Source organism: Vitis vinifera, chromosome 14 (genome assembly GCF_030704535.1).
Source record: "Vitis vinifera cultivar Pinot Noir 40024 chromosome 14, ASM3070453v1".
NCBI lineage: Eukaryota > Viridiplantae > Streptophyta > Magnoliopsida > Vitales > Vitaceae > Vitis > Vitis vinifera.
This window is the reverse complement of record NC_081818.1, coordinates 20,490,529-20,551,476: the sequence shown is the minus strand read 5'-3', so window position 1 is coordinate 20,551,476 and position 60,948 is coordinate 20,490,529. Positions and strand designations below refer to the sequence as shown.

The 60,948-nt window shown below is 39.9% G+C and overlaps 1 protein-coding gene and 1 pseudogene across 1 annotated transcript; both read right to left on the bottom strand.

Annotated features, from left to right (window-relative positions):
- Positions 1-237: 237 nt before the first annotated feature.
- On the bottom strand, positions 238-17,287 carry LOC100246408 (uncharacterized). The gene is made up of 10 exons (XM_059742720.1): positions 16,273-17,287; positions 10,482-10,505; positions 9,267-10,368; positions 8,111-8,283; positions 6,217-7,580; positions 5,589-5,682; positions 3,383-5,453; positions 2,545-3,206; positions 1,733-1,768; positions 238-1,536 (listed from the first exon to the last, which is right to left on the bottom strand). The coding sequence occupies exons 1-10, from the start codon at positions 17,021-17,023 to the stop codon at positions 368-370; spliced, it is 7,446 nt and encodes a 2,481-aa protein (XP_059598703.1). The 5' UTR covers positions 17,024-17,287; the 3' UTR covers positions 238-367.
- A 42,722-nt stretch (positions 17,288-60,009) lies between these two features.
- LOC132255076 (PR5-like receptor kinase) overlaps positions 60,010-60,948 on the bottom strand; it is a 2,368-nt pseudogene continuing 1,429 nt past the window's right edge.

Below are 60,948 nucleotides of genomic sequence, written 5' to 3'. Positions count from 1 at the left end.
ATATATGATATAACTAGTAAAGCAATCTCAATTCCACACAAAAAGAAAAAAGAAAAAAAAGAAATTGAAGACGTTGACAAAATGTAGATCCTCGATCCTCCTGAAATTGAAGACGTTGACAAAATGTAGATCCTCGATCCTCCTTCCATATATGATATAACCAGTAAAGCAATCTCAATTCCACACACACACACACACACACAAAAAGAAAAAAAAAAAGAAGAAAATTCGAAGACATTGACAAAATGTTGATTCTCCTCCCATATATGATATAACCTGTAAAGCAATCTCAATTTTCTCTAACATGTACAGTCAAGTTTTGATCTTTCAAAGAGAGAATTCTACATTTGCTTACATAATAAATGGCTTATGCCAATGTGATAGTAGAGGTATATTCATCACTACTTTGGAAAAGATTGGTAGAGGATGTGGTTGGAGTACCTGGTGGTGTTCTTACAGGAGAAGAAGGAAAAGGCTTGGGTGGGATTTGAAGATCTTCATGACTACCTTCTAACATATCTACTGCTTTATGTATTGAAGGTCGATTTGCTGGATTGGTCTGTATGCACCACAACCCCACAAAAATCATCTTTCTTGCAACTGGTTCCCCTCCTTCACTGAAGATATGTTGCAGCTTTAGATGATCATCTTCGAGCTCCAGATGCTTATAGATCCAGTGTGGAAAGTATATTTCACTGCTGCGGCTGGCTCCAGTGTCAATGATCTTCCTTCCTGCAACCATTTCTAGAATCATCATTCCAAAACTATAAACATCAGACTTGTGGGAGACTACTCCAAAGTTTCTTGAGAACACTTCTGGTGCAACATACCCCACTGTTCCTCTTGCACTCAACAATGACATGGAGCTCTCTTTGGTGGGGCACAGTTTTGCCAGACCAAAGTCACATATCTTTGGGGTGAAATCTTGGTCTAGAAGGATGTTTTGTGGTTTGATATCCAGATGGAGTATTCGGGTATTACAGCCACTGTGTAGGTACTCTAAACCATGAGCAATGCCAATTGCAATTCGATAGATTTTTTCCCATCCTAAGGGGGGGATTTTCCTTGGTTGATTCTCATCATATATGTACTTCTCGAGTGATCCACTGGGCATGAACTCATAGATGAGAGCTCTTTTGTGTCCCTCAAAGCAGAAGCCTAGAAGGGTTACAATATTTACATGTGAAGTCCTGCTAATGCTGGCAACCTCATTAATAAACTCTTCTCCATTGCCTTTGGGCTCACTCAAGATCTTCACTACCACTAGATGACCATCAGGTAGGTTTCCTTTGTACACAATGCCATAGCCTCCTTGACCTAATTTATTTCTGAATGAGTCAGTCATTTTCTTCACATCTGAATAACTATATCTTTTAGGAGCCAAGGATGCATATTTTTCTAGAAAAGCCTCTACATTTTGAGAATTCCTTGTTTTCTTCCAAAAGACTCTCCAAGTATTTGATGAAGATTTTCTTCTTAAGCTCCAGATAAAAACTGCTACCACCATAATACTGCAAACCCCAAACAACAATGCAGCTGTGGGCAAAGGAAGAAAATACAAGAGATGAAATTCTGGATGTTAAGATGTGCACACAAAAAAAACTAATCTCTATTCTATAGAAGTAAACCACAAGGCAGTTTTTACTTGAAACACTCGTGAAAACATTGCTTCCCACATCAAAAAGCTAAATGAAAGCATAAGAGGAAGAATCATTCAGATGGATGTAGTTACCTATAAGAATCAAGATTCCCACATCAGGCTTGTGGTCTGCAACATGAGCATGAAAGAATCAAATAATATACATCATCAACTAAATTCTTAATTAAAATTCTGTCATGGATTAGCAGTAGGGAAAAGTGAATGAATAGTCCTTGTTTGTAGCTGAAGTTACACCCCTCAATGGATTTAGTGTCTTCAGGGGATTATATCAAACTGGTGCTGATGGCAAGTGCTATACTTCTACAGAGCCTCTGGCTAATGAGAATGAAATTGAATGGTTGCAGTAACCTCTTGGGCACTTATTTCTTTGATAGGATAAATGACCCAGAGCATACTTGCAGCCATCCAATTAGTGTCTCAGAGCCTATTGGATCACGGAAACAATGTATATGCAAAGTAGGAGGTCAGTTGGGCACTCAAATCTTGTTGAGACTTAACCATGCTCCTTTAGAGGAAACAGAATTCAATTGCCACTATCAATTGGGTAGATCAACGAATTAATTGCAGCATAACCTGAGTCAAATCCATTTCGACAAACAAAAGGCAAAGATTTTCCATCCAAGATTGAAATGCATTTAAACCAAGGGGGAGAAAGGGGTTGTACTTCTATTGAATATCTTCTTAATAGCATCAGGATAAAGAATAATATAAAATTACAGTTGCTGCAGGAAATTTAAAAGAAAAGGAAATAAATATGTAGCTTGTGCAATTGTGTCTTATGGGGCTAAACTTGCAGCAGATAAGGCAGAGCAGGGCACTTTCATAGAACATCTTCATAGAAAATAGCCTAAACTCATGAAATTTCTCAGAAAAGGCATATGTACCTTGTACAGTTGTGCCCGGTAGGGCTGGACACCGCAATAGATAAGGTTGATCAGAGCAAAAACAGATGGGTTGGAAATGACTAGTATTGTATCCGCACCGCCCACCAGATCCCATACATTCTGAACAAGCTGTGTCGTCAATAATCCATAGCACTTCGAATCCATCATTCAAAACTTGTTCCAGAGATGCCGAATTGTTTATGATAGCCGACACTGCTGATGGAAGCACGGGAACAGTGATACTAACATTACAATTGCCAAGGTTTCCATTAGTTGGAATGGAGCCAATCGTGAAATAGCCAGTTTCAATACTGGATGTATTATTTCTGCGACAGCTAAATTTATTTGAGGCTAAGGCTGGACTTGCAGATGAGCAACCAAAGAAGCGGGTGAGGTTCCCGAAATGGGGAGAATAACTAAACAGGTAATTCATGGTGGTGTTCAAGAATCTTGAGGGACAAGTACCGTTATATAAATCTAGCCTAGTAAGCCTCAGAATATGATTGTCATGATTGATTTTCAACACCCGGAAGCTTTCAGACATAATCTGTATCACTGGGACTTCGTCTTGGCACTCGATCTTGAACTCTGGAAGGCCACAGTATGGTGGCCGGGGACTCCCCCAGAAAGGGTAGGTTAAGAATGTTTGTAAAACCACCACACTTCAATGGGGTTGAGTTTTCCATTTATATATACGTATACAAGAAGTTTGAATACAGAGATAAATTAGAAAAGATAATTACAAATGGAAAATGTATCTTCTACAATCAAGGAGGATGCTGTAAATCAAGGACTGATTTACTGGAATCCTTTACAGTCCTACAATCAAGGAGGATGCCGTAAATCAAGAACTGATTTACTGGAATCCTCTACAGCCCCCCGCAAGCTAAGAGTGGGATTAACACAAACTCGGAGCTTGGAGCGAAAGAAGACATAAAGATCCCGTGAGACACTCTTGGTGAAGACGTCCGCCAATTGTAAGTGAGACGGGATATGTTGAATGCGAAGAGTGCCAGCAACAATGAGCTCACGGAGGAAATGATAATCAAGGTCAACGTGCTTGGCGCGCTTATGGGACACGGGATTGGAGCTCAAGAAAATTGCACTCTTGTTGTCACAAAGAAGGAGAGGTCGGTGAGTTAAAGTAACCCGAAGATCACGTAGGAGATGAGTGAGCCATAAAACTTTAGCAGCAGTAAGGGCGAGAGCGCGGTACTCGGATTCGCAGCTTGAACGAGAAACTGTTGGCTGTTTCTTGGCACTCCAAGAGACAAGATTATTGCCAAGAAAAATTGAGTAGCCAGAGGTGGAGCGTCTAGTGTCCGGGCAGCCAGCCCAATCCGCATCTGAGTATGCAACTAAGCCCATTGAAGAGCATGAAGTGAACTTGAGACCAAAATGAAGTGTTCCTTGAACATAGCGAAGGATGCGCTTGACTGCCTGAAAGTGAACTTCAGTAGGCGCATGGAGAAACTGACTTACAGAGTTGATTGAGTGGGCAAGATTAGGACGCGTGATCGTTAAATACTGCAAGGCACCTACTAAGGAACGGTAGAGGGTGGGATCCGCAAATGGAGTACCTTCAGAGGAGAGTCGTTGAGAGACAATCATGGGAGTAGGAACTGGTTTGCTGTCCAGCAGTTGAGCACGAGCCAAGATATCGGTAGCATATTTAACTTGGCTGAGGAAAAAACCGTCTGGAATGTAAGATACCTCGAGTCCAAGAAAATAACTCAACGGGCCTAAGTCCTTGACAGCAAATTCAGAGTGCAGCTGGGAGATAAACCGATTGATGAGAGCAGGGTTATTTCCAGTGAGGATGATGTCGTCGACGTAAAGAAGGAGATAAATAAGATCATCCTTCTTAGTGAACACAAATAAAGAAGTGTCTGCGCGGCTGCAAAAAAAACCAAGTTTTAGAAGAAATGAACTAAAACGTTGAAACCAAGCACGAGGTGCTTGTTTCAAGCCGTAGAGAGCCTTCTTTAATTTGCAAACATGAAGGGGATGGCGAGGATCAACATAGCCCAGTGGCTGCTCCATATAAACAGTTTCATGAAGAATGCCATTGAGAAAGGCATTTTTGACATCAAGTTGACGTAGGGGCCATTTGTGAGACACAGCGAGAGAGAGGACAACACGAACTGTGGAGGCTTTAACGACAGGGCTGAAGGTGTCCTTGTAATCAAGACCGGGAAGTTGAGTGTAGCCCTTTGCAACGAGGCGTGCTTTGAAGCGCTCAATGGATCCATAGGAAAGAAATTTAGTTCGAAAAACCCATTTGGAACCGACAATATTAGTATTGGAGGGCCGAGGAACAAGATCCCAAGTGTGATTTGTTTGAAGCGCCTTGATTTTGTCATCCATGGCAGCAAGCCAAGCTGGGTTTTTGGCAGCTGATTTAAATCCCTTAGGCTCAGAAGTGGCAAGTAGGGCATGGATCAATGGAGAAGACTGCACAAAACTGAGATGAGCGGGGTGCCGTGGCTTGAAAATTCCGGATTTGGCACGTGTAATCATGGGATGAGAGGCAGGAGCCGCTGAAGTAGTGGTATGAATCGGGTCCATGGGAGCAGCAAAAGGAACCAAGGTCGTCGCAGAGGCAGGTACGGGCGAGACCGCAGCTGAAGAAGATGTGGACTCTGGAGCAGAAGAGGAAACCTGCAAGGGCTCAACAGCAAAATCATCCGCACAAAAATGGCAAGGAGGAGAAGGAGGGACCCGCGTAGTAGTAGGAGATGATGTGCTAGGAGATGGTTCAAGGGCGCAGGGTTCAAAAAAATTTGAGAGACCGATGTCAGCAATAGAAGTGGCACTGGAAGTATTTGAAAAAGGGAAAAAATGTTCATCAAAGCGAGCATGTCGTGTAATATATGTGCGAGAGGTTGTGGTGTCAAAACAACGAAAACCTTTATGTGAGGAACTATAACCAAGAAAAATACACGGTAAGCTACGGGGAGAAAATTTGTGAGGTGCGTAATCCCGTAAGCATGGGTAAACACGACAACCAAAAGGATGGAAATTCTCATAATTAGGAGACTTACCAAATAAAACTTCAAAAGGTGAAAGACCACCAAGAACAGGCAGAGGCAGCCGGTTGATAATGTAGGTCGCTGTGCTGAAAGCGTCAACCCAATACTGAGGAGGAACGTGGGAATGAAAAAGGAGAGCAAGGCCAGTTTCCGTGACATGACGATGTTTGCGCTCAGCTCTACCATTTTGGGAAGGAGTGTATGGGCAAGACATTTGGTGATGGATGCCAAATTGTTGAAGATGAGACTGAAAACGGTTGCTTGTAAATTCGGCACCGCCATCGCTTTGAAAAATCTTGATTTTGGTGGAGTATTGATTTTCAACCAATTTTTGAAATTGGAGGAAAATATCAAAGAAATCGGATTTTAATTTTAGTGGATAAAGCCAAGTAAATCGAGAATAATCATCGATAAATAACACATAATAGTTAAATCCCAAATTAGATTTGACGGGAGCGGGACCCCAAATATCGTAATGGACGAGACCTAAAACAACATTAGATCGAGTAGTATTCGAGGAAAAAGGCAAACGATGGCTCTTAGCGAGTTGACAAGTGGAGCAAAGAGATGGAGTAGGCAATAAAGAAGTGAGAAATAATTGTCCTTTTTTATTCAAAAGAGATAAAATAGAGTGATTTACATGACCAAGACGAGCATGCCATAATTCAAAGGACGCATGTAAATTCTTATTTCTAAGGACAGAAGCAAATGCAGAGTGACCACGTTCCAGCACATACAAACCACCTGCGCGTTTACCTTTTGCCACTGCCATTCTTGTTATTCGATTCTGGACAACAAAATTATCATGAGAAAATGTGACAGAGAGAGGAAAATCAGACGTCAGTTTGCTTATGGACAACAAGTTTTTGGTAAGACGGGGAACAACAAGAACATCTAAAAGTTGAAAATTGGAAGAGGAAGAGAGCGTGCCAGTGTGTGTAATAGGAAGAGAAGCACCATTTCCTACTATTACGCAGTCCTTACCATGATAAGGCTCAACCTTGTCCAACTGAGAAGGATCAGGGGTCATGTGAGCGGATGCTCTGGTATCGGTGAACCAATCAGATTCCGAGCCATTAGAGAGAGAACAGGCTGTGGTAAAGGCTTCAGCAAGTTGTGTTGTAGGTTCAGCACGATTGTAACGGCTCCTGCATCGATCAGCAGTGTGACCTTCAGTCTTGCAGATTTGACACCGAGGAATATAGGAACCACGTTTACCACGTCCATGTCCATGGCCTCCATGGTAGCCACCGCGAGAACGACGGGACTTGGAGGAACTACCACCCCGAGATGAAGGAAAAGATCCATTAGTGGCAGTAAAAGCAGCAGAAGAAACAGGGAAGGAGGACCCGAGTGACTTCTGGAAAATCTCAAAGCTTTCAGCTTTAGGAACCAAGTCTTTGAAAACCGGTAATGGGGTGAGAGACATTTGGGCAGTGGAAAAATTAGCAAAATCAGCGCCCAATCCTCTGAGATACCAGTGGACTTTGTCGGTGTCATCAACCGAGCGACCCATTGCAGTGAGTTGATCACATAAAGCCTTGAATGAACGAGAATATTCAGTGACACTTCGGGTGCCACGTTTGATGAGCTGCAAATCATCTTTGATGCGAAGCTCACGAGTCTTGGAAATATGGCTGAAGGAATTTTCCAAGGCAAGCCAGACATCACGAGCGGTGGTGAGACCAAGAACTTCGACCATGGCTTCTTCAGTCAAGGAGGAGAAGAGGAGACTGAGAAGACGTTGGTCTTGAAGTTGCCATGCCACATATTGAGGATTCGGTTGAGAAGAAGAAGAATCAACGGCTATAGTGATTGGAGGCGGCGCAACAGAACCATCGACATGGCTAAGGAGATTCTGACATTGAAGAAGAGGGAGAAGTTGATTTCGCCAGAGAAGATAATTTGTGGAGGAGAGTTTAATAGTGATCATGTGGATCATGGTGTTGAAGGAGAAGGAAGAATCTGCCATGGGAGGATCGAGGAGGTTAATCCAAAAATGCTCTGATAGCATAAGAATGTTTGTAAAACCACCACACTTCAATGGGGTTGAGTTTTCCATTTATATATACGTATACAAGAAGTTTGAATACAGAGATAAATTAGAAAAGATAATTACAAATGGAAAATGTATCTTCTACAATCAAGGAGGATGCTGTAAATCAAGGACTGATTTATTGGAATCCTTTACAGTCCTACAATCAAGGAGGATGCCGTAAATCAAGAACTGATTTACTGGAATCCTCTACATAGGTAATATTTTGGATGCTTCCGCATTGGACTGGACAACCGCACTCTGTGTATCGCACATCGCTAGCCCATAAAGGTACTGGAAAAACTAAGAAGATGACAGTCATGAAGGCGCAAAGGAGAAGCTGGAATGGCCGAGAGAGTTTGTGAAACATTTGGCTGACTTCATAATTTGCCTCAGGTTTGGAGAAAGGTGAGTTTAAAAGAGAAGTGATACTGGAGGTGAACGAGTCTTCAAGTGAAAAGTAATCATCTTTGTTAATTTTCTAGTGTTGACTTTTAACTGTCTGGTTGGGTATCACTGGTCATGAATGGCCAAATCATCTCCATTCCTGTATTTCGTGTAAATGAAGCCAAGCTAGATAATCCAACTGGGGTCTTTGATAGACAGTAGGCCACATGAAAATCCATCTCAACCACGCAGAAAAGAGTCAATGGTTGAAGTTTTGAGAATTGCCTATGATAAATCTCAGGAAAAAGACTCATTAGCAGTTTGGAAAAATCATGGATAAGAGAACCCCATTTTTCAATGTGAAAAGAAATAGACATGTGAAGAGTGGCGTGTGCTGATCCACATCCATTCATTTTTCCTTATTCAAGACGAGTAGAAATGTGGAAACATATGTGGTACCAGCCACATCTTCACTTCCCAAAGAAAAATACCAAGAAAATACCTCCAATAAATGAATGCGTTTTTCTATTCTAGCTTTTTACCAAAGGTGGCACCTCAAACTATTAAACGTGTTCAACCCAGGTGACTTTAGTCTATTGGTATTCTTCAACATACTATATATGCTGTTAAAAAAATGGAGTTTGGAGTCAATCTTTATAAATTCAAGTGAATGAAATCTTGTCCATTGGTTTACTTTTTAAACAATGAGGTCCCTTTGGTTCTGGTGATTTAGATGCAGAGCTAATGAATTTCCTTTGAATTAATGTGAAACTCTTTATCTCTGAGTCTTGAGTTTTAAGGTACACTTTGGAGTGACATTTGGTGCCCCAAAAGGCACCAATTCCTTGGATTTAGAAGCCATCAACATTGACTCAAGCATGACTTGCACAATCTGATTACAGGTCTCATCCTTGCATTCTGCCGTTCATAGGAAAATTATACAGAATACTTTGAGGAGTGATGTTCAAGTTTGAAACTGACTCGTTTTTCAGCAAAACAACGTTAAAATTTTGTGTTCAGGTTTTGGAAACAAGAAGTTCTTCAGAAGTATTTGCGAGGAAGAAAAACCAGTCAGAAATCACCATCTTGCTTAATGATGGCGGGGAATGGGTGACAGAGTCATTGAGATAAGTGATTACTCAAAACTCAAAAGCTATAACATGAAATTGTAGAGCACAGTGAACATTGTCTCCCTTTCTCTCCATCCAGTAAAAAAACGCATTCTTAAATTTCTTGTAACAGATTTTCCAGTCACATCCTAAGATGACGTGGAAGGATCTTGTGTTGCATTTTGAGTAGGAAACATGAAAGGATTTGGTGGAATCTCTAAGGATTGAAGGCTTCCTTCCAACATCTCTACTACCTTATCAATTGATGGTCGGTCTGATGGATTGAGCTGAATGCACCACAAACTTACTAAAACCATCTTCCTTGCCGTTTCTTCCTCCTCTTCATTGGTGATACTATGGAGTATAAGATCCTCGCCTGGTTGGAGCTGCTTATAAATCCAAGTTGGAAAATATATTTGGCTGGTGTGAGACACTTGCGCATCAATATTCTTTCTTCCTCCAATCATTTCAAAAACCAACATTCCATAGCTGTAGACATCAGATTTATGAGAGACTCCTCCAAAATTTCTACAGAATACTTCAGGAGCTATGTATCCAGCTGTGCCTCTTGCATGCGCCATTGACACCATGCTTTCTTTCCTCTGGCACAGCTTAGCAAGGCCAAAATCAGAAATTTTCGGGCAGAAGTCTTCATCTAAAAGAATGTTGTGAGGTTTTATGTCAAAATGCAAAATCCTTGTGTTGCAACCTCTGTATAAGTATTCCAGTCCTCGAGCAATGCCAACTGCAATTTGGTACATGGTTTTCCATTCCAGCTTCAAGTTTGCATTGGGAGATCCTTTCTGGTAGATGAGCTTATCGAGAGATCCGTTGGGCATGAATTCATAAATCAGAGCTCTTCTAGTACCCTCGAAACAGAAACCCACAAGGGTGACTATATTAACATGAGAGGTTCTACTGAAGCTAGCAACTTCATTAATAAACTCTTCCCCATTACCCTTTGACTCACTCAAGAGTTTCACTGCCACCTGACGACCATCAGGGAGCTTTCCTTGGTACACACAACCAAATCCCCCTTGACCTAATTTACATGTGAATGAGTTGGTCATTTTCTTAACAACTGAATACTTGTATCTCTTTGGAGCTAAGGATCCATAGTTCCTTACAAATGCTTCCACATTTTGATTATCCCCTGTTTCCTTTTTCCAGAAGACCAGTGTCTTACCTAATAAGCATTTTCTTCTAAGGCAACAAATCACCGCCAAAACTACTATGATCCCAGCCACGCCTGCGGAGATACCTGATCAAAATATTAATGGCAATCAGGTCATGTGATTAAGCTGCGGTTCCATGAAATCTTAGGAGGGAGCGGAGAGGGAAATAACAAAATTAATTCTCATGATTATATATTACCTATGGCCTTTTTTGTCACGATTCCTGTAAATTGACCAAAAAAAAATTAAAAAAAATTAGGGAGACTTCTTGACAGTTAATGATTGTTAATAAGTAAAACATACTGAAGAACCAAGAGGGATCCAAAAACCAAAATAATAAGAAAAAAGAATAATGCTTGTATTCACATGGGAAATAAAAAGAAGATTAGATGCATGTGTGAAGGATCATGTCGCCTTCACTTTAATCAGTTCCATGCCGACAGATCTGTATTATGTCTTTGCGTTTTAGTTGCTTAATTAACGCATTTTTCTAACAAGATCAAATCATGCAAACCCATATCTAACTAATTGTTGCTAGACAGTCGCAAGCTCTAGGATGAAACAACTCAATGTACTTGATACATTAGGTTAGGTCACTACTGTCTACATCTCTATGCTAAAAATCTGGACTTGATACATTGGTTCTTTCTAACAATTGCAATAGAACCTATTGCAATGGGACAAATAAGTAGTATTTATTGGTGATGACGGTATAATTAGTGTAATCAAATAAATTTGATGAAAATTAGAATGATAGAAAATGAATAATGAATACTGGGTTTATATCAAATAAATAGGAAATAAATATTTATATAAAAATTAAAATTAATGGATATATTTGATATGAAAAATGATATTTATTTTTTTAAAGATGAATCATGGTTTTATTTTTTTAATAATTGAAAATATTTTTTTAAAATCAAAATATATAATTTAAACAATTTTTTAGAAAAAATAAATTTAGTTTTATTATTTTCATCTTCAATAAGAAACATTTTACCATCAAGTGATTAAATTAAAATATTTTTAAAGATTTTTAATATTATTATAAATAATCCCGAAATATGCTTTTATTACAATTTGAATAATTTTAATATAATAGAAGTTTATTTTATTAATTTTTTACTCTATTTATTTATATTTATTTTTATAATAATTTTTATAATTTTTTAAAATTGTTTTGAGCTTTCAAATTAATTTGTTTTGCATATCACCCGATACCAATCCAAGATATTGAGATCGATGTGTCTCGGGACCTCCTAAGTCAATGACTGTTACTGCGACTTTGAACCACGCTTCAAAATGCCCCTTGAACACATAAAGATAGCGCCTTAATTGACCTTGTCTAAGTAAAAGCTTCAAACACCCCAGATAAATAAAGATAAGGCCTCAAGTGGTGTAGTTTAGGTAGGAGCTTTAAAACACCTATCCAAACATGTAAAGATAAGGCCGCTAATTAGCCTAATAGTCGGGTAAAAGCCTAAGAGGTTTGTGACAACTTAATTCTTAAGGCCTCTAATAATCCTAATAGCCAAACAAAAGCTTAAGAGCTCCTTGGCAACTTAATGCCCAACATATAAACATGCAAAGTATTAGGGGAGTGAAAGGAAAGAGAATTATTCAAAACAAATTTTCCCTCCCATGGCTTCGTCAATGTGGGCACTATGTAGAAAAAAAAGGGGACGGTTAAAAACACTAACCACCTTGGTCTTCCAAGCAATTTTCGGAATGCAAATCGTATGTCTTGATCGGACATCATGATTAGGCATGACCATTCGAAGTTGGCCATCCTCTCGATTGATAGGGCAACGAAACTACCACCTTGAGTATAGGTGCCCCCTTACAAGAACCATCAACCACCTCACTTTATATGTTATGGAATTGCCTATCCAACCAGAATGTGTCACTTGTCCCATGTGATCGACCTAAACAATATTCATAATTTACCTCTTCAAAGATGCTATATAAAAGGGATAAAAAATGAGGAGAGGGGGGTGATCTCTCCTCTAAAAATGCTCTCTCTTTACTTCATTTTCTCATTTCTTACTCTTTGTTTGAAGTTTCACTTCTTCCTTCAACAATCGAGTGGAGCAACCTAAGAGCCAAGGTTTGGCCAACACCCTAATGTCCAAATCAACCCAACCAAAATTATCCCAACACTCAACAACAAAACCACCAAGGAGCAAAGGTTCACCTAATAGAAAATTGACTAAAGCACAAAAGTTCGAGCAACATCTAGTGTCCAAACTTGACAAATAGTGATTGCATCAATAGTGACCAAAGATTAGAAGCTCTAGTAGCAGTGGTGAAAGCAACAATTTAATTCAAGTGGGGCAACCCTAAAAACAAATGTGGGCTTTAGCCCAATAGTCCGGAGTTATCATTTTTTTGGGGGCAATAAGAGGTCCGGGACTCGAGTCCTAATGTGGCAAGCAGTGTAGAATTTTAGTTTTAATATTTTCTTAGCAGCATCCATCATCCAAACTAGACAAAAAGTAATTGCACCAACAGTGACCAAAGAACAAACAATATTTGCACCGACAGTGACCAAAGAACCGAAATTCAAGTAGCATCTAGTGTCTGAACTTGGTAAATACTAGTAGTTGCACCAACAATGGCCAAAGAAGAGAAGTTTGGGAAGCATCCAGTATCCGAACTTGGTAAATAATAGTTGTATCCGTAGTAACCAAAGGAGTTCGGGCAACATCCAATGTCCAAACCCAATGAACAATAGCTGTTCTAACAATATATTGGTTCTTTCTAACAATTACATCCACTTATGAAATCCCATGACTTGCACTACTTAATAAAAAGACCCCCATAAGGGTACCCAAAATAAGATTCCCTTATCATGGATTGTAGTGTCGTCGCATTGATATATTTCTTTTTCATATTTAAATATGTTAATCTATTAGGTAAAATGTTTGTAAAAATTGATCGACCATAGATCCACTTGCCAGCTCAACTAATCAAAGTGGATATCTACTTTTCAAACAATAGAGAAGGTAATAAACTGATCATGGAATGAGCAAATTCTGCTTCCCTTGGGGCTCCCCCAACCAATTAGGGAAGTCTCCCAGATTTTCTTTTAACTCCCTTTTAAAGAGTTGTATCCATCTATTTTGGTTTCGTACAACGAATACAAACTGAAGGATTGTTTGAGAATTGAGACACCATTTTTTCTGTATTGACTCTCAAGATTTTTCCCTGGTCCTCTAAACCTTGTAGATTTGTCAGGTATGACTCACAGTGAGCTGTGCTTGTCAAAAAACAGAAGAACCAGAAATCGTTTGTTGTTCAGCACGAATTCAATAAATTAGCAGGCATGGAGCATGTGCTTAACAACATCCAACATTGTGGAATTCTACATTATTCCACTCATTCTTAACTTTCCAGACATTATTAGTTTCAAAGACTATCATTGGTTTCCCAGTTTTCAACGTAAATACCTTGTTTCTATCGCAAATACATTTTTCCCTCACACAAGTTATTTGCCTTTTAGGTTTATTTTAGTGACCAATTCCTAACCAACGACTAATAATGTTTCTCACCTTAAATACAACCAACACAGTTGGAGAATTCAAAACAGGCCAATAAGAGCACAACATGCATACATAACTCTTGTAAATAGAAAGCATAAGGACAACTTAAAGAGTTGATTAATTACGAAAGGCTTTTCATACTACTTGGAATGATGACAGCTAACCAACAAAATGAAATTGAAAGCAGCTCTATAGTTGGAAAAGGGGCCACTTAAATGATGTAGTCTTATTATCTCACAAAAAATTCATATCTCTGTGTATCTACTTACAAACTATATAATGTTAAATTAAAAGTTTCTTACTTGCAAGAGAAATGACTTGGCAACGAGTAATTATCACCACACAAAAATAAGATAAAAAATCTAGGAAGGAAATAAACTTTATTGACGTGGTCTTATTATTCCCATAAGATTTCTATTTTCTATTCATGCCTAGTTATTTACTAGGTCTGTAATGGTTTCATCACCCGTACCAAGGGCATTGGACTCTTCTGGTCCCACAAGGGTTATAGAGTTACTTATTGCTTGGTCCTCTACCTAATACATAGTCAATCTTCATATAATTAGTTATTGAACGGATAGGATGATCCTAATCAAATTCAAGAACTAGTTGATTAGAATTGATCTCCAATTTCTTCTATAATTTTGATCACAGAGGGTTCTGCAATTGCAGGACAGTTCTTCACCCCTCCAGAAGAAGTATTCCTACCTCCCGTAGCTGGTGGATTGCAAGTCATGATGCGTACCTGGAGGGGAAGATTCCTGGGGTGTTCCGACGTCACCTGTTGGGGAAGTACATGTTTTGGAGGCTTGAATTTGATCTTTGCAGTAGCAAGTCGTTTGATTCAAACCGAGGTCATAACCACATACTCCCTTGGATTCCAGGCTCTCACTTCATGCTCTACTATCCACATTCAATCTCACCTCAAATCCTTTTCCAATCACTCCTTCAATTAATTGATCCAAATTTAAGCTTACAATTTCTTCCACAAGCGATGTTACAAGAACTGGAACAAACACGCTGACATTGCATGCTCCAGGACCCTGAGGCTGTGGTCCAGCTATGTAGTAACCATCCTCCAGAGGAATCCCAGCTATGGAACAAGAAAATTTTTGAGGCATAACAGATATTGCAGGAGAGGGGCAACCATAGAAAAATGTGACATACTGGTGAGCCGCTGTATGATCAAAGAGTTTGGGATCCAGCGTAGTGTTAACAAGAAGGGGCGAGCAAATTCCCTTCAAGTAGTCCTGTCTTGCGATTCTTAGAGTTTGAGCATCCTTATTGAAACTCAAAACACGGTAATTAACGCCCTTAATCTCTATGGTTGCTATACCATCATGACAATTGAGTTGCAGGTCAAGATGCCCACAACCCAAGGGCCGGTCAAATCCCCAGAAAGGATAACTCACGCCTGTGATGTTGCCGTAGTTGAACTCTTTACTACAGGTATTGTATTTGTGCAATTCAGCAGGGTTGCCTAAAGACAGGAAAATCGAACAAAACCAACACCAATAAAAGGAAGAGGCCTAGAGATGGTGGAGATGAGAAAAACAAGGAATTCATTGTGGGCAACAGGGGATAGAGAGTGTGAGACGAGCTGATGGATAACAGGAGTTGGGTTATTTCAAGGAAAATACCGGAGATTGTGGAAGTGAATTGACTTCATCCATGGTGAAGACAAACCAAAGAAAGTGATAGAAGGACTCGAGCTTTGTTTTCTTCTCGACTTAAAAACTATTATAATGTGAAACCATTTTTCTATACCAAAGGTAAATTACTTAAATACCCAAACCTTTAAGATGCAAATCAATTAGCATTAGTTTATCCCCATCTACCAGTCTAACAGGATATATATATATATGCCAACAACTAAACAACTAAACAATAAGCTAATTGGAAAAAAAAAAGAAAAAAAAAAAAAGATATCTTAAAAGCAATTTTCTTATATTTTTTATTTTGGTGATTCGTATCCTTACCAATAATTTTAAAAGCAAATACCATTTACTTTACATTTGACCAGTTCTGGACTCAATAAAGAGGGTAGTTGCATGGTGACTTGTCAAATTCTAATTTTAAAATGGAAGGATTCATATTCTGCAACCTCAAGGGACAGGACCTTTGAATATAGACTCAGAGAAAGGTTCCTCCTTCAATCAATATGCAATTAATCTAAAAGAATGGTGGAAAAAAAATGATAAAAGTGGTGTTAATTGGGGATGTTCCAGGGTGTGGAAAAATTGAGGATTCAGTGTGGCTCGGGAACAAGCAAACCATATTTCCCTCAAATTCCAAAGGAAAGCTACTCTCCCTTAAACTGGCTCTTCCCAAAACAAATTAAATCTAAGGTGCCTCCAGAAAACACAATAATGAGGAAAGTGATGATGGGTGGCATGCATGTTTGTCAGACGAAAGCTATATATCTGATGAAGTTGTTTCTATACATACCTGATGGGCTTGTTTTGTTTTGGCAAGTGGAGGGAGAATACCCATTCCGACAATAGCATATGAATTGGTTGGAGGTATAGCCGCACCGCCCACCGGATTCAACACATTCTGTACACAAACTATTACTGGCATTCCACTCCAACCCGAAACCACCCTTAAGAGCTTCTGTAAGAAGAGTCAGTGTACCTCCACCGCTCACTATAGCGGTAGCTGCTGACTTGAAAATCGGAACTGTCACATACACATCGCAACTCCCTATGCTTACGCCAAGGTTAAAATCCAGTGTTGTATAGTAACCAATGATATTGGTGCAATTGAACTGGTTGGAAGGCGCGATAGTAAGTTGGGGACAATCATAGTAGAGGGTCACGTCCGTATAGGTGGCATTATAACTAAAAATGGATTCATTCAGAGTAGTGTTAACATATGTAGGAGGGCAGTAACTATCCCAGTAATCCGCCCTAGCAACGGTGAGAGTATGGAATGAGTTATTGATATCCAGGATTCGGTAACTCGCCTCCTTCATTGTAAACACCGGGGCTTCACCATTACAAGTCAGCTCGAACCCTGGATGGCCACAGTAAGGAGGGCGGCTCCCTCCCCAGAAAGGATAACTAATATTCATATTCCCGCACTCATACTGTGCGCCGCAGTTGACGAATTGTTGATTTTCCTCGCACACAACCCTCGGAACAGGGACCATGAACATGAACAGGAGGATAAGGAAAACTGGAAAAAGATGGAGATGCATTTTGCAAGAGAGAGCGATTTCGAATGATTCAGAAGGATATGGATATGGAGATGGAGATGAGATGAAATTAATTTCCTTTCTCAATCATGAAAATAAAATTAAACGGTGGATCTTTGAAAAGATTTGGAGAGTCGTGAAGCCTTTTCCAAGGAAAAGAAGCTTCTGTTGGAATGTAATGGGAGCCGGTGGGTGGCAATGTAACTGACCGAGTCTAATGTAAATAATCTATCGCTAAGTGGCTTTCCCTGTACGCAAATCCAATATTTAATTCATTTTCAATCGGCACTTAGTCAACAAACCCAACAGCCTATAAATGAAGTCCCGGAAACTCATTAAATTTATCATGATTCATGTATAAGTCAAAAGTCAGGGAAATGACAATTTCTCCTCCTTTGCCTGTTCCTTTCTCTTCCAGCTTCTAAGTATTTATTGATTTTCATCTTAATATAAAAAATAAAAAGTCTGTTCTCTCTTTTCTCATCTTTTTAACTTTAATTTCTATAATACCCAAATCTTGTTTTTCTCTTTGCTCAAAATATAACTAAATTTACTTTTAAAAAGTAAAAAATAGGATTTAATATTCTTCTCCAAAAAAAAAAAAAAATTATAAATTATTTTTGTTAATTAAATTCACATATGAATAACAAATCTATAAATCCAAAAAGATATACCACATATAAATAAATCAGTAGTTAATAAAACATAAGAAATTTTCTACCATTTTCTTAATAATCAAACATAAACCTTAATTATTATTTACTTACTAATTTCCTATGTTTCACATTTTTTATTTTAATTATATAAAATAATAATTTAATTAACTTTGGAATTTTGATACACTTGAAAATATATTAAATTACTATTTTTTTTAAAATTATGAATACTTCCAAATATGTATATCTTTACTATATAAAAAATAAAAACAAACAAACAAAAGACATACCTATAAGTGTCACTAATTTAATCCTACTATATGTATATTTAAGTTTTTTATACCTATTATTTTGAATATGATCTCATTTATTGATCTTATTATTTGTATTTCATTATTTATATCTTTATTTCACAGTTTAGATTTTTTTTACACTCTTTTAATGATAAAAATGAGAAGTTCGATAAGTATATATCAACTTATAGTCCTTGGGGGAAGTTTCAAAACAGTTTTCAAAAAACAAGTTTTAAGAACAATATTTTAAAATAAGTTTATAAAGTTTCTAAAACAAAAGTAGAATTAAGAACTTACAATATTATTTAACCTATGTTTTATATTTTTAAATTTTACTTAAAAAATAATTTTTATCTATAATACTTTATTTTTAATTATTCTCTTTATTTATATAATCGTTTTTAAAAATAATTTCTAAAAAAATAAATGAAAATGATCAAAATATACCCTACTCTTGAACAAATTCTCAAAATGTTTTCTACTCGAAGAATGGTTTTATACTTTTAGGGAAAACAAGAAAAGAAGAAAAGAATGTTCTTAAAACCAATTCAAACAATAGACTCTTAGGTTATGTTTGGTTCTCGAAAAGTATTAAGGAAAGAAAAAAAATGTAAAAGAAAATGATTTTCTTATGTTTGGTTTCACTATAAAATTTTTTAAAGAAAATTAAATATAATTAAAATTAGTTATAAATTTATATATTTTAAAATTATTTAATCCGAAGGAAATGAAGTGAAATGAGTTTGAAAAAACACATAAAAATAATTTATTAATTTTGAATTTATTTTTTTATTTTATTTTATTTTTTATTTTTTTCCATTTTTTTTCTGTATTTTCTTTCCCTCGCACTTTCCCTCAAAATCTTTAAGACTAAACATAGCCTTAGTATTTTCCTAGAATGAAACGATTTAACAAGAAACAATAAGACACGGAACTTAATATTAACTACCATGTCCCAAGGCAATCAACCACGAACCCTTTCCCTGTTCCCGCCAAAAGTCCATTATGATTAGGCTCTCATCCGTACCCCATTGGTCTTGCTAGTTAACAGTCGACGACAACACCTACTCATGGGCTATGTCTCCAATTGTCTTTCTTTCTTTGTCTATTTTTTGGAAATTAGAGATGATGACTTAACTAGTACGCATGCATCTACACAAACAACTTGAAACAAAGTAAACTCATGAAAACTTGGTAGGGGTTGTTGATACCTCGTGTCCCAGGGATCCCTGCTACTGCCAAGTGGACGCGTGCTATCAACCAAGAAGAAGTTCTAGCTCAGTCGATCCTGCAAAAGATGTCCGGACAGGATGTCCGGACACACCCTCCAATGGTTTTGTTAGTCATGGCTTAAGAGATCAGACTATTGGCTTTTTTAGGGTCTCAGGCTTACCTTCTTCCTTGTGTGAAGACCCTTTTATATAATGTCAGAAGCTTTGCTCCCCTCTTTAATGGTGGGAAGACTTTTTGGCTTGTCATGATATCCTCAAGGTGGTGGCAGGGTCATCATCACCCTGCAGGCGGTTGTCAGAGATCGTGGGAGGTGACTTGTTATCGTTCCTGTCCTTTCGCTCTACAGGCGGCGGAACGTGGGCTGTGGCAGGTTGTCGGGGATGACTCAGCAAGGCTTGCTCGTTACAGTCAATGATCCGGACAATAGGTCCGGATAGGATAGAGCATCGCCTGGGTATGATATTTGAGAGTGCCGTATGCCCCCCCTAGGGGACTCGGATAGAGGTGCGCGCCACATGTCCTCTTGGGGGGTACGGATAGAGTTGATCCAGATAGCGGTGCATGCCACGTGTCATCGGGGGGAGGGGGGGTCCCTACAATGCCCCCCTTTTAACTTGGCGATTTTGCCCGGGCAAAATGGGTGGGTTAAAAAATGATGGTTTTGAAACTTAGGTTACTTTTTTGCGCTTATTGGGCCACGTGGTGGTGCGGAGGCGAAAAGGAAAAAGGGCATTTATGACGAGCCGCCGTCCTTGGGAATTCCCAAGCAGCATGTCTTTTCAATAACGACACGGCTGGGCGTTTGGAATACCGAGGGGCTGTCTCTCTTTAAATAGCAGACCGAGCCCCCTACACTTGCATTTCTTCCTTCTGCATTTCTGCTGGTAGTGCTTTCTCTTCATTTCCTTTCATTGATAATACTGCTTAAGATTGGATACATTCCATGGACGAAGCAGCGGGGTTTCGTCTAGCTTCTGTAGATGGTAGGCTCCGCTTTCACTTGTCTTGGATACTATGTAGGGGCCTTCCCAATTGGCTTGGAACTTTCTTGCTCCTGTCTCAGCAGTGTTTTCGAAGACCTTCCTAAGGACCAGCGTTCCACTTTTGAAGCTCCTGGGTCTTGCCTTGCGGTTATAGTGAGCGGTTGCCCTTTGTTGATAATCGACCATCCGGATGGATGCGCTCTCTCTTACTTCGTCCGCCCAGTTCAAATTTCTTCCTAGTTCCGCATTTGCATCACCCTGCCGTCCTGTCTCGGTCCGGATAGTGGGTAGCCCTATTTCTGTAGGAATGATTGTGTCCATACCATATGTGAGGGCGAAGGGAGTATTTCCTGTCGGTCGTCCGGGTGTGGTTCGATAAGCCCACAGGACGCCGGGTAGCTCTTCTACCCACTTCCCTTTGGCTTGCTCGAGCCTCTTCTTTAAGACAGTTATTAGGGTTTTGTTTGTGGCCTCTGCTTGTCCAATGCTTTGAGGATAACGCGGTGTGGAGTATAAATTCCGGATGTTGAGTTCCGAACAGAAATTCAGGAAAGTGATGCTATCAAACTGTGGGCCGTTGTCAGCTATAATGGTTTGAGGGATTCCAAAGCGGCAGATGATGTTCTTCCATACAAACTTGGTGACATCTTTGTCCTTGATGTTGACATATACTTCAGTTTCCACCCATTTACTGAAGTAATCTGTGGCGACAAGTAGGAATTTCTTCTGAGCAGCTGCGGTTGGTAGGGGTCCTACTATGTCCATGCCCCACTACGTGAAGGGCCAGAGGCCAGAAATTGGTTTTAATGTCTCCGACGGCGCATGCGGTATGGGGGCATGCCTTTGGCATTTGTCACACCTTTTGACATAAGCTGCCGTATCTTTTTTCATCGTGGGCCAATAATATCCTTGCGAGTGAGCCCGGTGCGCTAGAGATCGACCTCCGGAATGATTTCCACACACCCCCTCATGTAACTCAGCCAACACATACAGGGCTTCTGAGTGGTCTAGGCACCTGAGGTAGGGGCTTATAAAGGACCGCTTGTACAGGTGCCCCCCGATTAGGGTGAAACGGGCTGCTTGTACCCGGGTCTTATGTGCCTGCTTGGGCTCTTCGGGCAAAGTGCTTATCCAAAGATACCTTATTATGACTTCCGTCCAGTCTTGGCCGTCTACTTGGTTTGCCTTAATGGTATTGCAAGTGGAGGCTTCTGCGACGGAGGGGTTGGTTTGCACATGTATGGGCAATAATATGGCTTCTTTGATAGGGTGGGAAGCAACTATGCCTGCCAGGGCGTCGGTACGTCCATTTTCAGTTCGTTTAATTTTTTCGATCATCCACTCAGTGAACCGTTGTAGGATGTCTCTTACTTTAGTCAGATATCGCGCCATGCGCTCATCCTTAGCTTCGTATTCTTTCTGGACTTGCCTTACAACGAGTTGGGAATCACTGTAGAATCGGAGCCTGGAAACAGACAGGGCCAGGGTTAGGTCTAACCCGGATAGGATGGTCTCATACTCTGCTTCATTGTTAGATGCGGGGAATCCTAGTCGGATAGCTTGCTCCAATTGTTCTCTTGTTGGGGATTGCAGCAGGAGCCCTACTCTGGATCCTGATGACCGGGAGGCTCCATCAACCTGCAAAGTCCACCACTCTTCCCCGCATGGTTCCTTGTGTTGGGCAGGTCTTTGGGGGTATTCCAGCACAAAGTCGGCCATTACCCGCCCTTTCATGGACAACTTGGGTTGGAATTCAATTCCATACTCGCTCAACTCTATGGCCCATTGAAGCATTCTTCCGGTTAGGTCCGGCTTGTGCAGGATGTTGCGAAGGGGTTGGTCGGTCAGCACGACCATCGGGTGGGCTTGGAAGTAAGGGCGGAGCTTCTAGGTGGCACTTCGAAGGGCCAAAACCGTTAGCTCCATCTTTGAGTACCTTATTTCTACGTCCGCCAACGCTCTATTGACGTAGTAAATAGGTTTCTGCTCCTTGTGCGAGGGGCAGCGGAATAGAACAGCGTTGATTGCCCACTCTGATACAGCCAGATACATATACAATTTTTCTCTAGGGAGGGGGCTGGTTAGAATGGGTGGTTGCATGAGGTAGTGTTTGATTTTTTCGAAAGTGTTTTGGCAGCCGTCCGTCCACCCGTTTGCGTCGGCTTTTCGTATTGCTAGGAAGAAGGGTCGCAATTCATCAGTGAAACGGGCTATAAAGCGTCCTAGCGCGACGAACTTGCCTGTGAGGCGCTGTAATTTCTTTTTGCTCCTAGGGGGTGGTGTTTCCATGACTGCCTTAACTTGATCTGGGCTAACCTCTATCCCCTTTTGGCTGACCATAAATCTCAGGAATTTGTCAGCACTTACACCAAAAGCGCATTTGGATGGATTCAACTTCATGCCATACTTCCTTACGAGGTGGAAGACTTCTTGCAAGTGGAGGGCATGTTCCCCTTGGGTTTTGCTTTTAACCACGATATCATCGATGTACACTTCCATTGTGGGGCCGACTAGAGGTTTGAAGATTTTCGTCATCAGTCTCTAATAGGTGGCGCAAGCGTTTTTGAGTCCGAATGGCATAACTTTGTGGCAATAAAGCCCATGCGGCGTTATGAAGGCTGTCTTTTCTTCGTCGGCCAGGGCCATGGGGATTTGGTGGTATCCGAAGAAGGCATCCAAGAAGGAGAGCATTCCTTGTCCGGCGGTGGAGTCTACAATTTGGTCTATCCGCGGTAGAGGGAAACTGTCTTTTGGGTATGCATTATTGAGGTTGGTGTAATTGACGCACACCCACCACTTGCCTTCCTTTTTGGGGACCACTACCACATTTGCCAACCAGTCAGGATATTCCACATCTCTAATGAATCCGGCTTCCAGCAATTTGTCAATCTCATCCCTGATAATCTTTTGCCTGTCTGGGTGGAAACGTTTGATCTTCTGTCGGACGGGTCTTACTGTTGGCAAGATGTTAAGCCTATGAGAGACGATAGAGGGGTGAATTCCCTTCATATCAGAATGCGCCCATGCAAAAACGTCATGGCTTTGTTGGAGAGCATCTTGGATGTTTTTGGCTTCTTCCAGTGTCAAAAGGGAACTGATATGTGTGAGGTGAGTACTTTCTTCCGATATCTGGATCGTCCGCAAGGGATCCGCTGTCGGGGGATCTTTGTCCGTAGGACTCAGTAATTGCTATTGGTCAAGTGCGTGGGTGGGCTCAGGAAGGGGTTTATCCTCCTGGCTGGTCCCTACTTCTCGCGCTATCTGATAGCATTGGCGAGCGGCTAACTGGCTGTCGTATAGGTCGATTTGCCCGTCCTCAGTGAGAAAGCTTACCATTTGATGGTACGTAGAGGGGATGACTTTCATGTAGTGCAGCCATGTGCACCCCAAGATAGCATTGAAGGGTGATAAATCTTGTAGCACAGAAAATTGTACGTTGAGAGTGACTGAGCTTGCTTGGACCGGCAGCACAATATCTTCCTAGGAAGTAGTTGCTGCTCCGTTGAATCCGGACAAGATTCGCCCAGGGTTTTCGAGGCCGGATAGATCGCGTCCCATGTGGCTGATTACCGATGCTTGTAAAAGATCGGCCGAGCTACCCGGGTCAATTAGGATGCGTCTCACGTCGAAGTCCCTCATCCCCAGGGATAGGATGAGGGCGTCGCGGTGAGGTTGTAATATCCGTGTGGGGTTTATTGGGGGGAAAACGATTGTCCCATCTATGGGCTGAGGGCCCTGATTACTACCAAAAAGTGCTATTTTGTAGACCTAATTATAATGGTTTTAAGCACCTTTGAGTAGTAATCATATTCATTTAACCCAATTAATTCATTAAGGTCCTTAGTAATTGGTTTTAACCATTTTGTGGCAAGTTTACATGTTTTTATCAGCTTATGAATCAATTCAAGCATGCCAAATGATGGAGGAGCTACTTGGACAAGTTATGGCAAAGCTTTTGGAAGCTCAAATTCATGAAGAACCAAGCTTTGGAGCTTCATAGCCCTTTGCCAAAGTCGTTCAAAGTATGCAAGGAAAGAACAATGGAAAAGTGGAAAAGCAAGCAAAGTGAAGAGAAGCAAAGAGGACAGCAGCTGTAGTCTTCTTTCGCACTTTTGGAGCACTTCCCGAAGTCCATTTTTTACATGCTATATACCATTTCAAAGCTCTGGAAGTCAAGAATCCAACGCTTCAAACCGTGCATGATTTGGAGTTGAAATGAGGAAGATATGGCCTTCGGAAACCAACTGCTCCAGGTTATGCGAAATTCGCATAACACCTTCAAAATTCACATAACCCATGCGTGTTGCGAATTTTGTTCTGCTTTTGCCGACTCCACTTTAGATATTTTCCTTTGTATTTTGTGATGTAATTTCCTTTCTTATCCTTGTAACTAACCAATCACAAGCTTTTGCTTTTGTAAAGACTATATAAGGGGTGGAAATCACCTCTTGAATATAAAGACGCATATATACAGACGGAGCCTTGCTCTGTTTTTCTCTCTTCTCCTGTTCTTCCCCATTTCTATTTTCTTAGTAGCCAAACAGCCTCTGAGGGCTTTTCCTCAGATGATGATTGGCTAAAACTTTTAGTTTCTCAAAGTATGGATGTTATGTGATGGCTTGGATGCAATCCCATGGAAATTTCTCGCACCCGGAAGGTAAGGTAGTCGTTTTTCATTAAAGGTTCATTAATGCAAAGTTTGGTTTTTATTTCCTTTGGACAACTTCCAACGGCCAATACTTGATAAGCTTTTGGATTTCTATCCATTAGTTATCTCCTACGAGCTATTGGAAGGTGAGGTTTTCAATTCCAAGTTTTGCATTAATCTGTTAGAACCAATTTCAATGGCCATTGAAAGGGGAGTTTATCACTTGGAATGACTTTGAGTTGCCAATATTTGGTAAGCTTTTGGCTTTAGACCATAAGTTATCTCTTACGAGCCATTCAAAGGAAGTCTAAGGTGAATAACCATTGATGAAATTCACTACCATCTGTTTTGCCATTTTAAAGGATTAAAACTTGATTTGCTAAACCCATATCGGTTCAGGAAGCAAGCATCACCATAGTTGCAACCCCAACTCGAGGAGCCTATCCTAAGATTTCCAATTTGCATAATAGCCAGAGCATAGCTATCCTATCTTTGAGAAACTTGTTTTTACACCCTTTCATTTTAGTCTTTAATGTTAGCTTAGATTAGTTTAAATCTTTCTAAAACATTTACATCTTCTTTTAAAGCTAACATCCATAAGAAAATCACTTATTTTCCTAATTTGAATATCACTAGTGTTTGCGAAAACCCTTCCCAGTGAACGATCCTAGAACCACTATGCTATAGTAGCTTGGCTACTTTAGTAATAGTATCTAAGGTATAAATTTTGTTGATACGCCTTTAAAGCTAAGCTACCATGAGTCGAATCAGGCCCCCACCAACTATCCCAGGCCGTATGGAGTTGACGCGCTCACGTACCGATGCTGCCTGCAACAGCCTCATTCTCTTTCGTTTGAAGTTGTACTCCTCATCCAGTGGTCCTCCATGGATATAGTTTATAATGGCTTTGGGGGCGGCTGAGATCCTAGGGGTTCTTGAGTTGTGATTTCGGGAAGTGTCTCTAACTCTGGCGTTTGAGCGGAGGTATTGCTTCAAATGTCCCGCCTGTATGAGTTTTTCCACCAAATAATGGAGGCTCCTGCATGTCTCCGTAGTGTGACCGTGTTCCTTATGGTAGGCACACTTCTTACTATGATCCCTTTGGGCTGGGTTTGCTCTGAGGGGTCCGGGCCACCTGAAGTCGGACAGGTCTTGGATCATAGAGAGGAACTTCTTGTAGGATATGGAAAGGGGTGTGAGGGATGGCCGTTCTGGGCGGCTTTGTTCTTCCTGCCTTCGGCCGGACGGCCTTGGCCGGTCCGGAAGTTTGGAACTTCTTTCCGCACCACTTCTGGATGTTTGACCGGCAACCAAGATTTGCTGGGTGGCTGCGCGCACGTCGTCCTCCAGCATTGAGTATTTGCTCGCGCGCCGGAACAAGTCGTCCATCGTCTTAGGAGACTTCTTAGCGAACGATTCGAAGAATGGGGTACCTGGACAAATGTTTCATTTGAAGATCTAAAGGACAGCATCCATGCTGTAAGCCTCTACTTGTAAGATGGCCTGACCAAACCGCTTCACAAACTCTCTTAAAGACTCATTCTCCTGCATTTTTATATTTTGCAGAGTGTTGATGTTCTGTTTATGCCGAGCGAAGTATAAGTATTATCCCACAAAAGCTTCCGATAGGTCCTTGAAATTATCAACAGAGTTGGGGGGTAGGCGGTGAAACCATGAGAGAGCCTGCCCTTGTAGGTTGGCGGGGAATACTTTGCATAGCAGCGCGTCGTTTCCTATATCGAGAGTCATGAGCTGTCGATAATGCATGATATGGTCGAAGGGGTCGTTGGACCCATCGTACGTGGAAAATTTAGGCACGAGAAATCCCCTTGGGGGGTCGTAATGAATAATATGTGGGCAAAAAGGCGTGGAGAGCGTGTCATCCAGCTTTTTGCTGATGGAGCCAGTGGGTGGCTCGTTTGGGGGGTTTCTCCCAGCTTGTTGTACTGCTTGGTACGAGATGACGTTCTGCACCATGGGTGTGACCAGGGGATCAGGGTGCGTTCCCCAGGTTATGGCTACTGGCGGCCTTGTCTTCCCAGGTTCCTGTGGGCCTAGCCTCGTGCGCATTGCGTCCGACAACTGGGGTCTTTTATCGCGTTGTCTCTTTGATGAGAGACGAGTAGAGTCTGAGCTTTCCTCCTAGGGGGCTTGGTGCATGGGCGTGTGCCGTTCTTGTGGTCTAACATTGCCCGTCTCGGGGATGACCCCCACAGTCTCAGGGTATATTGACTCTGGGTCAGGCCTTGAGTTTGCTCCTTGGCCTCTTAAGCGTTGACCACGAGAAGGTCCCGTCGATGAAGCTTGGATACGTAACACAACATTTTCTTCTCTCAGTCTCACTGTTTCCTAGAAGAGAGCCTGCATTTGTCGCTCGCTCTCCAACTGTCTCCTTTCGATGGCTTCGCGCCATTCGAAATAATCTTCGTCTCCCCTAACCGACAAGCGGCTTCTGGAAGGTGTAGACATCTTTGCTGTCGACAAAATCAGAGAGTTCCCATAGACGGCGCCAATGTTGATACCTCATGTCCCAGGGATCCCTGCTGCTGCCAAGTGGATGCGTGCTATCAACCAAGAAGGAGTTCTGGCTCAGTCGATCCTGCAAAAGATGTTCGGACAGGATGTCCAGACACACCCTCCGATGGTTTTGTTAGTCATGGCTTAAGAGATCAAACTATTGGCTTTTTTAGGGTCTTAGGCTTACCTTCTTTCTTGTGTGAAGGCCCTTTTATATAATGTCAGAAGCTCTGCTCTCCTCTGTAATGGTGGGAAGACTTTTTAGCTTGTCATGATGTCCTCAAGATGGTGGCAGGGTCATCATCACCCTGTAGGCGGCTGTCAGAGATCGTGGGAGGTGACTTGCCATCACTCCTGTTCTTTCGCTCTGCAGGCGGTGGAACGTGGGCTGTGGCAGGCTGTCAGGGATGACTCAGCAAGGCTTGCTCGTTACAGTCAATGATCCGGACAATAGGTACTGATAGGATAGAGCATCGCCCGAGTATGATATTTGAGATTGCCATATGCCCCCCTTGGGGAACCCGAATAGATGTGCGCGCCACATGTCCTCTTGGGGGGTACGGATAGAGTTGATCCGGACAGCACTGCATGCCACGTGTCATCGGGGGGGGGGGGGGGGGGGGGGGGGGATCTCTACAGGGGTCTGATGAGATATTTGAGAGGAGAATGACGGAGATGAATTAAGATGAAAGAAGTCTTATTTCTGATGGTGACGAGTTTTGACTAAGTAAATTTGGCTAAAAAAATATCAGAGTTTTGACTATGGGGATTGCGTGTAGTGCCCAAAATATTGCTCATGATTGGAAATTAACGCCAAGTGGAATCCACGTATTCATCTGTCTTCTATGGCATAGTTACATAACAGTAGTGAGGACTCTTGAATGTGTAGTTCGATCATAACCCAGAGAAAATATGAACGGGGTTCAAGAAGGCGCCAAAGTCTATATATTGTATTGATCAGACTTTGACAAGACAATTAGGGCATTTATAAATTTAAAGAAAATACAAGTATTTGCTAGAATTTCATTAGATTAGGGCGGCTAACAAGGTCTCTATGCCCGAAATCTGCACTTGATAGGTGGGGGAGTCGGCCACCTACATCTTTCGGGCAGCTATGAGGGGGTCGGTCACTTACGTCTCCCGGATAATTTCCAAACTTTTGAACCTTATTCCTTGATCGGACAGCATGATTGAGCATCAACAGTCAAAGTTAGTCACAATTGTCTGGTGCATTGACTTGTATTAAAGTACAAGGCGCCTACAACTGACCTCCAACTCCTCCACAAGGGGTGATTATTGCGTATAAAAACTGGGATGATGATCACATCTTTTACTTAATTTCAATATTAAAATTACCTTACAATTAAGTAATTATGTCTATGTTCAATTTTCCCATGTTTTTTTTTTAAGTCTTTTATGTTTACGATTATACTTCGCAAATAAAGAAGATCTCAAAATCCTTCTCTAACATTCTATATATGAAGAGAATTTGCAAGGAATTATCAAGTATCTATATGATCAATAAAATGTTTTGAGGTGTTTAAAGGGGTTAAATATGTTCAATTGATGTAAAACAAATTTTGTTAAATTCTTCACTTTTCAAACTTAAATCTAACTAAATTCTAGAAACTTTGGAGATTGTTTGTCTAAGAAACTATATAGAGAAAGACGAGGGAAGTTCCAATGCACCACAAAGGGCCTCACCACCTACAACCACCATTTTGGTATCAAAACTCACGTGATTGCATGAGAGCTATTTTAATTGTTTTAAAATGAAGGAATGGGTTGGGCCAAAGTGGGTGACTAATTTCAACCAATCTTGAGCCCTTGAGTTTGGGAAAAACCTCTAGGAATAAGTAACTTAAGGCTTGCTTAGGAAAGACATAAAAGAGGAAATGAGCAACTATTAAGTGGGTTCAAATCTTTTGCCTTAAGGGTGAGTTCTTGCACATTCTTCCTTAGTTCTTATCGTCAACCTTAGGAAGATGGGATCTTGGATAAATTTTTATTTTTAGGTTATTTATTTATTTTTTATTTTCTTGTTGTTGCTTTCGTTTATTTTATTTATCTTGAATTGGTTTTTATTTAATGCATAATTAATTTTTTTAACATCACTGATCATTGTTAGGAATTTGAGGCTAATCCAACCTATGATAATCACCCTAGAGGGGGGGAGGGGGGGGGGGGGGTGAATAGGGTGATGGTCTCTTTTTCAAATTTAAACTAAGCCAAAGTAAGAGACAATTTATATGCAAGTATATTATAAGCAAAATAAAGACAATTGCATATAAATTAAAAGAGTAGGGAAGAGAGAATGCAAACACAAGAGTTAATAGTGGTTCGACGCAACCCGACCTACATCCACTCTCCTCAACCTCCTAATCGAGTGAGGGTTCCACTAGCTTGAAGCTTCAACCAAGCTTCCAATCTTCTTACAATTGGATTATGGTTCCAATTCACCCTCTTGGACTTTTGGCTCCAAGCACCCTTTACAATTCTCAAGAGATATCCCACTCTTGAAACTTCCTCTCAAGGTTTACAAATAATTGATCTCACAAAATCCTAGTATAAGCTTTAAGCTCAAATGATACAAGAAAAACTAGGATTGAATGGTGCACTAAAGATATGCAAGTTATGAAACAATGGTGCACTTAAAAACACTCTTCCAAGGCTTAAATATAATCAAGAATGATTTGGGAAGGTTAAGCTTATGAAACAATGAACATTGGAGCCTTTTTATAGAAGAGAAAATCCAAACTAGCCGTTTGGGGGTTCATCCGATCGAACTATGGGTCGACCGGTTGACTAGCCGTTAGCATTAAATGTTTGGCAAGTGACCGTTGGGTCTCAGCCGGACCTCGATCGGTCTTCGACCGGGCCTCGATCGGGAAGAGAATTACCTCAATCGGGAAGAGAAGGCCATTGGGAGAGAGAAAAACTTTTTGGCCTCCTCGACGAGTACTCGACTGGACGAGCACAACTGGTTGACCGGTTCCTCGACTGGTTGAACCGGTTGAGCCATTTTTTGGCTCAACACCCAACGTTTTTCAACTTAAAACCTTTTAACACAAGTTTGAAATTTATTTAACACAAGGTTTTAGTTGAAAACATGAAATCATCCAATTTTAAATATATTTAAAACATTATTACTCTTGGATGATTTTGGTGCATAAATAAAGAATGAAATGCATGAAAGTCCTAGTGCACCAACAACCTTACAAAGAGATCTTAAGAAGCTTTGGTCTTGAAAAAACTCTTCTCTTTGAGGTGGTTTTCTTCTTCATGATTTCTCATTGGCTTGATTTGTCTTTGGATTGTCACTTTGGAAGTCGTCTTGCCTAATCACACTTGAAATATGATCATTAGTTCTAAACCTTGTTTTGTTATCATCAAAATCAAGATTAACCAAACCTTGGTTTCACAATCATTATAATTTCATATTTGATTTAATGTCTTTGCATTCAATTTCTTGCTTTTTATTTTACTTTTTCAAGTTAATTTCCATTCAATATCTATTGAGTAGTTATTCAGGTTAGGGAAAGGGTGCTCTAGGACTTTCCTTTCTTCCATTGGAATGACTATGCTCATAATGCATTCATAATTCAAAGTAACTTGTTAATTGATTCCTTCTTATTTGCTAGAAAGCATCATATCTCATTATTTGACAAATGGCGATTATAGGGTCTCAATGGGTATCTCAAATACTTAATGGGAAAGTCATTTTGAACAAATAGATGAGATGTTAAGCTCAATGAGGCCATCCAATTTGACAATTGGGGATTATAGGGGTAATGAGTATTCTAAACACTTAATGGGAAATTCATTTTGACTTATGATGACCTTTCTTAAGCCCATGTAGTATTCCTAATCTACCTCTTATGAGATACTATATAGTGGACTAAAAAATGAGGAAGACGAGGACCACCTCCCCTCTTTAAAATGATTCTCTCCTTACATATTCTTGTTCATTCTCTTTGCTTAAAGTTTAACTTGATCATTGGTGGGGAATTTTTGAGGTCTCCTTGGATCTTTCTTGTGTGATAGGTTATCCTTAGCAACTGAGTAGAACAATATTAGAGTGGAGCTTCGATAAGCACACTAATGTCCAAATCAACCTAATCAAAGTTATCATAGTACTCAATAGTAAAAACCGCCTAGGAGAAAAAGGTTTGTACAATATGTAAGTGATCAAAGAACATAAGTTCAAGCAACATCCAATGTCTAAACTCAAAAAAAGTAGCTACACTAATAGATGATTGATAAACATAAGTTATCATGTAGTATTTGAACTCAAACAAATAATAGTTGCATCAATAGTGAACAAAGAATAGAAGTTCAAGTAGCATTCAATGTCCAAACTTGGCAAACAATAAATATTTCGATAATTGGCATCATCTATGAGAAACTAGATAGGAAAGCCTTAAGTAGCATCATGATGTTGACCACCTATTCTAATCTTAATGTTGAGGAAGAATGATCTTTCGACCCTAGTAACTAAGGAGTAATGATTGGTCTTATCGGCTGAGTTGAAAGCCTAATATGCAAAGAACAATAGACAACTAGAAGAGTTATTTCACATAATTAAGAAGCCATGAAGAGAGAACAAGACACTTCAGACCCAAATGGTTAGCATCCCTCAATCTGGCTCCATGGGGTAAAATGCTACCTAGCATGACTAGCACAAAGCAAACCAAAGGTTGACACGAGCTTAGGTTGGCGTATGCCTAATGGAGTCATGCTACCCACCTTATCATCTAGTTACGTTTGATGCATTGACAATGAGTTGCCTAGTCCTGCACTACTACGGGTAGGAGCTTCAAACACACATGGACATGTAAAAATAAGACATCAAGTGGCTTAGTTAGGATAAGACCTTCAAAATGCCCTTAGACACATGAAGATAAGGCCTCAAGTGACTCAATCATGGTATGAGCTTTAAATGCCCCATGCACCATAAAGATAAGGCATCAAGTGATCTAATTTGGGTAGGAGCTTCAAAATGCCCCATGCACCATAAAGATAAGGCATCAAGTGATCTAATTTGGGTAGGAGCTTCAAAATGCCCCTTGAACACATAAAGATAAGGCCTCAATTGGCCTAGTCTAACTAAAAGCTTCAAACACCCCGGATAAGTAAAGATACAACCTCAAGTGGCCTAGTTTAGGTAGGAGCTTTAAAAAACTCTCCCAAACACGTAAAGATAAGGCCGCTAATTAGCCTCATAATAGTCGGGTAAGAGCCTAAGAGGTTTGTCACGACAACTTAATTCTAAAGGCCTCTAATCATCCTAATAGCTAAACAAGAGCTTAAGAGCTCCTTGGCAACTTAATGCCCAATGTATAAACATGCAAAGTATTAGGGGTGTGAAAGGAAAGAAAATTATTCAAAACAAATTTTCCCTCCCATGGCTACGTCAATGTGGGCGCTATGTGGAAAAAGAGAGGGACAGTCGAGAATACCAACCACCTTGGTCTTCTAGACAATTTCCGGAATGCAAATCGTATGCCTTGATCGGGTATCATGATCAGGTATGACCATTAGAAGTTGGCCATCATTGCTTGGTGCATTGACTTGTAAAGATGATAAGGTAAACACAACTAACCTCCAACTCTTCCTGATAGGGCAACGAAACTAGCACTTTGAGTATAGGTGCCCCCTTACAGGAACTATCAACCATCTCACTATGTTATGGAATTGCTCATCCAGCCAGAATGTGTCACTTGTCCTATGTGATTGACCTAAACAATATTCTTAATTTACCTCTTCAAAGATGCTATATAAAGGATAAAAAAGAAAATTAGGAAGAGGGGGCAATCTGCCCCCTCTAAAAGGGTTCTCTCTTTACTTCATTTTCTCATTCCTTCTATTTGTTTGAAGTTTTCACTTCACCGTCGAAATGGGAACTTCTAAGGTTCCCTGGATCTTCCTTCAACAACCAAGTGGAGCAACATAAGAGCCAAGGTTTAGCCAACACCCCAATGTCCAAATCAACCCAACCAAAGTTATCCCACTCAACAACAAAACCACCAAGGAGCAAAGGTTCACCTAATACAAAATTGACTAAAGAACAAAAGTTGGAGTAGCATCTAGTGTCTAAACTCGACAAATAGTGGCTGCATCAATAGTGACCAAAGATCAGAAGCTCTAGCAGCATCCATCATCCAGACTAGACAAAAAGTAATGGCACCAACAGTGACCAAAGAACAGAAGTTCGGACAGCATCTAGTATCCGAATTTAACAAACAATATTTGCACCGACAGTGACCCAAGAATCGAAATTCAAGTAGCATCTAGTGTCTGAACTTGGTAAATAGTAGTAGTTGCACCAACAATGGCCAAAGAAGAGAAGTTTGGGAAGCATCCAGTATCCGAACTTGGTAAATAATAGTTGTATCCGTAGTAACCAAAGGAGTTCGGGCAACATCCAATGTCCAAACCCAATGAACAATAGCTGTTCTAACAATATATTGGTTCTTTCTAACAATTACATCCACTTATGAAATCCCATGACTTGCACTACTTAATAAAAAGACCCCCATAAGGGGGATTTTTGATAATTGTACAGTGAATTTAAAATTATTTTTTTAAAATACAGTACAATGAAAACTATTTCTATATCTACGACACTTTTTGTCATTTCTAAAGGTGTCTCTTGAAATTACATCATTTTTATATAAATGATACACGTTCGAAAAAATTGAATTTACATTGAAGGTGTCTTTTCAAGAGACACCTTCCACAATTTTTATATCAATAATACACGTTAAAAAAATTTGAATTTACATTAAAAGTGTCTCTTCAAAAGACACCTTTTATAATTCTACAAAATTGAATTTATATTAAAAATGTCTTTTAAATAGATATTTTTCACAGTTTTCATATCAGTTGCATAATAAAAAAAATTGAATTTATACTAAAGATGTCTTCTTAAGACACACTTTCTACAATTTTATAAAATTAAATTTATATTAAAGGTGTTTCTTCAAGAGACACCTTCAACAATTCTTGCATCAGTCATTCATTGAAATAATTGAATTTATACAAAAAGTGTATTTTCAAAAGACACATTTCACAATTCCATAAAATTAAATTTATATTGAAAAGTTTTCCTTCAAGAGACACTTTTAGTAGAAATTCAATTTTATGGAATTGTATAGACTCTTTCAATGTAAATTCAATTTTTTTCACTATGTAACTGATATAAAATTATCAAAGATGTCTCTTTTAGAGACACCTTTAGTATTAATTTGATTTTATGGTATTTTGGAAATGACATTTCTTTAGTATAAATTCAATTTTTTTTTAACGTGTATGACTAATCAAAAAAATATGAAAAAATACCTTTTGAAGAGACACCTTTAACATATATTCAATTTTATAGAATTATGAAAGGTGTCTCTGCAAGAGATACCTTTAATGTAAATTCAATTTTTTTTAACATTTATGGTTGATATGAAAAATATAGAAGGTGTCTCTTCAAGAAATACCTTTCAAAGTGATAAAAAGTGTCGTAAATTTGAAATTATTTTTCAAAGTACCATATTTTAAGAATTATTTTTCAAATTATCATTTTTTAAGAATTATTTTTTAAAATAGCCGTACAAGTAAAAAAAAAGCCCCCCTATGGGTACCCAAAATAAGATTCCCTTATCATGGAGTGTAGTGTCGTATTGATATATTTCTTTTTCATATTTAAATATGTTAATCTATTGGGTAAAATGTTTGTAAAAATTGATCGACCATAGATCCACTTGCCAGCTCAACTAATCAAAGTGGATATCTACTTTTCAAACAGTAGAAAAGGTACTAAACTGATCATGGAATGTGCAAATTCTGCTTCCATTGGGGCTCCCCCAACCAATTAGGGAAGTCTTCCAGATTTTCTTTTAACTCCCTTTTAAAGAGTTGTATCCATCTAATTTGGTTTCGTACAATGAATACAAACTGAAGGATTGTTTGAGAATTGAGACACCATTTTTTCTGTATAGACTCCAAGATTTTTCCTTGGTTCACTAAACCTTGTAGATTTGTCATGTGTGTGGGTGCTGTGCTATATATGAATCTTAACTAATGCCTAAGGGTATGAAATAAAACATGACATTGTGATGCGTACCTGGAGGGAAAGATTCCTGGGGTGTTCAGACGTCACCTGTTGGGGAAGTACATGTTTTGGAGGCTTGAATTTGATCTTTGCAGTAGCAAGTCGTTTGATTCAAACCGAGGTCATAACCACATACTCCCTTGGATTCCAGGCACTCACTACATGCTCTACTATCCACATTCAATCTCACCTCAAATCCTTTTCCAATCACTCCTTCAATTAATTGATCCAAATATAAGCTTACAATTTCTTCCACAAGCAATGTTGCAAGAACTGGAACAAACACGCTGACATTGCATGCTCCAGGACCCTGAGGCTGTGGTCCAGCTATGTAGTAACCATCCTCCAGAGGGGTTGATCCATATGATGACGACCGTCCGAGCCACATGCATCGTATTCTCGGACGATGATTTGCCACCGGAGGGCTCAGATCACACTCGTCCGCTCTACATATCTATCTGTTGTTCAGGACGCCGAGTCCCATCTGTCCTTTTGGACAATGGCTCGGCCCTGAACGTATGTCCTCTTGCCACTGCCATCACCCTTGGATACGCTCTTTCTGATTTCTGTCCCTCCACTCAGACCTTTCGCACATATGACAGTACTAAGAGAAAGGTCATGGGTACATTGGAGATTGAGCTGCTGATCGGTCCGGCCACTTTTATCGCCGTGTTTCAGGTTTTGAGGATTCCTACATCCTTTAACCTGCTTCTGGGCCAACCGTGGATCCACAGAGTCGGGGCCATCCCTTCTTCCCTTCATCAGAAGGTGAAGTTTATTCACTATGGTCAGGTCGTCGTGGTACAGTCTGTGGGGGACATGTTCATTGCTGCCGAGCCTATGCTCGAGATTAGTCACACTGATGACGATCTTTTTCTGACTGGATTCACCTTTGACGAGGTGTAGACTCTGAAGATGAAGGATTTCTGCCGAGACTCTGTAGCCATGTCCTTCGACCAGCATGGTAGCACTGTAGTGCTTGATATCATGAGAGACATGTCCTATCTACCCGGCATGGGGTTGGGTCGACGTCAGCATGGACCGAGCGAGTTCATCACCATTCCTGATCACGACGTACCGTTCGGACTCGGGTTCATCCCCCACTGAGGCCGATTATCTCTATATGGCGCGATTGCGCAAGGAGAGGGTGATGGCTAAGCTGACTCATACTCCTTTCTATTATCCTATGTGTCCGTACACCAGGAGCCTAGTAGATTACTTTGTGAGGGCATCGGGGCCGCGCGCACCATCTGATAAGATCATCGGAGGACTTAGCACCACCCAGGAGGCCGAGCTTTAGCGCCTTGTCCAACAGTTACGATTGAGAGATGGAGCCCTTGGCTCTTCGACTTCTGTGTTGATTGCTCTTTCCTCTCTGGATCGCACGAGCCTTATGACGCTTTGCTTCCCGGATGAGATCGATGATCACGGGACATTTGTGGAAATCAGTGACATAGTAGACGGAGCTGCACCGCACGACGAGTACATCGATGAGATGCTTACGCTGAGCTTGAGCTAGATCGAGGAGACTGTTTAGCCTGGGCTCGCTTCATCATTTGATCTCTTTGGGGTATCCGTCATCGAGCTTGCTGAGGAGGGCCTGACTTCCCTTGCTCCAGAGCCTACTGAGGACGTCATAGCTGGCGATGTTTTGTTTGATAGCCATGTTGGCCTTGTTGAGGGAGTGTCCGACTTTGTGGACTCACCTCTTTCATTTGATGTTCTGTCGGGGTTCGTCTCCCGTTCTGACATTGTTTCCGATCATTCATCTATGGATTTCAGCACTTTTGAGTATTTGCCTATGTCTTGTGATATTATCTTGTCTGCACCCTCTTCACCCACATCACAGATATTTGATATTGATAGTGAGATTGCACAGCATGATTCAGATGATGACTCGTCATCCGCTTCCGATTCAGACCCTATTGATCAGAGGGCAGCATCTGCTGTAGGGGACGCAGAGATTGTTGACTTTGGCACAGCAGATCGGCCTAGGGAGTTGAGGATCGGGTCAAATTTATCCACAGATGAGAGGGATAGCCTCATCCAGCTGCTCAGATCCTGCTTGGATGTTTTTGCATGGTCCTATGAGGACATGCCAGGCCTTATCCATCTATCGTCCAACATTGTTTGCCACTTTTGCCCCATGCTAGACCGGTTAAGCAGAAGTTGAGACGATTGCACCCTCGTTGGAGCTTGCAGGTAAAAGAGGAGATTCAGAAGCAGCTCAGTGTAAGATTCTTATTAGTGGTCGAGTACCCGGAGTGGCTGGCCAATGTCGTCCCTGTTCCCAAAAAGAACGGTAGAGTGAGAGTCTGTGTTGATTTCTGAGATCTCAACAAGGCCAGTCCTAAGGATGATTTTCCTCTTCCACACATCGACATGCTAGTTGACAGCATGATAGGTCATTCGATGTTGTCCTTTATGGACGGATTTTTCGGGTACAGTCAGATCTTGATGGCTCCAGAGGATATGGAGAAGACGTCCTTCATTACCGAGTGGGGTACTTGTTGCTACAGAGTCATGCCATTTGGATTGAAGAATGCATGAGCCACATATCAGAGGGCAGCGACCACCATCTTCCATGAAATGATGCATCAGGATGTCGAGGTTTATGTAGACGACATGATAGTGAAATCCCGAGGTAGATCAGATCATTTAGTAGCTCTGGAGAGGTTCTTTGAGAGGATCTGACAGTTCAGATTGAGACTGAACCCCAAGAAGTGCACTTTCGGAGTGACTTTTGGGAAACTCTTGGGGTATATGGTCAGTGAGAGAGGCATAGAGGTAGATCCAGATAAGATCAGAGCCATCCTTGACATGCCTGCACTGAGGATAGAGAGAGAGGTCAGAGGCTTCCTGGGTAGACTTCAATACATCAACAGATTCATCGCCAGATTGACGAACATCTACGAGCCCATTTTCCGACTCTTGAGGAAGAGTCAACCTACTATTTGGGATGATCAGTGTCAGCGCGCATTCGAGAGGATCCGAGAGTACTTGTTGTTACCCCCAGTCTTGGTGCCTCCTACACCAGGCCGTCCTTTACTCCTATACTTATCAGTCTTAGACGTGGCTTTAGGATGCATGTTAGCTTAGCTCGATGATTCGGGCAAAGACTGAGTCATTTACTATCTGAGCAAGAGAATGCTAGACTATGAGACGAGATATGTCATGATTGAGCGTTATTGCTTGGCATTGGTTTGGGCCACTTGCCGACTGAGACATTACATGACCGAGTATTCAGTGCATTTGATATCCCGTCTAGATCCTCTGAGATATTTGTTTGACAGGCCCGCCCTGGTTGGTCGTCTCATGAGATAGTTGGTGCTTCTGACTGAGTTTGACATCCATTATGTCACTCAGAAGTCCGTCAGAGGGAGTGTTGTCACTGATCACCTTGCATCCTTAGCAGTTTTTTACGGTAGAGCCATTGATGATGACTTCCCAAACGAGAATGTCGCTGTTGTGACCAGTTTGTCAGGTTGGCGCATGTACTTTGATGGTGCAGCCAACCATTCCGGATACGGAATAGGCGTCCTGTTGATATCCCCTCATGGTGATCACATTCCCAGATCTATTCGTTTGGCATTCTCGGATCGACATCCTACCACAAACAACATTGTTGAGTATGAGGCTTGTATCTTGGGATTAGAGACAGCCCTCGAGCTCGGGATTAGACAGAGGGAGGTGTTTGGTGACTCCAATCTGGTATTGAGATAGATTCAGGGCGAGTGGAAGACTAGAGATGTGAAGCTTAGGCCTTACCATGCGTATTTGGAGCTACTAGTCGGGAGATTCGATGATTTGAGATATACCCATCTGCCTAGAGCGCAGAACCAGTTTGCTGATGCCTTAGCTACTCTAGCTTCCATGATCAATATTCCTGCTGATGCCACTGTTCGTCATTTATTGATCGAGTCGAGATCCGCTCCCGCTTACTGTTGCTTGATTGATGATGCGGAGCCAGATGATGGTCTGCCCTGGTACCATGACATATATCGCTTTTTGAGACTCGACATGTATCCTAAGGCCACTACGGCCAAGGATAGGAGAGCATTGAGACAGTTAGCCGCCCGATTCGTGATTTGCGGTGAGACGCTATATAGACGATCAGCTGATGGGATGTTGCTATTGTGCTTGGACCGTGCCTCTACCGATCGAGTGATGAGAGAGGTTCATGCAGGAGTCTGCGGACCACATATGGGAGGACATACGTTGGCCCGTAAGATCATGAGGACCAGTTACTTCTGGTTGACCATGGAGACGGACTGCTGCCAGTTTGTTCAGAGATGTCCCGAGTGTCAGATACACGGAGATCTCATTCACGTGCCGCCCTCCGAGCTGTATGCACTGACTTCACCATGGCCATTTTCAGTGTGGGGTATTGATATCATCGGGAAGATTTCGCCGAAATCTTCCAGTGGTTATGAGTTTATCCTTGTCGCTATTGATTACTTCACCAAGTGGGTGGAAGCAGCCTTATATGCGAGATTGACATCAGCTGGAGTTGCCAGTTTCATCAGGTCACACATCATCTATCGATACGGAGTCCCTCACGAGTTGATCTCAAACAGAGGGGTGCATTTCAGAGCAGAGGTCGACGCCTTAGTACATAGATACGGCATCCGGCATCATAGATGGTCTGCATACAGGCCGCAGACGAATGGGGTAGTAGAGGCCACGAACAAGAATATCAAGAGGATATTACGGAGGATGGTCGAGACTTCTCGGGATTGGTCAGAGAAGCTCCCATTTGCATTGTGGGCTTATCGGACTTCTTTTCGTACCTCTACAGGAGCCACACCTTACTCATTGGTGTACGATATGGAAGCAGTGCTACCAGTCGAGATCGAGATGGGTTCACTGAGGGTAGCCTTAGAGCAGTAGATTCCCGAGACAGATTGGGCTCAGACTCGATTTGATCAACTCAATCTCCTAGATGAGAGGAGGTTGAGAGCAGTAGATCACATCCGCGCATATCAGAGGAAGATGGCCCGCACTTTCAAAAAGCAGGTCAAGCCCATACCACTGCATGTAGGTGACTTAGTCTTGAGAGTCATCAAAGGATTGATTAGAAATCCGAGAGGGAAGTTCAGACCCAGTTGGAGCGGACCTTATTTCATCAGGGAGTTAACTCTAGAGGGCGTTGCATGGCTGATGGATTTAGATGGAAACCAGTTCTCAGAGCCGACCAATGTGGATCAGCTAAAGAGGTACTATGTTTGAGACCATGGTCGTAGGATGGGTGGCCATCATTTTGGTTTAGCCATATTCCTTGTTATTCCCTTTTGATGTATAAACCATTGCTAGCCCATTGAGCCTCGCGTGTGCATTATAGTCTTTCTATCTTATCGCCTTACTCACATTTTTACATCGGGATTGGGGTCCTTTAGTGTATGCATGCATTGTTTGGAAGCCTCATGAGTCTTGGACCTACAAGTGCATCTTTCTCTCATTATTTTTCCCCACCGCCACACTACTGCATTCCTTCATATCTCATTAGTCGTGTTTATTTCGTCTCTCATTCTTTATTTTACCTACTTGTTTTGCTTCATATTCTCTCCACCCTGAGTGGTGATCCTCCTCAGTTCATTACAAGGGGGATAGTCACATCATTTCCACTATTTATCATACAAACACTGATTTAGAGATCCTTAGTTTGAGAAGGTTATCTTGTCAGAGAGAGTTTTTGTTACCTTAGCATTTGGGAGTGTGTATATTCATTATTGGTATCATCTTTGGGGTTCATTTGTCTATTTTTAGGGTATGTGTATTTGTGTGTGTGTGTGTGTATATATATATATATAAAAGGGAAGAAAAATAAGCACATGTGTGTATGTGCATAGTATTCTCCATTTGTTGGGCGTGTATGTTGATATTCGAGGGTCACTGTATCGAGTATTTTTATTGATGGGAGTTCGTATGTGAGCTTCCTGAGACCCTTCATTCTTTGTATTCATTTTTATCTTATGTTTTGAGAGCAAGATGAGTGGCTTCTCCTAGGGACTCCGGGTCATTGTCCTATCCATCATTACGTTCATTGTTGATGTGACTTCCCTCCATGTCTGATTTGAGTTGATCACTGCTCCCCTTTGTATTATTTGTTTCATCATCATTTTCCTTTTTGCTCTTGATTCGTCATCCTCATCTCACCTCTTGCTTTTTTTTTCTTTTTCCTTACCACACCCTTTTATTCCTAGTTTGACACTTCACGTGCATCGTTCTTACACCTCCCGCTATCAGATCATCTTCTTCATCACCTCGTTATTGATGTCACGTTCACGTTGGGCGCATTCAGTTCCATGGCTCATGAGTTTTTCTATACATATTGCATTTTATACATAAGGGCATGAGTTTTGATCATTGGGTATTTGAGCCTAGTTTCCTTTCATTTCTATTACCTTATCACCCTGACCTACGTTACGTCCCGTGTCTTAAGACCACCCTGAGGCCATGGGATCAGATGTCGTCTTTGACAGCCTCTACTTGGACAGGTGTTTGAGATCTAGTTGCCATTTAGATATTGTCATGCTTCTTCTTCTGGGAGACGCCTTTCTGATGGTTAGATTCGTTTTAGTTGTGTTTGGATTACCGGGATCATGCATTTGATGAGGGGTGATCTGATGACACCTGCCCTTTTCTGATCTGTCATGTATTCGATGCCATACTGGAGCATATTCCCATTTCAGATATGATTTTACAGATCCTCACGGGTTTGCACGCTTATCCCCATTCGCGAGATATGCGCTGAGATGACGGCGTGTTCGTTATTTTATGACGATCCTTCAGTAGAGCCTCTTCGGGGCCATTCAGCCAGGCCTGCTATGCATCTTGATGCCATACTGGGGCATATTTCCTTTTCAGGTGAGATTTAAGGATCTTCACGGAGGTCACATGCTCGATGATAGGTGATTTCATGTCACTTGTTCTTTTGACCTATCGTGCACCCGATGCCATACTGGGGCATATTTCAGCTTTGGGTGAGATTCGCAGATCTCCATAGATTTACATGATCATTCCCACTCACAGAGTGCACACCGAGACGACGATTTTTTTACTATTGCTATGATGATTTCTCTATGGAGCCTCTCGGGAGCCATCCAAATAGGCACGCGCTGCTCGCCATTCATGATGTCATCGTGCTTCCTTCCGAGAGACACCTTTTGGATTGGTGGGTGATTACTACTCAAAAAGTGCTATTTTGTAGCTTGTAACTAACTCTTTTAAACACTTTTGAGTAGTAATTATTACCTTTTAACTCAATTGACATGTTAAGGGCCCTTACAATCGTTTCTAATCAAATTGTGTTAAGTTTTGGTGTTTTTGATAGCTTTTAGCTACACCAAAGCAATCCAAGAATGAGGGAGAGCTGTATATAGTTCATGGAAAAGCTTTTGGAAGCTCAAATTCATGAAGAACCAAGCTTTGGAGCTCCTTAGCCCTTTGCCAAAGTTGTTCAAAGTATGCAAGGAAAGAACAACGGAGAGAGGAAAAACAGAGTGAAGAAAATAGATGACAGTAGCTATAGTCTTCTTTCGCACTTTTGGAGCACTTTTCGAAGTCCATTTTCTACATGCTATATACCATTTCAAAGCTCAGGAAGTCAAGAATCCAACGCTTCAAACGGTATATGAATTGGAGCTGAAATGAGGAAGATATGACCTTCTCAAGACAACTACATCCAGTTGAAGGACAAATTCGCATCTTGCGAATTTGGAACTCCAACGTGCGAAATTAAAGCCCAACTTGCAAAAGTGATTTTGCAACTTGCGAACCCACCCGGGTAGCAACTCCACCCGGATGTATCACATCCGGAATCGCCTGCCACCACTTCCACCCGGATGACATCCGGAAATCTACTGTGCCACACATTCCATCCGATGTCTTACATCCGGAATTTAGGAGCCGGATGGGAGAGGAGGTGTTTCAACCTCTCCAGATATTCATATTCGGATGGAGATTTTCTGAGGCATTTCAACTTTCTCCGGCAGACATATCCGGATCCGAGGATAGCGCTTACCCGGAGAGTTTTGCAGCCATCTTGCAGTGCCGCGGGTTTCTCTTGAAGCTTCCCATCTTTGCGACCAACATTGTGAGATATTTTGCTTTAGATATTTGATGTCTAAATCCCCAAACTCTCCTTGTAATCCACCAATTACATGATTCCTTAGTTATTAAGTTTGGAAAAAGGATGCATTACCGAAAGATATTTTTGTTTTGTAATTTTCATATATAAATCTCTCTTGGGAGCCTGTTCTCAGGGAGAGGAGGACATGTCTTTTGTATATTTTTCAAAGGAAGAAAAAATACAGAGCTTTGCTCTGCTTTACCTTCTCAATTTGATTGTATTTTCTTTTTCTTGGAAGCCAAACAACCTCTGAGGATGTTTTCCCAGAGGATGAGAGGCTAAACCTTTAGTTTCTTGGAGTGAAGAAAGCTAAGTGAAAAGTCTAGATGCAAAAGTGGAAAATTCTAGTGTTTTAAATACAGGTAGTTGGAGTTCATAAATGGTTTTTAAAATCTAAAGTTTTGTTTTAAATCCCTTAGAATCACTTTGAATGGCCAATACATGATAAGCTTTTAGGTCTCTGTGGATACTTATTGCTAGATCCACATAAGACCATTAGTTATCATGTACGAGCCATTGGAAAGTGGCTCAAGGTGAAGACCCATAGTGTCTAAAGCCATTAATGGAACTTGACTACGATTTCTATTGACTTTTTATGGATTAAATCTTCATTGTTAAACCTATACCGGTTCGGGAAACAACCATCCTTTATGTTGTTGTCCCCAATACGAGGAGAAAAATTCGGAATTTCCCACTTTGCATTCCGAACTGGATCCTAGCAACCTTTAGCTCCGGGAGACTTTCTTTCTTCCATTTTTACCTAGTTCTATGTTAGTTTAGTTTCAAACACCCTTTTCAAAACAAATTTTATTTTCTTTTAAACTTTAAGTTTTTGACAAAGGAAATCATCAGATTCAGTTTCTAATCTTGAGTCTATCACTAGTAGAGTGAAAACCCATCCCAGAGTTCAACCCTAGAGCTGCTATACTATAGTAGCTTTGCTACGCTAGTATGAGGTCATAGGTTTATAAATATTTTTGATTAAAATACCCAACTGGGCATGAATCAGTGGGCACGGTTCTATTATGGATTCGGACGACCGGGATTACATATCTATTGAGGCATGATTTGACGTCATTCGATTTTTCCCGACTTGTCACACGTTTGATGCCATACTAGGGCATATTTCCGCTCTCGATCGAGATTTGCAGATTCTCACTTTTGCATGATCGTCCCCTGTTACGAGATACATGTCGTGTTGAGGATTTTGTTTCATTTCATCATGGCTCCCCGATGGACTTTCCTTGGGTCGTTTCATCAGACTCACACTTTCTGATGTTTGTGTGATTTTTGTATGGAGTCATCGAGCTCATGGAGTTTCGCATCATCCATTTCGTCGGAGTACATGTCAGGTCTTCTATGCATCCCCATTGAGTTACTCATGGGTCATCACACTGGGGCATACCCCCATCTTGGAGTTCATCAGATCTTTTGTGTACTTCCTCACTGCTCGATCTATTTCTTGATCTTTGTGAGTCATCATACCGGGGCATACCCCCTTTATCGCTTTTCCTACCATGGTCATACACCCCTCTCTTTGGGTTTGCCATGGTCATACACCCCTCTCTTTGGGTTTGCTATGTCTCGTGCTGATTTCATGATTGTCAGACCCATTTGCCGATCTTTATGAGTTATCATCTTGTTTAGGGCATCCCCCTACCATCATCTTGTTTAGGCTTCCAGAGCCATTATTTTCTCAGTTTAGTGTTTAGAGTTAGCTTTTGATTCGGCTTCCAGAGCCACTATTGTCAGCTTGTTTAGGGCATCCACCTACTGTCATCTTGTTTAGGCTTCCAAAGCTTTATTTTCTAGTTTAGCGTTTAGAGTTAGCTTTCTAGTTTGGCTTCCAGAGCTTTATTTTCCAGTTTAGCGTTTAGAGTTAGTTTTTTGGTTTGGCTTTTAGAGCTTTATTTTCTAGTTTAGCGTTTAGAGTTAGTTTTTTTCGATTTGCCTTCCAGAGCTTTATTTTCTAGTTTAGCGTTTAGAGTTAGTTTTTTGGTTTGGCTTCCAAAGCTTTATTTTCCAGTTTAGCGTTTAGAGTTAGTTTTTTGGTTTAGCTTCTAGAGCTTTATTTTCTAGTTTAGCGTTTAGAGTTAGTTTTTTGGTTTGGCTTCCAGAGCTTTATTTTCTAGTTTAACGTTTAGAGTTAGTTTTTTGTTTTGGCTTCCGGAGCTTTATTTTCCAGTTTAGCGTTTAGAATTAGTTTTTTGGTTTGGCTTCCAGAGCTTTATTTTCTCTAATTTGGCTTTTAGAGTTAGCTTTTTGGTTTGGCTTCCAGAGCTATTATTTTCTCACTTTGGTGCTTAGAGTCAGCTTTGTCAGTCAGAGTCACAGCTCCTAGCATTCATATTCACTGGCACTACACATCTCCCCTTCATGGATTTGCGCTTATTCTCGTTCTCCTCACCTTGCTACCCTGTGCTTATCGCCTATTCATCTCATAGTCCGCATAAGGCAGTCCCCTTTAGACGTGTTCTTGTCCGTACTCCAGGGTGGTTCGACTATTACTCATGTTTGATCTGGTCTTTCGAGTCACTTTTGGAGACATCTTAGAGGGAGCCTGGATCCTTGGTGTGGCTGCAGAGGCATTTCGTGACATCGTTTTGTTCTAGGATTAGAGTCTTTGTGTTCATCTGCTAGTGATGCGACTCATGGTAGCTTAGCTTTAAAGGCATATCAACAAAATTTATACCTTAAATACTATTACTAAAGTAGCCAAGCTACTATAGCATAGTGGTTCTATGATCGTTCACTGGGAAGGGTTTTCACAAACACAAGTGATATTCAAATTAGGAAAATAGGTGATTTTCTTATGGATGTTAGCTTTAAAAGAAGATGTAAATGTTTTAGAAAGATTTAAACTAATCTAAGCTAACATTAAAGACTAAAATGAAAGGGTGTAAAAACAAGTTTCTCAAAGATAGGATAGCTATGCTTTGGCTCTTATGCAAATTGGAAATCTCAGGATAGGCTCCTCGCGTTGGGGTTGCAACTATGGTGATGCTTGCTTCCCGAACCGGTATGGATTTAGCAAATCAAGTTTTAATCCTTTAAAATGGCAAAACAGATGGTAGTGAATTTCATCAATGGTTATTCACCTTAGACTTCCTTTAAATGGCTCGTAAGAGATAACTAATGGTCTAAAGCCAAAAGCTTACCAAATATTGGCAACTCAAAGTCATTCTAAGTGATAAACTCGCCTTTCAATGGCCATTGAAATTGGTTCTAACGGATTAATGCAAAACTTGGAATTGAAAACCTCACCTTCCAATAGCTCGTAGGAGATAACTAATGGATAGAAATCCAAAAGCTTATCAAGTATTGGCCGTTGGAAGTTGTCCAAAGGGAATAAAAACCAAACTTTGCATTAATGAAAAACGTCTACCTTACCTTCCAGGTGCGAGAAATTTCCATGGGAATGCATCCAAACCATCACATAACATCCATACTTTGAGAAACTAAAAGTTTTAGCCAATCATCCTCTAAGGAAAAGCCCTCAGAGGCTGTTTGGCTACTAAGAAAATAGAATAGTAAAGAGAAAAGAGAGACGAGAGAGCTCTGTATATCACTAGGTGTAAAACGTAACACGCATGTTCTATATCTTCCAAGAGGTGATTTCCACCCCTTATATAGTCTTTACAAAAGCAAAAGCTTGTGATTGGTTAGTTACAAGGATAAGAAAGGAAATTACATCACAAAATACAAAGGAAAATATCTAAAGTGGAGTCGGCAAAAGCAGAGGAAAATTCGCAACACGCATGGGTTATGCGAATTTTGAAGGTGTTATGCGAATTTCGCATAACCTGGAGCAGTTGGCTTCCGAAGGCCATATCTTCCTCATTTCAGCTCCAAATCATACACGGTTTGAAGCGTTAGATTCTTGACTTCCAGAGCTTTGAAATGGTATATAGCATGTAAACAATGGACTTCGGGAAGTGCTCCAAAAGTGCAAAAGAAGACTGCAGCTGCTGTCCTCTTTGCTTCTCTTCACTTTGCTTGCTTTTCCTCTTTTCCATTGTTCTTTCCTTGCATACTTTGAACGACTTTGGCAAAGGGCTATGGAGCTCCAAAGCTTGGTTCTTCATGAATTTGAGTTTCCAAAAGCTTTGCCATAACTTGTCCAAGTAGCTCCTCCATCATTTGGCATGCTTGAATTGATTCATAAGCTGATAAAAACATGTAAACTTGCCACAAAATGGTTAAAACCAATTACTAAGGACCTTATTGAATTAATTGGGTTAAATGAATATGATTACTACTCAAAGGTGCTTAAAACCATTATAATTAGGTCTACAAAATAGCACTTTTTGGTAGTAATCACACCCCCCAACCGACTCATTGCTAGTCCCTTAGCAATGGAGGAGATAAAAACTAAGTAAACTATAATAATATACATAAAAGGTATCATGCAAATCACTCCAAAAAATGATATGAGTGGCATGATGGATATCCATGGATCAATAAAGATGTGAAACTCAACCTATAATAAGAGTTGTCAAAGCATTCACTTGATCATAGAGTACAAAGAATGGATATTATGCAAGTTTAAGCATCAAAAGAATTTCCACTCTCAAAAGATCCAAATCAAATTCTTCCACTAAAATCTAAGTGTTATTTATTAGTTTCTGGATATAGTATGTCAAACTAATCTCTCCCCTCAACCTAGTTCTTTTCAAAGCTTAGCAAACTAATCAACCTCCAATAGGCTAAGAACGCACCTCTTTTCTTTCACAATTTTTTCTTGTAGGAGTGCAAAGCTTAAAGGCATTCTTTTCTAAATTGTCCATGTAACGGGGGTCCATCGATGACTCCCAACCAATCAAGGTTTAGGGGAGCTTTAAGGATTTTTCAACCACTAACTCCTCGGATTTTACCCCGGACTTTTGAGAATGATTTTTAATACCCAAGCACCTACAACATGTTAAACTCCACCTATTCACCCTTGTAACGAGCATTGAGGTCGGTGACTCCCAACCAATTAAGGCTTAGGGCACCAGGTTTTAAAGATTTTCACCATATACCCCTTAGACCTTGCTCGGGTTTCAAGGCAAGCAAACATTTTTCTTTTTCTTTCTTTTTCCAAAAGCTCATTGGCCTTTTATAAGGTGTCTCAACACTATTAAATGAGGTCAAAGGTACCAAGTCTAAAATTTTCCTAAGTCAAGAGGGAAATAGTTTTTCATCTTATAATCGGAACCTATTGTATGTGTGTGCGAATAGCTTAAGGTGGAAGAGATAAGTTTGCATGCAATGGGAGTTTCAACAATTCATCAACTTTTAGAAGAGCATAATACAAACTCTAAGACTCATGTAATCAAGTTGAAACTCGACTTCTCTCATTTAATTTTTGAGAGTTAATCCTTAATATCCATGGAGTTTAAAGCAAAAATTTTAAAATTTAAACAAAAAGTAGCTAATTTAACTAAGTATGATAAAAATTTAAACTAATACTTACTTCCTCATCTCTCCCCCCAACCGAGATGAACATTGTCCTCAATGTTTGAATCGAAAATAAGGAGGAAGGAAGTGGTACCTCATGTGATGTGGACTTGGAGTTGAGAAGGTTGAACCACCTGTTTCAAAATTCAAAAATTGAATGAGAGAGGAATTTATACTAAATATTTACAAAAATGATGAGTGGGCCCCACTTTGAGCAGTTGAGGACAAGGCTCAAAGGGTCCATGCCATGATGGTATACTGATATAAGTTGCAATGACATTTGAATGTAGCTTGCAGGGGTGTTAAAATTGGAGATTTTTGGCTAAAACAGGGGAAGTTTAAAAATTCGCACAAGGGATGTGTTGTGCAAAAATTTCGCACAAGGGGGGGTGTTATGCGAAAATTTCGCACAAGCACTATTCACCCGCCCTTTTGCAATTTTTGAAGCTCGTTCAAATGGTGAAATTTTTTGGCTTTTGAGGGTGGGAAATGCTGGCTGAGGTAGGAAAAGGATTTTTCATGGTGGCTAGGCTTGGAAATTGGAGCTTTTTCACGAAGAAAATTTGAAATTTGGAGCTCCTCTACCCGACGGCAATGGGTTTCCTTTGAAGAAAACGTGGCTTGAATCCTTAGCTTTTGAAGATGAGAACACGACCTTTAAAAAGGAAGTGTGAATTTTGCATTCCTGTGGAATACCAAGACAGAGAGCATGGCTTTGAAAATTTGTCTCAAAAATGAATTCGCACAAGGTTCGCACAAGGTTCGCATTCCTGTGAAATTCGCACTGAGATTTTGGGAATGGACAGAGAGCATGCATTTTTGAAAATTGGCACAAAAGCAAATTCGCACAAGGGATGTGTTGTGCGAAAATTTCACACAACAGGAAGTGTTGTGCGAAAATTGCTGAGTCTTGGTTTTTCTCCCCTGTTTTCCCTTGTTTTCACCACAACTTTGATTTTTGCAAGCATCATACCTGCATGAACACTTCAAAACTCATCTTAAAAACATATTAAAACTAAATTAAAGCTAAGAATTCAAACTAAAACATGCATAAATTTAAAGAAAGCATAGAATTTAAATGAAGCTGATAGCATGTACCCCAAAAAGAAGATGAACTATTTAGCTCATCCTCACTCACACACCCACTTCATGCTGAATTCCCCTTGGATCCCAAACAAAATTGGCATCCTTCCCATTTGGTCCAAGGGAATTCGTTTCTCTTCTCTTCCTTGGAGAAGTGGATGCTTTAAAGGGTTCAGGTAACCTTTTATCATCTTGAACCTTATGATTTTCAATGGAAGGTTGCTCCATAGAGTTGTCATAGAAATCCCCCACCAAAGTGTCGATCTTCAACACTTTCCTTGATCTTTTTGCATTGGTTCCTTGAAGGTTATGGTGGGGTTGAGGAGGAAGCTTCCTTTTCCCCTTTGCTATGTCGAGATTGGTGAGCTTCTCAATGGAGTCTTGAACTTTTTCTATCCTTAGTGATAGATCATTATAAACCCCCTCCATTCTTACATTCATTAAACTCTCCAAATTATCAATCTTTTCATTAATATGAGAGTTGATCTTTTGTTGCTCACCTACAAAGTCCTCCATGACTTTGCTTATCTTCAAAATGGCTTGCTCCAATGAAGATGTACTCATTGATGGTTGAGGTTGAGGTTGGGATGGTTTATATACTCAAATGAAGTTGGCATGACTTGTGGTTGTGCTTCAGTATGCACATTCCTCAATTCAAACTCTTCTATCCTTCTAGCCATAGATGCTAGCTTTGCCTTCATGCTCATATCTTCATTCAAAGCATACTTACTACCCCATTGGCTTTGTTGCACTTGCCTTTTTCCTAATTCAATCCGATCCCTCATGGATAGGTATGCAAATTTGTCCTTCTTATGATCATAATGAGAGCTTTGATCTTCATGTGGAAATTTCCATTTCTAAAAAAATGATATTCAACTAAGGCTCTTTTCTTCAACTTGTACCAGGGTTCCCTCTTGGTCTCGAATCCAACAAGGAATGCACAAATTGAAATTAAAACAAAAATAAAAGAAAAGAGAATAAAAAAAAAATTAACTAAATAAAAACTAAACTAAAAAAAATTATAAGAAAACTCACCAAACTTGTGATGAAGATCACAAGTTACCCTTAATGGTTACTTCACTGTGCTTGTGGCACCTTCCCCGGCAACGACGCCATTTTGTTTCGACTCATCCCTGGCAACGGCGCCATTTGATGCGACTCTTACTCCAGTCGGGTCATTTAATCAAAAACATTTATAAAACCTATGACCTCATACTAGCGTAGCAAAGCTACTATCCTCGGCAATGGCGCCATTTGATTCGACTCATGGTCGATCCCCGGCAACGGCGCCATTTGATGCGACTCATGATTCGATCCCTGGCAACGGCGCCATTTGATTCGACTCATCCCCGGCAACGGCGCCATTTGATTCGACTCATGGTAGCTTAGCTTTAAAGGCATATCAACAAAATTTATACCTTAAATACTATTACTAAAGTAGCCAAGCTACTATAGCATAGTGGTTCTATGATCGTTCACTGGGAAGGGTTTTCGCAAACACAAGTGATATTCAAATTAGGAAAATAGGTGATTTACTTATGGATGTTAGCTTTAAAAGAAGATGTAAATGTTTTAGAAAGATTTAAACTAATCTAAGCTAACATTAAAGACTAAAATGAAAGGGTGTAAAAACAAGTTTCTCAAAGATAGGATAGCTATGCTTTGGCTCTTATGCAAATTGGAAATCTCAGGATAGGCTCCTCGCGTTGGGGTTGCAACTATGGTGATGCTTGCTTCCCGAACCGGTATGGATTTAGCAAATCAAGTTTTAATCCTTTAAAATGGCAAAACAGATGGTAGTGAATTTCATCAATGGTTATTCACCTTAGACTTCCTTTAAATGGCTCGTAAGAGATAACTAATGGTCTAAAGCCAAAAGCTTACCAAATATTGGCAACTCAAAGTCATTCTAAGTGATAAACTCGCCTTTCAATGGCCATTGAAATTGGTTCTAACGGATTAATGCAAAACTTGGAATTGAAAACCTCACCTTCCAATAGCTCGTAGGAGATAACTAATGGATAGAAATCCAAAAGCTTATCAAGTATTGGCCGTTGGAAGTTGTCCAAAGGGAATAAAAACCAAACTTTGCATTAATGAAAAACATCTACCTTACCTTCCAGGTGCGAGAAATTTCCATGGGAATGCATCCAAGCCATCACATAACATCCATACTTTGAGAAACTAAAAGTTTTAGCCAATCATCCTCTAAGGAAAAGCCCTCAGAGGCTGTTTGGCTACTAAGAAAATAGAATAGTAAAGAGAAAAGAGAGACGAGAGAGCTCTGTATATCACTAGGTGTAAAACGTAACACGCATGTTCTATATCTTCCAAGAGGTGATTTCCACCCCTTATATAGTCTTTACAAAAGCAAAAGCTTGTGATTGGTTAGTTACAAGGATAAGAAAGGAAATTACATCACAAAATACAAAGGAAAATATCTAAAGTGGAGTCGGCAAAAGCAGAGGAAAATTCGCAACACGCATGGGTTATGCGAATTTTGAAGGTGTTATGCGAATTTCGCATAATACCTTGTGTTATGCGAAATTTTCGCATAACCTGGAGCAGTTGGCTTCCGAAGGCCATATCTTCCTCATTTCAGCTCCAAATCATACATGGTTTGAAGCGTTGGATTCTTGACTTCCAGAGCTTTGAAATGGTATATAGCATGTAAACAATGGACTTCGGGAAGTGCTCCAAAAGTGCGAAAGAAGACTGCAGCTGCTGTCCTCTTTGCTTCTCTTCACTTTGCTTGCTTTTCCTCTTTTCCATTGTTCTTTCCTTGCATACTTTGAACGACTTTGGCAAAGGGCTATGGAGCTCCAAAGCTTGGTTCTTCATGAATTTGAGCTTCCAAAAGCTTTGCCATAACTTGTCCAAGTAGCTCCTCCATCATTTGGCATGCTTGAATTGATTCATAAGCTGATAAAAACATGTAAACTTGCCACAAAATGGTTAAAACCAATTACTAAGGAGCTTATTGAATTAATTGGGTTAAATGAATATGATTACTACTCAAAGGTGCTTAAAACCATTATAATTAGGTCTACAAAATAGCACTTTTTGGTAGTAATCAGCTAGCCTGAGTTAGTTTACGTTTCACACGTGTCCCTATGGGGGTCTCCTTGGTTCTTCAGTAAAGTTCACTTCATTGCACTCACTATTCACACTTGCTTTTCATTCCAATGTTCATATTCCTTACACTCGTGAGCTCTACCGAAGAGGGGCATATTTGTAGACCCCCATTTTGGTCATGGGTCACCTTTTCTCTATTTGTTTTTGCAGATCACATTTTTAGCCAAGTGTCACTATCCTAGTGGGCCACGTGTCACATCCTTAGTGGCCATAAGGAATCAACCTTGCTTTTTGAGGTTGTAGAAGGATTGGACAGAAAAGGGGGCTGCAGAAGAAAAGGTGGCTGCAGAAGGAGTGTAGTAGAAAAAGGTGGCAGAAAGAGTTGGCTGCAGCAGAGATCGTTGGGAAGGAAAATCTGGGATACAGAAGGAGAGAAAAAAAAAGAAAAAGGGATACGAAAAAAAGACACGGTAGAGAGGGAGCAGGGAAGAGAGTTTTTCAGAGAGTTTTTCGGAGAGTTTTTTTTGGGAGCTTGAGTAAAGTTGCCGGCAGAGAGAAACTCCTTGAGAGAGCCGAGACTTGTTTTCTTTTTTCTTGAGGAAGCAGCTATGTACACAGTTTCCTCCTCGTCTCTCATTATTCGTTGATTTTCCGTAACATAATGTTGTCTTGGGCGGATGTTGAAGGCCACCAGTCTACTTGTTGATATGTATGCTTGCATTTGCGTAGATTTGTCCATCTTTTAATTTGATATGCTCCTGTTGTGTTTATAAAATGCTTGAGAATCATGAGGGTGGTTGCATCTGATATGTTTTACCCACCTGCTCAGAAGATTCATGGATGATTCATGAAGTGGATTTTCTGAGATTTTCCTTTATTTATTCATCTTTTTTCATGCTCTGTTTCTCTACTTCCCCTGTTTCTTGATATCCGTCCATGGTACACATCCGTTTTCTCATCCCTGCTTGAAAGAGATCCTAGAAAATCTGGAGTAGTTGCCATGGCAGCAAGGCTCACCTCATCAGCATCCTCATACCCGTTTTCGCTTATTATTCATCGTTTTATCCAATATGCCTACGTCTCCATCGTTCATCTGTCCACTTCTCTCTCTAGGTCGTCATACCCATTTCCTCACTCCAGCTTGCAGGAATCAAGCATCCTCCACCACACCCATCTTCCTCTCGTTCATTCTCCATCTCACTCCCTCGCTTACATGGAGTATCGCGAGTGCATGCCAGCCTTCACTCTTTCACATACCTATTAAAATTACTCACTCAAGCCCCCATATCCATACAGCCCATGTCTATCCTTCATACTACTCATAACCATGTTCATTCCACCCAGACATATCGCATCCGGAATCCTTCTGCGCCGCCATTCCTCCGGGTGTCTCACTCCCAGAATTCCTCCTACCGCCATTCCACCCGGACATCCCCCGCATCCGGAAATCCTTCTCCGCCAACATTCTATCCAGGTGTCTCACTCCCGAAATCCCTCTGCGTCGCCATTTCATCCGGGTGTCTCACTCCCGAAATCCCTCTATGCCGTCATTTCATCCAGGTGTCTCACTCCCGGAATCCCTCTGCGCCACCATTTCATCCGGGTGTCTCACTCCCGGAATCCCTTTGCGCCGCCATTCTACCCGGGTGTCTCACTCTCGGAATTCCTCTCCTCTGTCATTCCACCTGGATGCCTTGCATCCGGAATCCAATCCACCGACGTTCCACCCTCCCCAGGTGTCTCACACCCGGAGTCCTCTCCACCGTCATTCCATCCGGGTGCCTCCCCCCCCGGAATCCTCTCCGCCGCCGTTCCACCCGAGTGTCTCACTCCCAGAATTCCTCTCCTCTGTCATTCCACCTGGATGCCTTGCATCCGGAATCCAATCCACCAACATTCCACCTTCCTCGGGTGTCTCACGCCCGGAATCCAATCCGTCGACGTTCCACCTTCTCCAGATATCTCACATCCGGAATTCTATTCAGCCAACATTCCACCTTTTTCTTCATCCTTAGAGCATTATCCTTAGGTTCCAAAATCACATTTTTGATAAATCTTTGCTGCCACTTTTATTTCTGGCAAGCAATTTTTCATACTTCCTCTGTTTTTAAAATGTTTTGAAATAAGCAAGGAATCAAGTTCTGTAATTCCGAACAATGGAGTTATCGGAATTGATTCAGGCAATATAAAACGAGCTCTGGTGGGGGCCCTACATATGTGAATTCATGACTAATTGATTGATTGATTGTTTTGTTATGTCCCATGATATGTATATAATCAACCTGTGTTTGTGCACTAACCCTATTTTGTGATAGCGCGTTGCCGTTTGCTGATCAGGTACGCACCCATTTCCACTTTGATTATTGTCTATGCATATTCTAATTCTCATATGTGCATGATATTTTCGGGTATTCATTGATCTCCTAATTAATTGTCATGACTGCTTCATTTTATTAGTAGAGACCCATTTTAGGGACTTAGAGGGGTGCTACGGTCTTTATCGTACCATCCCGATAAGTAACCTGACCCCCGAACCCGATCTGATTTTTCGTAGACCGACCTTTTCCAAAACAAGGAGTCACACTTAGGGTTTTTCTTTCTTATTTTGTTTACCGTTAAAAAAGTAAAACAAAAATAAGTGGCGACTCCAAGTCATTTTTTTTAACCGATTAAATCATTTTTCAAAATCAAAATCGAGCTCACCATTCGAGTGGGAAACGCATTGAGCGAGCCGAAATGCGGGGTCCACACATTTGTTTTTTATTTTTAGAAGAGCCAATATTTATAGATTTATATTTTAATAAATTACCTTTTGAGTTTGAGTAAGATTAAGAAAGTATTAATTTAGGGTTAACATATAAGATTAACTCTACAAATACATGGTTTTATATAGGATTTAGAAAAGGGATAAAGGTGAGTAAAGAGTGTATTAGGTTTTAATAGAGAAATGTTATGAAAGTTTTAAGTGTGTATGTTTGAAGTTTATTAATAAATATGATTTTCTTTTCCCTGTGGACATAAGCAATTACACTGAATTATGTAAATTTTTTATATTCTTTATTTCATTTTATTTTTTCTACCATGTATAATGTTGCAGTTTTTCTAACAAATGATATCAAAACTTTTGTTTTCCCAACAAGTGTTATCGAAGTCATGGTATGCTAATCATGGAAAATTATTTTGAAGATGATGTTTGATAAAAAATACAATATAAAGCCCTTTGATAGAAAGAATAATTTTATTATTTGAAAAAGTACCATTAAAAATGTTTTAGTGCAACAAGAACTTCTTAAAGCGCTGTAAGGTAAGAAAACAAATAGCATGACAAATGAAGAATGAAAAGAATTAGAAGCAAAAGCGATAAGTACTATTTATTTAAGTTTGACTCCTAAATAAAATGTAACATTTTAAATTAGAAATCTCCTTCTCATTTATAGAAGTTAGAAAAAATTTATATGTCAAAATTCCTAATAAATAGGTTATATACAAAGAAGTCATTATTTGAATTGAAGATGGATGAAGGAATGAGTTTTAGGGATCATATAAATAAGTTTAATAAGTGGTTAAAATTGTTGAGGAAGATCAAACTTTTATTTTATTGGCATCCCTATAAAAATCGTATGAGATAATGATGACTACACTTTTAGTTCAAAGACGACGTTGATGGTGGATGAGGTGTCAATTACTCTTTTACAAATTGAAAATATTAAGCAATCAAGTAGTTTGTCTCATATTGGACAAACTTTTGTGATGAATTTTTAATCACATTATGGTAGGAACAAATTGTGAGGTAGGTATTATGATAGAAGAGATGATCATTCATAACCAAACTTTTGGAGGGATATGGAGTGCTATTATTGCTATAAAAAGGGATATATAAGAAGATATTATGAATAATTGACAAAACACTTGGAAACAAAGAAAAATCATAAATCACAAGAGACTCTAGATTCTACTAATATAGTTAATGAATAGTTTGATAAGATATGTGATGTTCTTTATGTTATAGTTGATGAAAATTTACGAACTCTTGGATTTTAGACTTTGGATGTTCTTTTCATATGTACTCATGTAAAGAGTGATTTGGCACCTATAAGGAATTTGATACTAGTATTGTTTGAATAGACAATGATTTAAGCTCTAAAATAATTGAGATTTGTATCGTGAAAGTGAAGATGTTTGATGATGCTGTAAGGATATTGACTAATGTTAAGCATGTTCCTAAGTTGATGAGGAATTTAATTTCTTTGGGAGCTTTGGATACTTTAGGCTATGCTTTTTCTATAAGAAAACAATATAATTAATATTAATAAAGGTATTTTGATAGTTATGAAAGGGAAAAAGATGAAAAATTTATACACTTTGATGGGGAAGTCAATTTTAAGTGGAACTATAAAGGTGAAGCCACACCATGAGTCTTTTGCTAGTGTTGAAGAAGTTTTCAAAGTAAAAGAGTGCAATAAGAGGATTACGACTTCATTTTCAATTAAGTGTACTCATTGGCATATGGATAAGACTAATTGCAAAAGGAATGAAGAAGACAAAGACGACTTTTTGGGTCAAGTTCAATGAAAGTTTGAACTTGACACATGTTTATTCTTATCAATTGTGCAAAGTTGAAAGAATTTGAGTCAAGGTGGAGATTATTGATACTTGACTCAAATTATTTGTTTTTTATTTTTATAAGAGTCAATATTTTAGAGTTTGTGGTTTGATAAATTACTTTTTGAGTTTGACTAGGATTAGACACCATCGGTTTAGGATAACACATAGGACTTTTTGAAATATGTGGTTTTATATAGGATTTAGAGAGAAAGGGAAAGAAGCAGGCAAAGAGTGAATACAAATAAGCAAATGGTGTATTAGGTTTTGAGTATAGAAAAGTTGAGAGAGTTTGAAGTGTGTATGTTTGAAGTTTATTAATAAATTTAATGTCCCATTCTTGTGGATATAAGCAATTATAATGAGCCACTTCTTTATTTCACTTTGTTTTTCTTCTTGTATTTTAGTGTTGCAATTTTCCCGGTAAGTACTAATACAAGAGGTTTCATTTTCCTAACACCCTTATCATAGTCTTATTCAAATAGCCTACCAAAAGCAATACATTTTGAACACTCATACTCATCATCTTTCATATTACTATAATTCACATGGAAATTATCCATCATCAAAACTTTGCCAAGAGTGGTATCTTTGGTAGTATGCCTATTTGCTGCTAATTCAAAAACCAAAATCCTAAGGTTGGTATTACAATGGATAATTTTTAGAATTGGATCATTGGAAGTCACATTGATTAAATTAATTATAAGAAGTAATTTGATAAACTAAAACTTTATATAGAATAATTGATTAATTTAAAAATCAAGTTGAATGCAAAAACCATAATAGATTCAAAAACTAAGAAATAACAAAACAATAATTTTATTCTTGCCTTGATCCATAATGTCAATATAACACTTTTGATGTGAGACGAATCACCTTATGAATTTTAATTAATACCTTTAACTCACTACTCTTATATAGTGGATGAGTCCCTTGTATGATGTATATTGTTATAAGTACAACAATCGTTAAAATATAAGAATGAGAATGTGACTTAGGACTTAATTTAGAACTTGCAAATTCTTTGAATTGGGATGCCCTATCCTTTGGTGCCACACACATGAAGTTGTTATGCTACTTCTCATAGAATTTAGATATAATTGTTTTATTTCTTCTAAGGCATAAAGCATACCTCTTTTATGGCCGTTACAAGGATATTTTGTTACGCTTAACAAAATAAAGATTGTTAAACTCTAATGTCCACATGATGTTAGTGGAAAGTTGTCGAATAAATAGTAGGTTTTTCTTTAGTATGACAACTATAAGAGCATTTCTAACCTTTAGTTTACCATATTGAGTGCATTTGAATATTACAAATTCAGGAAATTTATAAACCTTCACCATTTCACACAAAAATCATGTCATGCTCCTTAAGTTTACTTAGTTAATAAAGTTTACTTGGGTCATTTAGCATATGTACTGAGGATTGCATTTAAGTCAACATTAAGAATTTGCACTTGTAATTAATTGCAAAGATTTGGGAAATGATAATGCTAATCATGTTTTATACAAGATGCTAATAAAACTATTTAAGCCATTAATATTCTTGTAATCCATGATGCTACATTATTTTTCTGGTACTAATAACTTGTGTTGAAGTCTTGTTGATAGAAACTTTGGTGAAAATTATGCCCCATGAGAATTAGAAGTGGAAAAACATTTGTTTTTAATACATTCCATATTTTTATTTCTCTAACTAATCAACACCAATCATGCCAACAAGTCTAGTTGATGTGGCTATAGTCTTGGTGCATGTAGCACCATCGTTATGCTCTCCTCCCATGGTTTGATTTAAGGCTTGGGCATTTTTAGGACATTCTTGAGGGGCTATATAGTACGCCATTTTAGTGTTAATTAATCATGAAATATTGCCTCATCTACACCTAGCAGGGGTGTAAACCATATGTGATTACAAGTTTCATCATATCCTTGGTATTCCTCCTCATCGAAACATGTATGTTTTTCATTGAAAAACTATATAGAATGTTACGCTTAAAATATAAAAATAGGTTTAGGATGAATCACTGAATAGTTTTCAGATGTTGAACGTTTGGCAGATCATTGATCATTTACAGGAGGGATGTTCTCTAAAAGGACTAGTTCACAGAAAATTTTTGCAGCTAAACCAGTAAGCATCAACATTCTTGTTGCCTTTTCAACTAAAATCAATTATTCAAAACTCAAGACCGAATACAAAATACAGTAACATAGTAACATTAATTCACATTTTTGTCCCCATCAAACAAACCTTGTTTTTCCCCTTAATTATGACACTAATTATGTGGAAGAATCTTGGTCTGACATCATAGGAGAAAACAGGAAAGGCTTTGGTGGAATTTCCAAGGACTGAAGGTTCCCTTCCAACATTTCTACTACCTTGCTGATTGATGGCCGATTGGACGGATTGGTCTGGATGCACCACATACTCACTATAATCATCTTCCTTGCTATTTCTTGTTCCTCGTCGGTCGTAACTTGAAGAAGTAGTTGACATTTGCCTTGCTCAAGATTCTCATAGATCCAGTCAGGAAAATATATTTCACTGGCATTGGATTCTTGAATATCAATGTTGTTCTTTCTTCCTCCCACCATTTCGAGAACTAACATTCCGTAGCTATAGACGTCGGATTTATGAGAGACTCCACCAAAATTTCTACAGAATACTTCTGGAGCAATGTATCCAACAGTGCCTCTTGCTCCTGTCATTGATATGATACTCTCTTTCCTCTGGCATAGTTTAGCAAGGCCAAAATCAGAAATTTTAGGGCAGAAATCTTCATCTAGAAGAGAATGTTGTGAGGCTTTATGTCAAGATGTAGAATCCTTGTGGTGCAACCACTGTGTAAGTACTCTAGTCCTCGTGCAATGCCAACTGCAATTTGGAATATAGTTTTCCATTACAGGTTCAAGTTTGCACGATTAGGAGATTCTTGATGAGAAATGAACTTATCCAGAGATCCATTGGGCATGAATTCATAGACTAGAGCTCACTTTTGTGTGGAGCTCACTTTTGAGAAATGAACTTAAATTAATTTCAATAATTTAAGAAAGAAGAAAGGGTTTGCAGGTGAGGGTGTGGTGGTTGGGTGGAGCTCACTTTTGTGGAAACACAAAAAAGCTAAGAAAATACAAAAAGAAAGAAGAGAAAACATGAAAAATAATCTATT

Bases quoted from the DNA above. Each gene is read 5' to 3' on its own strand.
- LOC100246408 (XM_059742720.1), bottom strand. From the start codon at position 17,023: ATGCATCTCCATCTTTTTCCAGTTTTCCTTATCCTCCTGTTCATGTTC. The intron at 8,284-9,266 runs GTCATCTTAGGA...GATTTATCATAG, and splicing joins GCAACACAAGATCCTTCCAC to GCAATTCTCAAAACTTCAAC. The intron at 5,683-6,216 runs GTAAATCACTCT...GTTCCTCCTCAG, and splicing joins GGCATGCTCGTCTTGGTCAT to TATTGGGTTGACGCTTTCAG.